This window comes from Sminthopsis crassicaudata, chromosome 4 (genome assembly GCF_048593235.1).
Source record: "Sminthopsis crassicaudata isolate SCR6 chromosome 4, ASM4859323v1, whole genome shotgun sequence".
Classification (NCBI taxonomy): Eukaryota; Metazoa; Chordata; class Mammalia; order Dasyuromorphia; family Dasyuridae; genus Sminthopsis; species Sminthopsis crassicaudata.
Genome location: NC_133620.1, coordinates 235,969,955 through 236,042,043, shown reverse-complemented (window position 1 = coordinate 236,042,043; position 72,089 = coordinate 235,969,955). Strand labels below are relative to the sequence as shown.

The 72,089-nt window shown below is 32.5% G+C and overlaps 1 pseudogene; it reads left to right on the top strand.

Moving 5' to 3' along the window:
• The first annotated feature begins 17,759 nt into the window (after positions 1 to 17,759).
• Positions 17,760 to 44,565, top strand: LOC141540716 (dicarboxylate carrier UCP2 pseudogene; annotated as a pseudogene).
• The last annotated feature ends 27,524 nt before the right edge of the window (positions 44,566 to 72,089 follow it).

Below are 72,089 nucleotides of genomic sequence, written 5' to 3'. Positions count from 1 at the left end.
TCTAGAAATTACACACATAAAATTATTTTTACAATTCATCTATTTATCCCAGAGTTTTAAGTAGTTTCTATCTTCTGTAGTACAAAGAGACTTTTTTTTAAATGAGGAGACCTGAATTTGAATTGGAGTACTTCTGGTTATCTCATAGGGCCTTAAATCCCAATTTTCTCATCTGTTAAATGAAGGATTGGGCATAGCTAAATGTTCTCTCTAATCCTTCTCTGTTCTATAATTCTAGGGTACTTATCTTCTATCCTCTGTTGTGATCCTAGATATCTTAAAATCATCCAGAGTCAGGATAATCAAAAGCCTTTATTCTTGTTCTTTTGGGGTCACTCTCAGGGGATTAGATATAGGAATCTCTATACCTCCTTCCTCTCTCTCTATGGCCAAAGAAAGAATCTTTTCCTCCTACTCCACCCACTGATCTCACTCACTTTGTCCACACTCACCAATAGACCCAGCACAGAATATTTAAGTAGGGTCATCCTCCAAACCTGTTAATAGAGAATTGTCCAATTGATAATTAGTCTCAAGTGCTAGGTTACCTTGCATCTGCTCAGTTGTAGCCCTTTACAATCCTCCAATTCTATTCTTTTATTCTTATCTTGCCTAGTTGTGTGACTGGTAAAACCTCTCTAAATCTATGATTTCTCATTTGTAAAATCAAAGGTCTGGATTGGAAGATAGGCAATAAATACCTCATATAGTCAGATATGCAGGTAACCACCATCTCTTTGAAAAGAAAAAGTATATGGGACACACTTTTAAGTTTAATCATTTCTCTATCAGTTTCTTAGATTTTGACAATCAATAAAACAAAAACAAAAAAAAATAGGTCTTTCTGATCCCCATGTGTGATTTTCTTGGCAAAAATATTGGTATAGTTTATCATTTCTTTCTTTATTTCTTCTGTATATTGTACAGATGAGGAAACTGAGGGAAAGTTAAAGGTTAAAGCCTAAGGTTAAAGCAATAAGGAAATACATTTTGCTTGACTAGGCATATTTATTATAAGAATTTGTTTTATTATTCCATTTTTATTTTTCTATTAAAAAAACAATTCCTGGGGGGGGGTCATAGAGCTAGTGTCTGAGGTCAAATTTGAACTCAAGAGGATAATAGCTACCTGATTCCAAGTCTAGAACTATATCTACTGTGTCTTCCAGATGTCCCCAGAAGAAGTTTAATTGGTAACATTTGATTCTTGGGAAAACAGAAAATTAAACAATGAACTCTGACTGGCTGGTTTGAGCTAGCCCTAGCAAACCTTTGATTTTATTATTATAAAAAATTAGGTACTAGCACATGGAAAAAGGGTTCATGATACTGCTATGGAATTCCATTATATTGATGCAGATCTCCAAGTGTTCAGATCACAACTCAGGCTTCTTTTCATCCTGTGCTACTCCTTCACAATGGAGCTACACAATGTACTGAGATCTTGCTATAAGATATCAATACGTTGCTTAAGTAACAGTGAAGCACACAAATTGTCTATCAATAAATTCTAAATTTAGCAGCATAATTTCCCAATTATTTTCTTATCCTCCATTTTTGATGATATATTCTATGTAACTATGTAACCTAAAGGTGGTATTAAAGCAGCTATAGTTGTTGAAATATTTATATTATGCTCAAGACAGTGCCTGGCATATGATAGGGATGTAATAAATAATCATTTCCTTCCTTCTTTCCTATCACATCTTCCAATTAATTGCTGGGAATTCAATAAACCCCAACACCCATGTTCATCAAAATGACCTTTATAATCTTTTCTATCTCGAAATCAATGATTCTATGATGATGCATGTCTTCATTACCCTTTTGGAAATATAACCTTAACATTAATAGGTTAAATCTCATTTAAAAAAATTACATATCTTAAGAACACTTTTGAGTCAATATGTTTCTTTTTGGAAATGAAACAATATATTTAACTAATTTCAGCTCTTTAAACATTTTCACATTAGTTTATTTTTTTTGATATTCTATTTTTACATTGCAAATATTTATAAATTACCTCTTTGAAGTGAAACAAAGTAAAAGAATTAAACAAATTTAGTTTTTTAGTGAAAAATAAAAAAATAATATTAAAACAAATTCCTATAATAAATGATTTCCTATATTAAATATTCCTAGTCAAAAAAATAAATTCCTTTATTGATGTGAATAAGAATATGTTGGAGTCAGTTCTTATAGGCTTTCAAGATCTTATTGTTGTTTTTTTCTTTCTTTCTTTCTTTTTTTTCCTGAGGCAACTCTTAAATGACTTGCCCAGGATTCTACAACTAGGAAGTATTAAGTGTCTGAGGCCAGATTTGAACTCAAGTCCTCTTGACTTCAGGGCTGCAGCCCTATCCACTGTGCCATCTAGCTGTCCCTTAATTGTTATTTTTTGTATGAATATTTATAATTCAGAAATTGGCAATTGATACAAATGACAACTTGATTTATTGTTTCATTAATTGTAAAAAATTAAGAAATTAATTATTAATTATTAAAATATTAATAAGTCAGAATAAATTTCATCTGTGTAGATTTGTTTTCATTCAAAGAGCCTGGTTGTTAAATTTTTACCAGCACACATTTCTATTATTTTCAAACATTGCTTGAGCTCAGTAGGAGTTCAATAGGAAGCAAAAGAAATTAATTCATCATCAAACTGGAAGCCTGGTATATGTAGGCTGATAATAATGATCATTATTATCATTTTCATTTACATTGCACTTATTTAAGGTTTGTAAAGTACTTTATGTCCATTATTTCACTTGAAACTCACAGTTCCCTCTCCCTTTTATTTCTGTCTGTCTCTCCTCCCTCTCTTTCGTATATACATATATGTAAAAACATATATATATATACATATATATATATATGTATGTATGTGTACATTTCATATTATATATATATATATATATATAATTGAAATCCATACTAAAAACAAAAAAACTGAACATTGTATTTTAAGAAATCATTAAAGAAAAATGTTAAATATACATATTAGAAAAAGAGGTCAATGGGAAAATCCATTGATCATCTCTTGAGAGAAATTCCAAAATGTAAACACCCAAGAATGTCACAGCCAAAATTCCATACTTTCAAATAAAAGGCAGAGAAATCACAAGTAGCTAGAATGGAAGGATTCAAATATCAAAAAAGATTTATCATCTATAATGATAAAGTAGTGAAAAAGATGGGTTGAAATAGTCTAAAAAGCAAAACACAAAAGTCTACAATCAAGCATAATATCTCCAATAAACTTGAGTATGATGCAGGGAAGGATTGGGGGGAGTACAAGAAAACTGCACAAACACAAAACAGATTCTTCAAATATTCTTGATAAAAATAAACACAAATTTTAAAAGTTACTTTGAAATACAAATAATAGACACAAAATATATACAGTTAAAAGGGATGTTTAAGGATAGTTTCCATTCTAATGGAATTCTAACGGTACAACCAGTCAAGAAATAGGCAATGAAATCAAAAGCCTTAAAAAAGCTTTGTTATTTTTAGAAGATACTGTTGTGAAGAAAAAAGAGAATAGAGAATATATTAGAGGAAATTAGGAGAAAAGTTGGGGGAACTTGTTAACAGCATAGCAAATGTGTACATATTGTAATGCATACAATGTAGCAATTGGAGAAATTCTTCACTTAAACTTTACTTCTATATAAATTTGTCAAAAGAGCACAAAATAAAATATATACACACATTGGGTATTATGAATATATTACATTTCATAGATACAAGTAGAAAGAGTGGGAAAGAATGTATAAGAGAACAGCAGATTCAGGGAGAGATGAGACATTACCTTATTAGAATCACTATTCAGTTTAACTTAGATTATAAAAATTTTCCTGGGAATGGTATCTATGTGTATATGGTACCTAAGGAGCTATAAATAACTTACTTATATATGACTTTTGCATCAGAATTTTTATATGTAATAAGACTGAAAGAGGAGAGTGTAAAAGCTAGCTTGAACTTAAATAAGCAAATAAACTACAATCATGACAACTGTTCCTATCATTTCTTGAAAAACAAAGGAAGAATAAATGAAAACAGTCAGATTTTATATTGTTCAACTCAAAAATCACTGCAGACACCAACTGCAGCCATCAAATGAAAAGACACTTTCTCCTTGGTAGGAAAGCTTTGACAAATCTGGACAGCATACTAAAATACAGAGGCATCAGCATGCTTTTTCCAGTAGCAATGTATGGTTGTAGGAATTGGCTTATAAGAATAGTGGCATATAATTGATACTTTCAGATTGTGGTCCTAGAGAATGGTTAGTTGCTTGGTTGTTGTCCTTTTTTCTTGAAGAGAATCAAAATGAATGATATAATCAAATTGCAATTTGTCCAACTATGTGTGGCTGGTGCTGGAGAAGACTTTTGAGAGTCTCTTGGACAAAACGAAAATTAAATCAACCAATACTTAAAAGAAATTATCTCAAGATGGTTCACTAGAAAGTCAAATAGTAAACCTAAAACTTAATTACTTTAGTCACATAATTAGAAGATGGAACTCATTAGGAAAAGATCCATATGTTGGGAAAGATTGCAAAAGAAAAAGATGACATCAAATAATCAAATGGATAGATAGCATCATGGAAGCAATGAATGTGAGCTTGGACAGATTTTGGAAGATAGCTGAGATTAGAAGGGCTTAGTATGTTTGAATCAAACAAAACTGAATAATTTAATAAAACAAGAGATCATATGGCTTACTTTAAAGAACTTTCAAAATCCAAGTTTTACTTTTCTATTCTCAGTAGCCTCAAAATTATACTTTCTTTTCCCCCCTTTTTAATAGTGTTTTGTTTTTTTCCAAACACATGCAAAGATATTTTTCAGAATTCACCTTTGCAAGAAAAAAAAAAGTTATATTCCAAATTTTCCTCCTTCCCTCTTCACCACCTCTCATGGACAGCAAACAATCTAATGTGCTTAAAATGTGCAATTCTTCTAAAGATATTTCCATATTCATCATGCTATGCAGGAAAAAAATCATATCAAAAGATGAAAAAAAAAGAGAAGAAAAAAAAAAAAAACAACAAAAAAGGTGAAAAATACTATTCTTTGATCCACATTCACTTTCTATTGTTCTCCCTATGGCAGTAGAAGATACCATTTACTTAAAGTTTATTGAGATTGACTTGGATCACTGAATCACTGAGAAGAAACAAATCATTCATAATTGCTCATTGTATGTTCTTGCTGTTACAATGTATTCCTGGTTGAACTTGTTTGCTTAGCATCAATTAATGTAACTCTTTCCAGGTTTTTCTAAAATAAGCTAGGTCATCATTTTTATAGGACAATAATATTTCATTATGTTCATGTACCATAACTTATTCAGATATTCCCCAGTTGATGAACATATACTCATTTTCCGATTCTTTGCCAACACAAAAAGAATTACTACAAACATTTTTGCATAGAGGGGTCCTTTTCTGTCTTTTATGATTTCCTTGTTATAGAGACCCAATAAAGACACTTCTGAATCAAAGGGTCTGCACAGTTTTATACTTCTTTAGGAGTAGTTTTAAATTACTCTCCAGAATGGTTGGGTCAGTTCACAACTCCACCAACAATGCACTAATTTAACAGATTTCCCACATCCCCTCCATCATTTATCATTATCTTTTCCTGTCATCTTAGTCAATCTCAGAGTTAAATCTCAGTATTAAATTTGCATTTCTCTAAACAATACTAATTGAGAACATTTTTCCATACCCTTTGAGCATATATGAATTGGTGAATGATTTGTATTACTATAATTTGACTCTATTCTGTAAATATTTTAGAACTGAGGACTTTGTGAACTTATACAACCATTCTGGAGAGCAATTTGAAATGACCTTTAAGGCCTTTTGATCTAGCAGCATCTCTACTGGACCTGTATCCCAAAGACATCATGAAAAAGGGAAAAGGACCCATATGTACAAAAATGTTTATACCAGCCCTTTCTTTTTTTCTTTGTTAAAGCTTTTTTTTTTCCTCAAAACATATGCATGAATAATTCTTCAACATTAACCCTTGCAAAACCTTGTGTTCCAATTTCCTCCTACTTCCCCCACCCTCTCTCCTAAATGGCAATTAGTCAATATATGTTAAACATAGTAGATATATGTTAAATCCAATATATGCATACATATTTATAAAATTATCTTTCTTCATAAGAAAAATTAAATCAAACTAGAAAAAAATGGGAAAGACAATAAAATGCAAGCAAACAACAACAAAAAGAGTGAAAACTCTTAAGTTGTGAACTACTCTCAGTTACCACAGTACTCTCTCTGGGTGTAGATGGCACTCTTCATCACAAGTCATTGGAACTGGTCTGAATCATCTCATTGTTGAAGCGAACCACATCCATCAGAATTGGTCATTGTATAATCTTTTTGTTGCTGTGCACAATGATCTCCTGTTTCTGCTCATTTCACTTAGCATCAATTCATGTAAGTTTCTACAGGCTTCTCTGAAATCCTTCTGCTTATTATTTCTTTCAGAATAATAATATGTCATAACATTCATATAACATAATTTATTTAGCCATTCTCCAAGTGATAAACATCCACCCAATTTCCAGTTTCTTCTCACTATTAAAAGGACTGCTACAAACATTTTCCCACATATGATGATTTTTTTTGGGATACAGACCCAGTAGAGACATTACTGAATCAAAAGGTATGCACAGTTTGATAATTCTTGGGACATAGTTCCATATTGCTCTCCAGAGTGGTTGGATCAATTTACAACCCCATGAACAATTTATTAGTGTCCTACTTTTCCTATATCCCCTGAAATATTTATAATTTTCTTTCCTTCTCATTTTACCAATGAGAGAACTGTGTGGTGATACCTCAGGATTGCTTTAATTTGCATTTCTCTAATCAATAGTGGTTTAGAGCACTTTTCATATGACTAGAAATAACTGTAATTTCTTCATCTGAAAATTGTTCATATCCTTTGATCATTTATCAATTGGAGAATGGCTTGAATTAAGTAGTAATGATAATAATGGGTAACCTTGTTCATTCTTGGTTTTATTGGGAATGGTTCTAGTTCATCTCCATTACTAAGATGCTTGCTAATAGTTTTAAATAGATTTTCCTGATTATTTGAAGGAAATCCATTTATTCCTATTCTCTTGTATTTTTAATAGGAATGAGTATTGGATTTTGCCAAATTCTTTTTCTTCATCCATTTCAATAACCATATGATTTCTGTTAGTTTGGTAATTGATATAATCAATTATGCTAATAATTTTCCTAATATCGAAACAGTCATGCATTCCTCATATATATCTTCCTTGGTTGTGGTGTATTACCCTGAGGATAACTTGCTGTAATTTCTTTGGTAATACTTTATTTAAGATTTTTGCATAAATATTTATTAGGGAAATTGGTTTATAATTTTCTTTCTATTTTGACTCTACTTGGGTTAGATATCAGTACCATATCTATGTCATAAAAGGAATTTGGTTGGACTCCTTCTTTCCCTATTTTTCCAAATAATTTGCATAATAATTAGAATTAATTTTTCTTTAAATGTTTGGTAGAACTCACATGTAACTCCATCAGGACCTAAAATTTTGTCATAGGGAATTGATTAATACCTTATTCAATTCCTTCTTCTAAAATGAGACTATTTAAGTAAGTTATTGGCTCCTCTGCTAAGCTGAGCAATCTAGATTTTCACTTACATTATCGGATTTATTGGCATATAATAGGGAAAATAGCTCCTAATTTTTGCACTAATTTCCTTTTCATTGGTTCAAACTTCACACTTTTCCTTTTTGATACTAACAAATTTATTTTCTCCTTTCCTTTTTCTAATCAAATTAACCAAAGCTTTATTTTGTTTTTGTTTTTGTTTTCACAAAACCAACTCTTAGTTTTGTTTATTACTTCAATAGTTCTTACTTTCAATTTCTTTAATTTCCCCCTTTTCTTTTCAGAGTTTCAAATTTGATATTTAATTGGGTGTTTTTTTATTTGTCCCTTTTCTAGCTTTTTTAGTTGCATGCTAAATTCATTGATCTTCTCTTTTTCTATTTTATGCAAGTAAGCATCTAGAGATATAAAATTTCCCCTAAGAACTGCTTTGACTTCATCCCATAAATTTTGATTCTCTTGGATGAAATTTTCAATTGTGTCTATAATTTGCTGTTTCACCCATTCATTCTTTAGGATTAGAATATTTAGTCTCCAATTAATTTTTGGTCTATTTTACCCTGGTCCTTTATGACATGTAATTTTTATTGCATCATGATTTGAAAAGATGCATTTACCATTTTTGCCTTTCTTCATCTAATTTTGCAATTTTTATGCCATAATATATGGTCAATTTTTGTGTGTGTTCCATGTTCCACTGAAAAAGAAGTATATTCCTTTCTGTCTTCATTCAATTTTCTCCAACGGTTTATCATATCTAAGTTTTCTGAAATTCTAATTACATCCTTAACTTCTTTCTTATTTCTTTTGTGGATCATTTTATTTAGTTCTGAGTTTCCCCACTAATATAATTTTACTGTCTATTTCTTCTTGGAGCTCTGTTAACTTCTTTAGGAACTTCAATGCTATTCTACTTGGTGCATGTATGTTTATTAATTATTAATATTACTTAATTATCTATGATACCCTTTAGTCACATGTACTTTCCGTCCTAATGTGTTTAATTAGATTTACTTTTGCTTTTACTTTGTCTGAGATCAGGATTACTAGTCCTGCTTTTTTTACTTCAGTTGAACATAATAGAATCTGTTCTAGAGTTTTACCTTTAGTCTGTATGTATCACTTTGCTTTAAATGTGTTGCTTTGCAGGCAACATATTGTAGGGTTCTATCTTTTAATGCAGTCTGCTATCCACTTCCATTTTATGGGAGAGTTCATTCCATTCACTTTCATAGTTAAAATTACTAACTCTGTATTTCCTACCATGTTATTTTCCCCCAGTTATATTTTTCTCTTTTCTTTCCTCCTTTCCCTCCTCACTAATGTCTTGTTTCTGACCTCCTCTTTTAACAGTCCCTGAACACTTTCTTATCCCTTTCCCCTTCTATTTCTGTTCTTCCTACTATTATCTCCCCCTTTACTTTCTCCTTATTCTTCCTACTTGCCTATAGGATAAAATAACTTTTTTTCTGTGTTAAATTGAATATGCCAGATATTCCCTCTTTGAGACAAATCTGATAAGATTCAGGTTCACATAATGCTCATCCTCCTCCTTTTTTCGATTAACTGATATAAGTTCTTTTCACCTCTTAAAGTGATGCAATTTATTCCATTTAACTTCTTCTTTCATCCTCTTCCCATACAATTCCTTTTCCACCCATTGCCTCTTTTTTATATCATCAGAGTAAAGTCAAATTATATTAATATCCTCTGTATATAGCCCTAACAAAGATACAATTCTCAAGAGTTGAACACAATATCTTATAATATAGAAATATAAACATTTTAACCTTACAAATAGTTTTTTGTTCCTTTTTTACCTTTTTATGTTTCTCTTTAGTTCTAAATTTAAAGATCACTTTTCCTGTTCAGCTCCTGTATTTTCATAAAAAATAAATCAAATCCCCTATTTCATTGAATGTTCATCTTTCCCCTGACAGAGTCATTAAGTCTCCCTAGCCTGGGTGGCCAAGCCAAGTTGGGTAGCCAAAAGAGGTAAGGATTTTAGTAGTGAACACGTGGGTCTTCTGACCAGGTGTTCACTCGGGAACCAGCAAGTCAGGGCATCAGTCAGGGCATTATGTGAGTAGGTCTAATAAAGGCTTTTAAGATTACACGTGGCTGTTCTTGAGTGCGCTACTGGTTATTAAGCTATAGATTCAAGAGATTGTGGCCAGAGACCTTTGAAGGCCTTAGAGAAGGTGAGCCAGGTAGAGTTCACACTGCTAAGCACAGTGGTCAAAGGTACTCTGGTGGGTCTAGGACAAACTAGTAATAGTAACTGCCAAGAGAGCATGTTACAAATGGCACGTTACAACTTAATTTTGTTGGATAGTTGATTTTTGACTGCAGTCCAACTTCCTTTGCCATCCAGAATATCATATTCCAGGCTCTTCAATCCTTTAAAATGGAAGCTGCAAGCTCCTTAATACTTTAATTGTTTGCTGGTTGCTTGCAGCATTTTCCCATGCTCTGATAATGTGGAACTTACCTACAATATTCTTTGGAGTTTTTATTCTCAGGTATCTTTCAGGAGGTTATTGGTAGATTCTTTCAATGGCTATTTACCATCTGGTTCTAGGATATCAGAGCAGTTTTCCTTGATGATTTCCTGAAAGATGTCTAGGCACTTATTTTTTTCACAATGGTTCTCAGTGAGTCTAATAATTGTCTCTCCTGGATCTTTTTTCCAGGTCAGTTGTTTTTCTGATAAAGTATTTTACATTTTCTTCTATTTTATTTTTTTTCTTTTCTTTTTTCTTTTTTGGTTATGTTTGACTGATTCTTGATGTCTCATTAAATCATTCACTTCCATTTTTTCAATTCTAATTTTTAGTGAATTATTTTCTTTGGTTTGCTTTTTTATCACATTTTGCATTTGGTCAATTAAACTTTTAAATGAGTTATTTTGTTCATTGGATATTTTTCCATTTCAGAAATTCTGTTTTTCAAGTTATTATTTTTTTCTATTTCACCAAAAATATTCTTTAATAAATGATTTTCTTAATACAATTTCTATGTTTCCTTTTCCAGAGATCTCATTTCCTTTAATCATTTTCTTCTCTCTCTCTCTTTTCAGATTCTTTCTGAGTTCCTTTAAGAGAGCTATGTGAGGTGGAGACCAACTTATATATCACCCTTTTTGTCTTCATCTGCAGATGCTTTGCTTTTAGTGTGTTCAGTGTTTAAGGTCTTTTCTTCCTTCTCTCCATAAAAGTTTATGGCCATATCTATGGCCAGAGATTTTTTAGCTTTTTTGCTCATTTTTAAAAGTTTAGGTCTGCTCTTAGGGCAAAGGAAAGATTGTTCCATGCTTCCCCTACAGAGTACAGGGGCATCAAGCTGCCCTGGTGCCAGAACTTCTGGATTTCTTTCCCTGCAGGGTGGGTGTGGCCAAGTCTCACTTATTATACTGGAGTTCAGGGGCTGAGTATTTGCCTTCTATAGTTGTGTTGGAGATTTCCCAACTAGTCTGCTGATCCACTGCTTTCTGAACCAAGAAAGAGTAGCAAAACCTATTTTGGCTAAGAGCCTCCCAGTAGATTCCTCCAAGGTATGAAAGCCTCTCCCCCCCCCAAGTTCTCCCTGCACTGCACTGTACTGAGTCTGCACTGACCTACAACCCCTCCTTCCTCACTGCCTGATTGAGATAGACCTTTCATGAACTTCTTCTAAAATATCTTCTGTTGGAAATTTATACTCCAAATTTTTACAGGTTCTGCCACTCCAGTACCTCTTCAGAGATTTGATCTGGTGTTGAACTTAGGGAAGCCAGGCATAACCAAGGACCTGCCTACTTTCTTCCATCTTGGCTCAGCCCTGATCTAATTCTTCTTGTGCAGCACAATAATTGTGGCAATATGTATAGAGTAATTGTACATTTTTAACCTATTCCTTTCTATCTAGAGAAAGAGATGGGAGGAAAAAATTTGGAACACAAGGTATTGCAAAAGTGAATTTTGAAAACTGTCTTTGCATATATTTTGAAAATAAAAAGCTATTACTAAAAAAAAGAAAGGAAAAGTAAATGAGGGCTTTATCAGAAACATTGAATGTAAACAATTTTCCCAGCTTCTACTTCCCTTCTGATCTTGACTGCATTGCTTTTGTTTTACAAAACCTTTTTAATTTAATGTAATCAAAATTATTTATTGTGCACATCATAAAGTTCTTTTTTGGTAATAAATTTCTTCTTTCTTCACAGATCCGAGAGGTTAACTATTCCTTGTTCTCTTAATTTGTTTATAGGATTATCCTTTATGTTGAAATCATGAACCCATTTTTTACTTATCTTGGCATAAGGTATTAGATGTTGTTCAGTGCCTAGTTTCTGCCATAAAATTTATTAGCTTCCCCAGCAACTTTTGTCAAATTGTGAGTTCTTATCCCAGAAGCTAGAGTCTCAGGGTTTTCAAAGTCATTGACTATTGTATCTTGTAAACTGATTCACTACTCTATTTCTTATCCAGTACCAAATAGTTTTGATGATCACTGCCCTATAATATAGCTTTAGATCTGGCACACTTATACTTTCTTCATTTCCATTTTTTATTCATTAATTCCTTTGAAATTCTTGACCATTTTTTTCCTTCCAGATGAATTTTGTTATTATTTTTTCTAACTCTATTAAAATTACTTGGCAGTTTAATGGGTATGGCAGTGAATAAGTGAATTAATTTAGTTATAATTGTTATTTTTATGATATTACCTTGGCCTACCCATGAGAACTAATCAATTTTAAATCCATTTGACCCTGGAAATTGTTTGTTAGGGAGTTAATTAATAGCTTGTTCAATTTCGTTTTCTAAAATGGGTCTATTTAAAAGTGGAGTCAAGGTGGCATATTAAAGACAGAAACTTACTCAACCTGTCCTCCAAACTTCACCAATTCCTTTAAATAATGACTCTAAACAAATTTTGGCACATTGAAACACCTCAAAAGAAGGAGTGGAACATATTCCAGGTGAAGGGGTCTCAGCAGAAAACATCTATGACACCAGGATCCCCAGATCCAGCCCCAGCTCAGCTCTGGCTCAGCCTCTGAATCAACAACAATATTGGTAGTTTCCAGATTTCTCAGCTCAAAGACACCAAAAATAACCTGGAAGGTCAGCAAAAAAGTTCTGGGGAACCATAGTGAGATCTAGCATGCAATCCCAGCACAGGCTTGGCTCCAATTCCAATCCAGATCACAGTGTCAGAAAGGTGAGATCTCTGAATCAATAGCTATGCTAGAGGTTTCTAGATCTCTTAGCCTGGGAAACCAGATATTGCTCAGAAGATCAGTGGAGAGGGTCTGTGGCAATACAGTAGAAGTATGGTATGCAATCCCAGCACATCCTACATTAGCAGAGCTGCAGCCTGGGCCAGCACACTAGATCTGATAGTTACAGTGGGACAGGAATACATCTGATAGCTCCAGGGCAGAAACCAGTGCTTGTGCTTTCTTTCTAGAAGGTTTTCTGAAAATCACTTCACAAAACCCCTAAAGCTTGGGACAGTATTTCTTCCACCCTTTAGCATAGTCCTACTTTAACAAGCAGTTAAAAGCAGAGTAATAGGGTAATAGGCTAGGAAAATGAGCAGAAAATTAAAAAAAAATTTTCTCACCATTGGAAGTTATTATGCTGACAAGGAAGATCAAAACATACACTCAGAAAATGATAACAAAGTCAAAGCTCCTATGTCCAAAGCCTCCAAGAAAAATAAGAATTGGGCTCAGGCCATGGAAGAGCTCAAAAAAAAAAAAAAGAGCTCAAAACCAAGTAAGATAGATAAATGATTAAGGAAAAAAAGTGAGAATGGTGCAAAGTGAAATACAAAAAACTAATTAAGAGAAGAATGCCTTAAAAAGGAAAATTGACTAGTTGGGAAAGGAGGTACAAAAGCTCACTGAGGAAAATGATTGCTTTTTTTTTCTTTTTTCTTGTTGTTGTCCTAATCATGTTGGGAGAGAAAAATCAGAGCAAAAGGGAAAAAATCATAGAAGAGATTTTAAAAAATGAAAAAAAAAAATGAACATAGAATGTTTTGATTTACATTCAGTCTTCTTACTTCTTTTCCTGAATGCAGATGATATTTTCTGTCCAAAGTCTATTGAGATTGCTTTGTTTCACTGAACCACTGAGAAGAACCAAGTCGTTGATAGTTGATCATTGCACATTTTTTCTGTTATTGTGTACAATGTATTCCTGATTCTGCTTGTTTTGCGCAACATCAGTTCATGTAAATCTTTCCAGACCTTTCTATAATCAGCATGTTCATCATTTTTAAAGAATAATAATATCCATTACCCTTCATGTACTACAAGTTGTTCAGCCATTCTTCAATTTGTGGGCTTCAGCTCATTTTCCAATTTTTGCTACCATAAAAAGAGTTGCTGCAAACATTTTTGTACATATGGACTCTTTTCACTCCTTTATGATTTCCTTGAGATACAGACCCAGTAATGGCACTGCTGGGTCAAAGGGTAGCACAGTTGTACAGACTTTGTATATAATTCCAGATTGCTCTTCAGAATAGTTGGATCATTTTTCAACTCCACTAACAAAGAATTAGTGTCCCAGTTTTCCTACATCCACTTCAACATTTATCATTATCTTTTCCTGTCATTTTAGCCAATCTGAGAAGTGTGAAGTGATACTTTAGAGTTGTTTTAATGTGCATTTCTCTAATAGTGACTTAGAACATTTTTCATATGACTGTTCTAGATAGCGTTAATTTCATTATATGAAAATTATCCTTTCATATCCTTTGACCATTTATCAGTTGAGGAATGACTGTATTCTTATATAGTTGATACTGTTCTTTATATATTTTAGAAATGCAACCTTTATCAGAAATACTGGCTGTAAAAATTTTTCCCAGCTTTGTACTTCCCTTTTAATTTTGTTTCAGTTGATTTTTTTTGTGCTAAAACACTTAAATTTAATCTGATCAAAGTTGTCCATTTTGTCTTTCATAATATTCTCTAATTCTTCTTTGGTCATAAATTCCTCCCTTCTCTAAAGATTTGATAGGTAAGTTATGCCCATCCTTTATACCCAAATCATGTATACATTTGGACCCTATGTTGGTATAGGGTATGAGATGTAGGGTCTGTGCTAAATTTCTGATGTTATTTGTTTTCCCAGAAATTTTTGTTAAATATTGAGTTCTTATTTTAGAAGCTAGGGTTTGGGGATCTTTCAACTACTAGACTACTGTAGGCCTTGATTATTATAAGGAAAATAGTTCCTTAACAAATAGAATTGAATAAATGGAAGCTAATGACTTTATGAGAAATCAAGATACAATAAAGCAAAACAAAAAATGAAAATAATGAAAAACAAAACTGAGAAATAACTCCTTAGGAAAATAATTGACCTGGAAAATAGATCCTGGATGAGATAATGATTGCTCTACCTGAAACAATGATCGTAAAAAGTGCCTGGACATATCATTTTTCAAGAAATTATTAAGGAAAAGTAATCTGATATCCTAGAACCTAAGGGTAAAATCAAAATTAAAAGAATTCACCAATCACATCCAGAAAGAGATCCCAAAATAAAATCTCCCAGGAACATTATAAGAAAATTCTGGATCTCACAGGTGAAAGAGAAATATTTCAAGTATCCAGAAAGAAACAATTCAAGGACAATGAAGCATCATTCAGGATAACACAAGATTTAATAACTTCTACATTAAAAGACTGGGAGGGCTTGGAATATGATATTCTGGAGAGCACTGGAGCTGGAATTGATCCTAGAATCACCTATCCAGAAAAACTCAGTACACTCTTTTAGAATAAAAAGTGATGATTCAACGAAACAGGATTTTCAATCATTTGTCATGAATGGGAATCCAAATCTGAAAGGAAATTTTGATTTCCAAATACAGATCTCTGGAGTAGTATAAGGAGGTAATCAAGAAAGTGATATCATAAAGGACTTAATAAGGTTTATCTGTGTACATTCCTACATGAGAGGATGACACTTGTTACTCATTAGAACATGCTCTTTATTATGGCAATTAGACGAAGTATATATAGACTGAGGGCACATGTATGAGTTCAATATGAAAGGATAATGTATTTTTTAAAATGAGAAATTAATGGGTAATGAAATAATGTACTAGGAGAAAGGCAAAGGGAAAAGTGGAATAGTGCAAAATTATCTATCATTAAAAAGAAGGCAAGAAAAAGTTTTTACAGTGGAGAGGAGCAGGGTGAATGATTAAACTTTACTCTCATCAGAATTGGTTCAAATAGGAAATAATATACATATGCAATAGGGATATAGAAATGTATCTTATCTTGCAGGAAAATAAGAAGGGAATGAGATGTGAGAAGAGGGGGGAAGGTAATATATATTTTAGGGAGTTGTCAGTACCAAACCCTTTTCTGGGGGGACAGGATGAAAGCCGAGAAAGAATAAATGGAGAGAAATACAATGAGCAAAAATAATTGTAAAAAATTTTTGAAGTAAGTTTCTCTGATGGAATATTCTTGTTTTCTGGAAAATGATGGCCAGGATGCTCTCAAAAACAAACAAACAAACAAACAAAAAACCTGGAAAGTCCTCCATGAATAAAATGAAATGTTGTATATAAAGTAATAGTAATGTTTTGGGATGACCAGTTGTAAATGACTTTATTATTCTCAGCAATACAATAATCCAGAAGAAACTGACTGAGTTTGAATAGAGATGGAAGCATTCTTTATTACTGTCTCCAACTCTCTTTTTCTTTAGGGTTTTTCTTTTCATTAGGGTGGAAGATCTATGTTTTCCTGTCACAATTTGACTTTTACGGAAACATAACTTTACATGTGGTTTCTCAATTGTGAGTAAGGATAAGGGAGAGAACCTAGAACTCAAAAAATCTTTTTAAAAATGTAAAAAAATATTTTAATCATAACTGCAGGAAAATATAAAATAAATATATTTTAAAAATAAATGGGACTTTTAAAGTAATTTATTTCCTCATCTCTGAATCTGGGCAATGTAAAATTATAATTTATCTACATTATGATTATTCAGCTACAATCCTTAATTTAGATCTTCTCAATCAATCGTATGCCAGGAGGATACAAACCAGAAGAATAATTTAGCAATGATGCTGATAAGGAAAAATATTCCATTCTTAGCGGGCCTATTGCTATTCTTTAGCAACAGCAATTACTTATGTAGTTGAACTTGCTATAATAGCAATAGTATACTACATTCATTGAAATGGATTTTATAATTCTAGGTCTGATATGAGACCTAGGATAGCCTAGTGAATAGGAAGTTTTCATGAAAGGCAGAAGTATTTTAGTTCAAAATATGTTTCTGACATACTGACTATGTGATCTTGGGTAAACACTGAACCTCAATGTTCTGGACATATTTTCTATAACAACAAATTATTTGATAGGTGTTAATTTGTACTGGCAGATGGAGTTTCCTAACCTAGGAATTTTCAGTACCAATGGATTCATAGGTCTAATGCCTATTGCTTATCATTTCAGAGATTATATTCAGCAGAGGTGATCATGTTCTACAGAAAAACAGATTCCATTAGATGCTTCATAGAAACTCATATAAATATGTCTTTAGACTAAATTAATAAGATATTAAACTTATAAGATAAGATAAACAAATAAGATTATTGTAAACTTATTAAATTAATTGTAATTTTAAAATCATTATGGTTACATAAGTTTGAATCCCAGTGTAGACATATTAGTTGTGTGAACTTTCACTAGTCTCTCATCTTCTTTGAACCTCAGTTTCATTGTGTGGTTTTGTGTATCTTCCCATGGGTTTTTTGTAAGAGTTGAGATGAGATCATGTATGTAAATTTGTTTTGTACTTCTAAGACATTCAGCAGACATTAGTTATTATTAACATGTGTACTTTTATTTATTCACCAATGTTTTATTCCAGTATCTCAGAGAGGCTTTGAAATGGGTGACGATAGCCTTCAAGGTCAATTGTATTGCAATCCTAAACTACTGAACTCTGGATTCAAATCCAAACTATGGAGTGGCTATACAAACTTGATTCTAAAGGCCAGATAATTTTGAAGAACATTTCTAGCTCTAATTGCAATGGAATTCTATGGCTTACCACCCCAGAAAAGTTCAGACTATCGGCTCCGTGATGTATGTAGTACATCAATCAAAGGTTCAGCCTACCTCATTTAAAGAAGCTTATTACCAAGAAGTTGTAGCCAGTAACTCACAAAAACTGCTGGCTAATGCATGTGGGCTGTGACAACATGCTTTTTCAAAAATGTCCTTACACAAATGACTGTTAGGAATATGAAGAAATGCTGACATTAGCAATATGAATTATATAAGACCTAGTACATACTTCTCTTGAACACATACCCAAACTTCTCTAAGTTTTATGATACATGAATATTTCCAGGTTTGGCATTACAATAGAATGCAAGGTGGCAAAGATATAGTAAAAATGCCCACTCTTAGAGAAAATTTTAATTTTAATGACCAACCTTTGAATCCAGATAAGAGATAAAGAACAATACTTATAAAATACAAATTGTAGAAACAAAATTTGTAACATTTATTTTCAGGGCTACTTGAAACTATAATTTTTAAGGATCTTAATTTATTAACAATTTAGTTTCTAAATATTGGAAGAAATGCCTAAATTATTTTTAAATTTAATCATAAATTAGTGACAATTAAATCTGGAAAGAAAAATATCATTTAATGAATTTATCGAAGCTTTTTCCTTTATTCTTGGAACAGGCTAGAGAAGCCTCTAATTAGCAGTATTGTACCTTCTTGGGAGACATATGTTGAGACCAATTATTAGTCAGACTTAGGAAGAAATTGCCAAACATATAAATGCTTTCATTTTTATAAAAATAATCTGTGTTGAAAGAAATTTATATAATTGCACACATAAAACTACTAAATGTCCTGTGGAAAATGTTACATGAAAGCTGTGAGTATAAAACTTTGATGCACAAATGAAATGAAACAAATTATGGTATAATATAGATTTTAAAAAACTACAAAGCACACATGGGAGATAATTATATTCTCTGAATACTGGAATTCATTCTGCAAGGAAGGTGGAAAGTGATAATGCCTAATTAAGATGCATGTTCACAAAATATTCCTTTAAGTTGTCCTCCAACCAAACTCTTGCTTTGCCATGTATCTTCAGGCAAATCATAACTCTCTCTGATTTAATTTTGTGTCAGCTAAGGACATTGAGTTCTTCACAAAGACTTTGAAATATATTTTTTAAAAAAATAGAAGAATATTTTGAAATCCAATGGCTTTATGGTACTTGCTTCTCTAAATAAGTACCAGCTATTTAGGATAAACAGTAATCCTTGGAGCACATAACGGGTGGAAGAGACATTTTGCTCTTGATTTATCTTTATTATCTCCTCTGGTGAAGAAATGAAGGTGCTCCACACTTCAACCACTAAACTCCTAAATCAATATCTATCATAACTGAATTTTAATATCATTTATCATACCCAGATATTAATTACTGATAATACACAGAAGAGGCATGGCATTTAAATTAAGTAAAGGATTTAGTGTCAGAAATTGCTGGATTCAAGGGCTACTTTTGACACATAGTAACTGTATGACCATAAATAATTTATTTAACCCTCTTCCACTACACTGTCCCCTAGGTTACTCTCTAAGACTATCTAGAACACTAGTACAAATGAGTTGTCAATCTGTATTGGTTGAAGGAGTTATTATGTTGAGATTTCCCCTATACCAATGAAATTACAAGTCTGAACCTGAATCACAGAGTCTTAATGTAGCAAGAGACCTCAGAAAACATCTAAAATAAGTTATTCCTGAACAAGAATACATATTTGTATTTGATTTATATTTATATTATATATCACAATATTCCAGCAACTAGCATGCTCAGGTTCTTCTCATTGTTTCTATTAGCCCATACTCATTGCTCCATTAATGTATACATGCTTTTTTCAGAAATATTACATGAAATGAAAATGATAAACTGTGGATGTTCTGTATACCCTACATATTGAGTTAATTAACAGAAATGAAAGGTCTAGAATCACTTTACCATCTGGAGATCTCTTTGGATGGTGAAAAATAGAATAAGAGAATCTATGAGATAATGGAAAAATCAAAGGAGACTGAATAAACAAAGGCAATTTAATTTATTCCAGTCCATCTTTCCAGTCAAATGTATCTCAGTAATGTAAAAAAGGTAATCCAGCTTCAGGTTCCATCAGTTTGGTAATTTTTGATTCTTTCAGAATATCAAGCTTTCAACTTAAAAAGTTAAGCAATAAAATTCATTCTCAGGGCTTGATGCTCTAGAGGCTAGCTCTTCCAACCAAGCTCCTCACAATTAGCCTAGTGTCAGGTTTCAGAGTAAACGTTTTTAACAATATATGCACACTGGAATCCCAGTTAGTTAGCTGTGTTGATATAGATGTCCAACAATTAATTTACTAGTGTTTATTAATCAAATGAATGCCCAGAACTATTGTAATAAGAAACAAAAATAAAACCCTCTTATAAAGTATTTTAGTGCTGCATTCAAAAAAACCACTTTTCATGGGATCTAAGAGATACCTAACTAATAGTTAAATATCTCTCTACAATAATTTACCTCATAAATTACCATATAGTTAATTATTCTATATAAAGTCTGCCATGGTTAGCTCAATGGACACAAATATGTAAATATAGTACAAAATAGAGCAACCTGACCTCAGCCTGGATGGGCTTTCTTTATCATCCATAAGGATTTCAGGATTGCCTGAATTGCTGAAACATTTTAGCCTGAATTAATAAATCAATGATTATATAGACATGACTTAATTTGTTAGATAACTTTGTGGAAGAAATGACCAGAGCATAACTTGTAGTCTAGCGACTAATTTGAAAAAAACAGAAAATTAAAACTTAAATAAAATATTGAGGTTAAAAAATGAGGGCAATGTTTAAAACAATGTGCTATTTATGGAGAATTAAAAGCAATTTGCAGAGACTGTCATAACTAAAGAAAAAATAGTGAACTAAAAGAAAAAATATGGACACAAAGAAAATAATGACGTACATAAACAAAAATAATAAATGAAAAAAGTTTTTATCCAGAAGCTAGGAATAGATCAATCAGGCAGTAAGGCAAGAATCAGAGTTGACAGAGGAATGTCCAAAGTCAAGCATCTAAACACTTCATATCTTTATAATTAGTAGATTCACTATACCAAACTGGGGGGTCAGAGCTAAAGAGGCCAAATTCATAAGTATCTCACATATGGTGTTAGGAAGTAGCAAGTTCAATGGCCAACACCTCAAACAATATCTTGCAGCTTTCAAGTTCAGTTCACTTAATGTTTATGCCGAAGTGTATTTGGCAAATTGGTTCTACAACAGTCCTAAGTAGATGTCATTTGACTGGTATGTATTTGAATCATTTTATTGTTGAAGAGAGCCACATCTATCAGTATTGATCATTATAACCTGGTTATTGCCATATAATAATGATCTCCTGGTTCTGCTCATTTCACTTAGCATCGATTCATGTAAGTTTCTCCAAGGCTCTCTGAAATGATCCTGCTCATCATTTCATAAAGAACAATAATATTGAATAATATTCATCATTCTACAATTGATGGGCATCCATTAAGTTTCCAGTTTCTAGCCACTACAAAAAGGGCTATCACAAACATTTTTGCACATGTGGATCCCTTTACCTTCTTTAAGTTCTCTTTTGGATATAAGCCTAGAAGTAACACTGCTGGATCAAAGGATATGCACAGTTTGATAACTTTTTGAGCATAGTTCCAAATTGCTGTCCAGAATGGTTGGATTTGTTCACAATTTCACCAACAATTCATCAGTGTCCCAGGTATCCCAGATTCCCTCCAACATTCAACATTATCTTTTCCTGTCATCTTAGCCAATCTGACAAATGTATAGTGGTATCTCAGAGTTGTCTTAATTTGCATTTCTCCTATCAATAATTATTTGGAGCACATTTTCATATGATTACAAATAGTTTGAATCTCTTCATCTGAAAATTCTGTTCATATCCTTTGACCATTTATCAATTGGTGAATGGCTTGATTTCTTATAAATTTGAGTCAATTCCCTATATATTTTGGAAATGAGGACTTTATCAGAACCTTTGAATGTGAAAATGTTTTCCCCATTTATTGCTTCCCTTCTAATCTTGTCTGCTTTAGTTTTATTTGTACAAAAACTTTTTAACTTAATATAAGCAAAGTTTTCTATTTTATGATCAATAATAACCCTACGTCTTCTTTGGTCACACATTCCTAATTGGGTAATTGGATTGAAAATATTGCAGAAATGAGAAATTAGAGAATATAATCATTTATTGTATATACAAAGGAGGTAAAAATGCACCTATATCCCAGGATTGTAGGGAGAAAGAAATTAACACAGTACTTGACTTGTGGTTTGGGAGAACTGTCATGGTCAGATTGTAAGAATACTATTAAAATGTTCTTCCATTCTAATTGCCATGAAATATCAACAAAATTGAGAAGTTATAAAATAAACTTTTTTAAGGCAGAAATGAGGACCCTCAGACTACATACAGGCTCTATAAGGCCTGTGAAATTATTTGCATAATCAACCTCAGGCTATGATGAGGTAACAGCTAGGTAGAACAACCTCCCACTGCTTGAGTTCTACAAATTGATAATTTTTATGGACTTGGAATGATGTTATAAATATCCTGATGGCTCTTGGCAGAAAAAAAAAAAAAGATTCCCAACATCTATTTTATAGTATTTCTAAAGTGAGGCTTAGGTAATTTTCAAGACATAAAAAATTCAGGCACAAGGTGGGCACTACCTAAACTAATATGATTAGCATAAAAATGTCAGAGATAATAAGATAAATAACTTTCTATGAATTTACAAATTTTAAAAGTTGTTATTTATATTATTTATAAAGAATTAAATTATTATTTTAGTGCTATTTTAAATACAAGAAGGCTATTTGTTAAAACAAGTTTCTTCCCCTTTTCAATCTGAATACTATTAGATTATAAATACATCTGTTACATAATTATTAGAACATATTTTGGGTTTTTTAAACTAGAAAGTAATAATAAATGACTTACTGTTAGGAAAAAAAAATGATGAAGTCTTCTTAGGAAATCCTTGACCATGAGGTTTCTTGAGGTGAACTCTGATGACAAGGTATTGTGAAATTCAACAGTACTGCTACTTTAGTAACTAGAACCTCTAACTCAAAGTGGAAAATGTGACTTTGAATAATAAATGGTATCATTTGGGATTATTTAGAAATTCATGTAATTGTATCTTTTAATGCTATTATTTTGAACCGATACTGTGTATGAACTTGTGGAAATAGCAGTACAATGCTAAACAAGTCTCTTGGGTTTGGGAGACTTAGATGTGAAATGCAAAATTGGTAAGCACAAACAAAACAATGCAGCTGAGATTAGACAGGAAGCAGAAATCTGGGAAACAATCTTAACAGCAAGTGTCTCTGATAAAGGCATCACTTTTTAAAATATATAGAGAGAGTTGACTCAAGTTTGTAAGAATACAAGTTATTCCTTAATTGATAAATAATCAAAGTATATGAACAGCCAGTTATCAGATGAAGAAATTCAAGTCATTTATAGGCATATGAAAAAAATTCTCTAAATCACATTAATTAGACAAATGTAAATTAAAAGAATTCTGAGATACTATCTCATCCTATCATATTGGTCAAGATGAAAGGAAAAAGTAATGATAAATGTTGGAGGACATGTAGGAAAACAGAATCATTAATGCACTGTTGTGGAACTTTAAATTGACTCAAGCATTATGGACAATTATTTTGTATTGGTCCAAAGAATTATCAAACTGCATACTTTTTGATTCTTTAGGGGCATTAATAGGTCTATATATCAAAGAGATCATAAAAGAAGGAAAATGATCTACATGTGCAAAAATGTTTGTAGCAGCTCTTTTTGTGGTGGAATTGAAAATTGACTGGGTGCCTACGAATTGGGGAATATGACTGAATACGTTATGATATATGAATTTAATGGAATATTGTTTTTGTTTTTGTTTTTCTGCAAGAAATGAGGAGCAGGCAAATTTCCTAAAATCCTTGAAAAAACTACATTAACTGATGATGAGTGAAGTGAACAGAACCAGGAGAACATTGTACAACAAAAATTATGTAATAATAGTAAAATTATGTGATAATCAACTATGATTGAGTTATTTCTTGGAAGCAATATAATCCAAGATAGTTCCAATAGACTTGAGATGAAAAATGTCATCTGCATATAGAGAGAGTACTCTGGAGAGAAAATACAGATCCAAACATGCTATTTTCATCTTTTTTTTATTTTCTGGCTTTTTCTTTCTGGTGGTATTTTCTTGTTCTTCTAATTTTTCTTTTACAGTATGAAAAACATGGAAATATGCTTAAAGTGACTATTCATATTTAATCTATGTCAGATTGCCTGCTTTCTTGGGGTGGGAGGTAGATAAGAGAGGAAAAGAGAATAAATTTGGAACTCAACATTTAAAACTAAATGTTGAAAACTATATATAATTGGAAAAATAAAATATTATTGAGAGAGAACAAAAAAGAAGCAGATCTAGAAAAAAAAACATTCAAAGGTCACTGGAGAACATGGCTTGTTAAAATAACTTGAACTTTTTTTCATCTACATCAATGATATGTGATCCTTAATTTATTCCACACAAGCCAATGAAGTTATGCCAGTATTCCTGTGGAACTGACATCCATGGATTATAGGTAAGTTCTCACATGGAAGTCTGAGAAGATGAGCTGTGAGAGGATTCTTTTTACTCAATTTTCCCGGTTTCATCTTGAATGGAAAATATCCCATCTTTTTATCCTGGCTCAGTTCAGTTATCTCTAAACTAGAACTGAATTGGAATCAATGCTTGACTGGAGAAAAAAAAAAAACAAAACACAAATTATTATGAACAGAAAATATCCTTGAAATTTGCCAGAAAAGGTCTGTTTTTGCTGGGGGGGAGTGGGGGATGATAACCAGATCTGGCGCAGGCTGGGGGCAGGCCAGGAGAGCTTGGCAGGCAGCTCACATTGTGCAGACCAGAGGGAGGAGAGGTGCTATCTCTGCCATTAATGTGGAATGATGTTTACCACAGAGTGGATATTTTGTCCTGGCAGCAAGCCAAGATCATCAGAGAAGCTGTAAACACAGGATGTAAAAAGTGTAATCCTGAGAAGCTAGCCTCTCTTGGGACTTGGCCACGCCCACCGGGATTGTCTCAGCACATTCTTAGAGCCTCAGAGTCTCAAAGCACAGGCACCATACAGCCATTGCTGTCCTGATAGTGTTTCGCTTCTGTCCCCAGTAGTCTGTAGAGGAAGGACAGTAACACCATTTAGCCCCCACCCCCCAAAAAAAAGATCATTTGTTTTTCTTATTAGTGTCTTTTCTTTGATTCTTCTTTGACAAAATGAGCAAAAAATTAAAAAGGACTCTAACCATTGATAGCTTCTATATAGATAGAGAGAAGACTTTAAACCCTGAGGAGACTAAAAATAGACTGTCTCCAGAGGAATCCTCAAAGGGGGATATAATCTGCTCCTCAGTACACAAAATTGTCATAGAAGAAATCAAAAAGGCTCTCTCACAAGAGCTAGAAGAAAAATGGGGGAAAGAAAGGGAAGCTTGGCAAGAGAGTCTGGATAAGTCATCCCACTCATTTAAAGATAGAGTGGATAAAGAAATCTAATATTTGAAAAACAAAATTAGTGAATTGGAAAAAGAAAATAGCTCTCTAAAAAATAAAATTGGTGAAATGGAAAAAAAAATTCCAGAGAACAAAACAACTCACTTAAAAATCAATTGGACAATTAGAAAAATATATAAAAACAGTGAGTGAAGAAAATACTTCATTGAAAAGCAGAATCACACAAATATAATTTAATAACTTGAGGAGACACCAAGAATCAGTCAAGCAAAACCAAAAAAATGAAACATTGGAAAAAAAAGTCAAATTCCTTCTTGGGAAAACACCAGACCTGGAAAATAAATGCAGGAGAGACAATCTGAAAATTATTGGACTCCCTAAAAAATATGATGAAAAAAAGAGCTTGGACACTATTTTCCAGAAAATTATCAAAGAGAACTGCCCAGATGTTTTAGAAACAGAGGGTAAAATAGACATTGAAAGAATTCATTGATCACCTATTGAAAGGGACCCTAAAATCAAAACACCAAGAAATATAGTAGCCAAATTCCAGAAGCATCAGAGGTAGCAAAAAATAGTGCAAGCTGTTAGAAAAAAATCAATTCAAATATGGAAGAATCACAATAAGGATTACCCAGGATCTAGCAGTGTCCACATTAAAAGATTGAAGAGCCTGGAATATGATATTCCAAAAGGCTAAGGAACTTTGGTGTGCAACCAATTATAACTTACCCAGCAAAAAAGAGCATCTTTTTCCAGGGAAGAAAATGAACATTCAATGAAATAAAGTGAATTTCATCTACTCTTGATGAAAAAAAACGGATCTAAACAAAAAGTTTAATCTCCAAATATAGAACTCAAGAGATTCCTAAAAAGGTAAAAAGAAATCTTGAGAACTATATTTCTACCTTAATGCTATATAAAGAACACATGTATAATTTGTCCTACAAACTAGAGGTATAAAGGAAATTGTACCAGAAAAAGGGCAAAGTGGTGGTACTACAACTCATGAAGAGGCAAAGGTAACCTATTATATCTGAGAGAAAGAATGGAGGGGGATGAACATAATGTGTAGCATATTCTCATTAGAATTGGCTTAAAATATATAAAACTCCTTCCACTTCATTGAAATGTTGAGGAAAAGAGAGGGGAAAAGTGAATAGGGAAGGAGTAATCTAGGCAGAAGGGAATATAGAAATTGTGAGGAAAAAGGGTAAAATAGGGGGAGGAACTCTAAAATGGAGGAGGGATACTAAACTGGGAGGGCTGTGAGAAGCTAGTGGTGCAAACAAGTTTAATACTGGGGAGGGGGATAATTGGAAATGAAAGGAGAAAAGCATAAGCAGGAGTTAACAAGATGGCAAGTAATACAAATTAGTAATTTTAACCATAAATGTGAATGGGGTAAATTCCCCCATAAAAAGGAAGTGATTAGCAGACTAGATTAAAATCCAGAATCCTACTATAAGTTGTTTACAGGAAACACATCTGAAGCAGGGTGATATATACAGAATAAAGGTAAAAGATTAGAGCAGAATCTGGTATTTCAGGTGAAGACAAAAAATCAGGGATAGCAATCCTCATCTCATATCAAGCAAAAGCAAAAAAAAAAAATCGAGTTAAGAGATAAGGAAGGCACTATATCTCGCTAAAGGGTAGCATAGATAATGAAGCAATATCAATATTAATCATATATGCACCAAGTGGTGTAGCATTGAAATTCTTAAAACACAAATTAAGAGAACTGCAAGAAGAAATAGACAGAAAAATGATAATAGTGGGAGATCTCAACCTTGCACTCTAAGAATTAGAAAAATTAGAGATAAGGAAGGGCATTATATACTGCTAAAGTGTAGCATAGATAATGAAGCAGTATCAATATTAAACATATATGCACCAAGTGGTACAGCATCTAAATTCTTAAAAGAGAAATTAAGAGAGCTGCAAAAAGACAGCAAAACTATAATAGTGGGAGATGTCAACCTTGCACTCTCAGAATTAGATAAATGAAACCACAAAATAAGAAGTCAAAGAGGTAAATAGAATACTAGAAAATTTAGATATGATAGATATTTGGAGAAAACTAAATGGAAACAGAAAGGAGTACATTTTCTTCTCAGCAGTTCATGGAACCTATACAAAAATTGACCATATATTAGGACATAAAAAACTCAAAACTCAAATGCAGTAAGGCAGAAATAGTAAATGCATCCTTTTAAAACTACAATGCAATGAAAATTACATTCAATAAAAAGCCAGGGGAAAATAGACCAAAAAACATTTGTAAACTAAATAATCTCATACTAAAGAATGATTGAATGAAATAGCAAATCATAAAAATCATTAATAACTTCACCCAAGAAAATGACAATAATGAGTCTTCATACCAAAATGTGTGGGATACAGCCAAAGCAGTAATAAGGGGAAGTTTTATATCTCTAGAGGCCTACTTGCATAAAATAGAAAAAGAGAAGGTCAGTGAATTGAGCTTGCAACTAAAAATGCTACAAAAGGAACAAATTAAAAATCCCCAAACACAAAACTTAAAATTGTAAAAATAAAAGGACAGATTAATAAAATTGAAAGTAAAAAATCTATTGAATTAATAAAACTAAGAGTTGGTTCTATGAAAAAAAAAACAGCAAGTTATTAGGATTATATCCCAAAGAAATACTAAAGAGCGGAAAGGGACCTGTATGTGCCAAAATGTTTATGGCAGCTCTTTTTGTTGTAGCTAGAAACTGGAAGTTGAATGGATGCCCATCAATTGGAGAATGGTTGGGTAAATTATGGTATATGAAGGTTATGGAATATTATTGCTCTGTAAGAAATGACCAGCAGGAGGAATACAGAGAGGCTTGGAGAGACTTACGTCAACTGTTGCTGAGTGAAATGAGCAGAAGTAGGAGATCACTATACACTTCAACAACAATACTATATGAGGATGTATTCTGATGGAAGTGGAAATCTTCAACATAAAGAAGATCCAACTCACTTCCAGTTGATCAATGATGGACAGAAATAACTACACCCAGAGAAGGAACACTGGGAAGTGAATGTAAATTGTTAGCACTACTGTCTATCTACCCAGGTTACTTATACCTTCGGAAGCTAATAATTAATGTGCAACAAGAAAATGGTATTTACACACATATATTGTATCTAGGTTATATTGTAACACATGTAAAATGTATGGGATTACCTGTCATCGGGGGGAGGGAGGGAGGTAATGAGGAAATCAAACTATCACTTTTTGCAGATGACATGATGGTATATATACTTAGAGAACCCCAAAGACTCTGCTAAAAAGCTATTAGAAATAATTCAAAACTTTAGTAAAGTTGCAGGATACAAAATAAATCCACATAAATCCTCAGCATTTTTATACATTACCAACACAATCCAACAGCAAGAGATACAAAGAGAAATTCCATTCAAAATAACTGTTGATAGTATAAGATATTTGGGAATCTCTATCCCAAAGGAAAGTGAGGAATTATATGAGCAAAATTACAAAACCCTTGCCACAAAAATAAAGTCAGATTTAAATAATTGGAAAGACATTAAGTGCTCTTGGATAGGCTGAGCAAATAAAATCAAGATGACAAAACTCCCTAAATTAATCTATTTATTTAGTGCTATACCAATCAGACTCCCAAGAAAATATTTTAATGACCTAGAAAAAATAACAAAATTCATATGGAAGAACAAAAGGTCGAGAATTTCAAGGGAAGTAATGAAAAAATAATCAAATTAAGGTGGCCTAGCTGTACCTGATCTAGAACTATATTATAAAGCAGCAGTCACCAAAACCATTTGGTATTGGTGAAGAAATAGACTAGTTGATCAATGGAATAGGTTAGGTTCACAGGACAAGATAGTGAATCAAAATAGCAATCTAGTGTTTGACAAACCCAAAGACCCCAACTTTTGGGATAAGAATTCATTATTTGAAAAAACTGCTGGGAAAACTGGAAATTAGTATTGCAGAAACTAGGCATGCACCCACATTTAACACCACATACTAAGATAAGATCAAAATGGGTCCATGATTTATGCATAAAAAATGAGATCATAAATAAATTAGAGGAACATAGGATACTTTACCTCTCACACTTGTGGAGGAGGTAGGAATTTGTGAACAAAGGAGAACTAGAGATCATTATTGATCACAAAATATAAATTTTGATTACAGTAAATTAAAAAGCTTTTGTAAAAACAAAACTAATGCAAACAAGATTAGAAGTGAAGTAACAAATGGGGAAAACATTTTTACAGTTAAAGGTTCTGATAAAGGCCTCATCGGCAAAATATACAGAGAATTGACTCTAACTTATAAGAAATCAAGCCATTCTCCAATTGATAAATGGTCAAAGGATATGAACAGACAATTTTAAGATGATGAAATTGAAACTATTTCCACTCATATGAGTGTTCCAAATCACTATTGATCAGAGAAATGCAAATTAAGGCAACTCTGAGATACCACTACACACCTGTCATATTGGCTAAGATGACAGGAATAATGATGAATGTTGGAGGGGATGTGGGAAAACTGGGACACTGATACATTGTTGGTGGAGTTGTGAAAGAATCCAGCCATTCCGGAGAGTAATTTGGAACTATGCCCAAAAAGTTATCAAACTGTGCATGCCCTTTGATCCAGCATTGCTGCTATTGGGCTTATATCCCAAAGAAATACTAAAGAGAGGAAAGGGACCTGTATGTGCCAAAATGTTTATGGCAGCTCTTTTTGTTGTACCTAGAAACTGGAAGTTGAATGGATGCCCATCAATTGGAGAATGGTTGGGTAAATTATGGTATATGAAGGTTATGGAATATTATTGCTCTGTAAGAAATGACCAGCAGGAGGAATACAGAGAGGCTTGAAGAGACTTACAATAACTAATGCTGAGTGAAATGAGCAGAAGTAGGAGATCATTATACACTTCAACAACAATACTATATGAGGATGTATTCTGATGGACGTGGATATCTTCACCATAGAGAAGAGCTAATCAAATTCCAATTGATCAATGATGGACAGAATCAGCTACACCCAGAGAAGTTACATTGGGAAATGTGTGTAAACTGTTAGCATTTTTTCCCCAGGTTATTTTTACCTTCTGAATCCAATTCTCCCTTTGCAACAACAACAACAACAAAATATGGTTCTGCACATAGATATTGTATATATCCTAGGTACATATAATACCTAGGATATACTATAACATATTTAATATGCATGAGAATGCCTGCCATCTAGGGGCTGGGGTGGAGGCAAGGAGGGGAAAAATTCGGAACAAAAAGGAGTACATGTTGTAAAAAATTACTTATGCATATGTACTGTCAAAAAATGTTATAATTATAAAATTAATAAAAAAATAAATTAAAAAGGCTTTATTTTGTCCAACTTTATACCAATAAATTCGATAACTTAAATGAAATGGAAGAATACGTTCAAAAATATAGCTTGCCCAGAATAACAGAGGAAGAAGTAAATTAGTTAAACAGTCCCATCTTAGAAAAAGAAATAGAACAAGCTAATACCCATTTCCCTAAGAAAAAATCCCTAGGACCTGATGGATTTACATGTGAATTCTACCAAGTATTTAAAGAACAATTAACTCCAATGTTATATAAACTATTTGAAAAAATAGGGATTGAAGGAGTCCTACCAAATTCCTTTTATGACATAGATATGGTACTGATACCTAAACCAGCTAGGTTGAAGACAGAGAAAGAAAATTATAGACCAATCTCCCTAATGAATATGCTAAAATTTTAAATAAAATATTAGCAAAAAGACTACAGAAAACCATGCCCAGTACAATACACTATGACCAAGTAGGATTTATACCAGGAACACAGGGCTAGTTCAATATTAGGAAAACTATTAGCATAATCTATTGTATCAATAACCAAATTAACAAAAACCATATGATCATCTCAATAGGTGGAGAAAAAGCATTTGACAAAATCCAACATCCATTCCTAATAAAAACACTTGAGAGTATAGGAATAAATGGACTTTTATTTATCCATTTATTCCTAAAAATAGTCAGGAGTATATATTTAAAACCGTCAGTAAGCATCATATCTAATGGGGATAAACTGGAACCTTTCACCCAAGAAAATGACAATAATGAGACATCATACCAAAATGTGTGGGATACAGCCAAAGCAGTAATAATGGGAAATTTTATATCTCTGGAGGCCTACTTGCACAAAATAGAAAAAGAGAAGGTCAATGAATTGAGCTTGCAACTAAAAATGCTAGAAAAGGAATAAATTAAAAACCCCCAAACATGAAACTTGAAATTCTAAAAATAAAAGGAGAGATTAATATAATTGAAAGTTAAAAAAAAACTATTGAATTAATTAATAAAACTAAGAGTTGGTTCTATGAAAAAAAGTAACTAAGATCAGGAGTGAAACAAGTTTGCCCACTATCACCATTAGTATTCAATGTTGTATTAGAAACACTAGCCTTGGCAATAAGAGACAAGAAAGAGATTAAAGGAATTAGAGTAGGTAATGAGGAAACCAACTATCACTCTTTGCAGATGATATGATGGTATACTTATAGAACCCCAGGGATTTTACTAAAAAGCTATTAGAAATAATTCAGAACTTTAGCAAAGTTGCAGGATACAAAATAAATCCACATAAATCTTCAGCATTTTTATATATCATCAACAAAATCCAACAGCAAGAGATACAAAGTGACATTCCATTCAAAATAACTGTCCATAGTATAAAATATTTGGGAATCTATATCCCAAAGGAAAGTCAGGAATTATATGAGCAAAATTACAAAATGCTTGCCACAAAAATAAAGTCAGATTTACATAATTGGAAAAACATTAAGTGCTCTGGAAAAGACCGAGCAAATATAATAAAGATGACAATACTCCCTAAACTAATCTACTTATTTAATGCCATACCAATCAAACTCCCAAGAAACTATTTTAATGACTTAGAAAAAAATGACAACAAAATTCATACAAAAAACAAAAAGTCGAGAATTTCAAGGGAAGTAATGAAAAAAAATCAAATGAAGGTAACCTAGCTGTACCTGATCTAGAACTATATTATAAAGCAGCAGTCACCAAAACCATTTGGTATTGGCTAAGAAATAGATTAGTTGATCAGTGGAATAAGTTAGGTTCACAAGACAAAATAGTCAATAATATAGCAATCAAGTGTTTGACAATACCAAAAAATCCCAACTTTGGGATAATAATTCATTATTTGACAAAAAAAAATTGCTGGGAAAACTGGAAATTAGAATGGCAGAAATTAGGCATGAACCCCACACTTAACACTACATACCAAGATCAAAATGGGTCCATGATTTAGGCATAAATAATGTGATTATAAATAAATTAAAGGAACATAGGGTAGTTTACCTCTCAGACTGGTGGAGGAGGTAAATATTTGTGATCAAAGAAGGGGTTGAGATCATTATTGATCACAAAATATAAATTTTTGATTACATCAAATAAAAAAGATTTTGTACAAACAAAACTAATGCAAACAAGTTTAGAAGGGAAGTAACAAACTGGGAAAACAGTTTTAAATGCTAAAGATTCTGATAAAGGCCTCATCTCCAAAATATACAGAGAATTGACTCTAATTTATAAGAAATCAAGCCATTTTCCAATTGATAAATGGTCAAAGGATATGAACAGACAATTTTCAGATGAGGAAATTGAAACTATTTCCACTCATATAAAAGAGTATTCCAAATCACTATTGATCAGAGAAATGTAAATTAAGACTACACACTATCAGATTGGCTAAAATGACAGGAAAAAATAATGATGAATGTTGGAGGGGATGTGGGAAAACTGGGACACTGATGCATTGTTAGTGAAGTTGTGAATGAATCCAACCATTCTGGAAAGCAATCTGGAATTATGCCCAAAAAGTTATCAAACTGTGCATAACCTTTGATCCAGCAGTGCTATTACTGGGCTTATATCCCAAAGAAATACTAAAGAAGGGAAAGGAACCTGTATGTGCCAAAATATTTGTGGCAGCCCTTTTTGTAGTGGCTAAAAACTGGAAAATGAATGGATGCCCATCATTTGGACAATGGTTGGATACATTGTGGTATATGATTATTATGGAATATTATTGTTATATAAGAAATGACTGGCAGGATGAATACAGAAAAGCTTGGAGAGACTTACATGAACTGATGCTGATGGAAATGCACAAAACCAGATCATTATACACTTCAACAACAATACTGTATGAGGATGTATTCTGATGGAAGTGGATATCTTCAACAAAGAGAAGATTTAATTCAGTTCCAATTGATTATCACTTACACACATAAAAAGAACATTGGGAAAAGAGTGTAAACTGTTTGCATTTTTGTTTTGGTTTTTTCCCCAGGTTATTTTTACTTTCTGAATCCAATTCTTCCTGTGCAACAAGAAATTCGGTTCTGCACACATATATTGTATCTAGGATATAAGATAACATTTCTAACATGTATAAGACTGCCTGCCATCTAGGGAAAGGTTGGAGGGAAGGAAGGGGAAAATCAGAATAGAAGTGAATGCAAGGGATAATGTTTTAAAAATTACCCATGCATATTACTGTCAAAAATGTTATAATTATAAAATAAAGATTATTAATAAAAATGATAGCTATCTTGTGCTACCTAAATGGATATTTGGGTTTATTTCATGTTTGAAAAACAAGCATGTTTTATTATAAATAACTTGTTTGATCTGTATTGTCTTGAAATTGACTACTCAGTGTAATTATACGCCCATCCAAGAATTTTTCTGACAATTGCAATTACTTTGTCAACTTTTAAATGCATTCAATTGTATAATAGAGATCGTTATCACAAAAAGAAATGTTCTATTAAAATTTTCCTAGCAAAATCACATCCTTCTAGGAGAGAGATGAATAGCTGAAAGAAAATACCTAGAAAAATACCTAGAGTTATAATTTTTCAGGTGCTTTTAATAAATAATTGTAATAAGATTAGGTAGAGATAATAATATAAATTTGGGGTTCAGAATTTTTTTAAGTTTTCAATTCTTATTTGAATCTAGAATGTAAATTCTCTCATCTAGCAATGTTCATTTTAATGTTATTAAGCTTGGATCTAAGTTTCACTATCTGACCTACATTTTGTCACAAAACTAGAATTGTTTTAAGATTGATTTTTGTCAGAGATTTTTAACAGAGAGGAGGATCTCTTGAAGTAGGAAAGCAAAAAATAAAAATAAAAATAAAAACCAGAAGCTGTTCTGAAACCCTGCTTATTGTAATATTCCTAACAGGAGAGGTTTCCAGAGACTGCATCAGAGGATGTTTCAGAGACTGAGCAACTGTAAGAAATGGGACAAGTAAATATGAGAACTTCATCATTATCATACTCTCTATAAATGATTAATAATCCACTGTTCCTGATATTACAGTGATTGGAACCTTTGTTTTTCTTTTTAGTTTCCTACATTATATTTTGCTCCACAACTGATAGCCATAACTGGCAATTCCTTTGTTCTTGTAAATCGAACTATTCCTTGTTTATCATGTTATGACCATTTAGTCAGTAGAGATGACCCATGCTTCATCCATCCTGTGATTCCCACCTCCCCACTAACATTTCACTTTTAGCCCTCAAGAATAAGATCTATCAACCAGTGAGATTCTGTATTTTGCCATACTGTTTTTTTGTTTTAGTTTTTTGTTTTTTTTTTGCATATTGGGTATCAAATCTTATAAGAACAAGGTACTAGAAGAAAGAGGACTTCTTATATCATGAGGAAGGTCTGAAGTTTATTTCATTAGGAGGAACTATGTACCCTTTAATAAAATTTCATTGACTCAGAACTCTACTTGAGTCTCTCTTACTGTAGATTGGACATTTTTAATCCCTACATTTCCATACAGAGTTTGTGACCAAAAGAACTAAAACAAATAAAGTTGTTTTTTTTTTTGTTTGTTTGTTTTGTTTTTTGTTTTTTTGTTTTGTTTTTTTCTGTAAACCATGGAGTGCTTTATAATTATAATTGATTATTTATCTTAATTCCTTTAGCCCCCGATTATTAGCACTTTCCTCCCTTGAGAGTTATTTTTTATGTTTTCAGTTTATTTATCTCTGTACAGCTTGTTCCTTTCCTACCCTCCCTCAACAAGATCATGAATTAATTAAGGGTGACTCAATTTTGGCTTGTTCCCATTTACCAGCATGTAGGTGATACTTAATAAATTCTTATTTAGTCAAAAATTTTTTTGCCCCCTGAATTAAATGACATGTTTGGATCTTTGAGCTCTGAGATTCTGTATTTAGAATTAATCTTAATGTTTAATGTGATTTTGTATCATTTATGTCAGTTCTCTTATTCTGAACAGTCTTGCCCAAGACTTGTGGTAGAATACAGTTGAGAGCTCACAGCATTTCCAAATAAAAATCACAGAATTTTAGAGTTTGAAAGAAATCTAAGTGGAAATATAGCCCTGCCTCATCTGAAAGCAATCCTACGCTAACATGTCTTACAGACTAGTCTTTAAGACTTCTAAAGAACACAAACTCACCACTACTCATGGACACAAATTCCAATTTTTTTATTTCTAATTTGCCTTTTTTCAACTGCTGCCTATTCTTCTGGTTAGTTTCTGGGGTGAACCAGTGATTTTAATCCATGTTCCTCATGACAAACCTTAAAATACTTGAAGTTATATATCATGTCCCCTCTGAATTCAGATTGTTGATTCTTAAAGTATATCGTACACTAAATGTCCCAGAACTTTTTCAGAGAAATTAGTATCAAATGATGCCTCCTGAACTTTCCACTATACTAAGATAAATCCATTTTGAAATAATTCCAGAAAATAGCATCTCTATGATCAGAGGGTTAATGAATATTTCTGTCTGACTGGTGAAACATGTGTTACCTGATAATCCCATATAATTTAGCTAGTTTAATTCTATTGAACAAATGTTGAGTTCCTATTGCACAATAATACTGTAAAAATTCATATGACACAAGTCCAATCCTCCTAAAAATCACTTGTGCAGGAGATAACAAGTAGTCTGGTTTTACCAGAGAATCAGAAGCAAAGATTTCAAAGATTCTTTGTTGCTTCTTTCTATTTGATTTTCCAGGAGTTATTAGCACCAGCTTCCTGTTGTAAGACTAAGACACAAGTACTCCTAGGATTGAAGTTACAGATTTTGCATGTAGTTTGAGATTTTCAGCTGATGAGCTTTCTCTAAACTCAGGCAACCCTATGAGTGAGACAGATTCATTTGCAGGAAACCTTGCTGCACTCATTTTTCCACTGGCTGCCGTATGGATTGATATAAATGAAATGAAATAAGTGCTAGATAACTTACCTGATCTTTCCCTTAGTTCACTCTACAGGGACTCTGAATTTCCTGGATAGCTTTAGAAAGATAAATAGATATCTTAAATGCCATTTTCTGGCTTATTAGGAGTAATGTTCTAATTCATCTCCATTGCTAGTCTTATCCTTATGACACATTTTTCATATGTCATCCTTTCTTCCCTCTGCTATTATTGTAAGCATTTATTACTTTTCATTTATTATTTTACTATATGCCAAAACATGGTATTTTAAATATATCTAATGTATATCCTGAGGTGCCTTATTGCACTTCAATTGAATATAAAATAATTTAATTATTGAAAATAAAATAATTAGTTACTTTATTCCATCTCTTACCTTTGCAATCCTACTTAGCTTTTATACACCTGTATATATACATATATATATTCATATATACACACACATATATATATATATATATTATGAATATGTATATATGAACACATATACTGATATGCACATATGTGTGCATATATATTATAATATGTATATATATTATATATATATTATATGTATATATATATATATATATATATATATATATATATATATATATATGTAGGCACATGTATATGTGTGTGACCAAGTGTCTTGAATGAATTTTGACTTGTTCCATAATCATCAGCCTTACTTTAAATTTCCACCTAATTACTGCAATTGTGAAGTCACGGCACTGACTTCCAGAAAGGTTATATCTAACATTATGTATACCTACTTGCATGAGATAACTATAATTGATTCTTTTTATTTCTGTGAAGAGAAAAGTTTCATAGGAATTCATGAAACTCATAAAATGATTTCCAAAGTGTTGCAATTGCTCCTCTTCCCCCAAGTAGTCTCTTAGGATTCTTACAGGGTGCTAAGTCACTGGAATGAATAGAGACAATAATTATCTAATTTAGTATGATAGATCAGACCCTTGTAAGAGATATTATGGGCCAGAACTTGAAACAAGATACTGAGTGGAATTGAGGAGACAATGGTTAAATCTAATTTAGCATTGATTTAATTCTACAACAAATAATGGTTTCCTCATGATATAATGGTTGGTGTATACTCAGTGTGGGACATGTAAGTGAGAAGCTCTTAGAACTTCGGGAGAACTTCAGGGGACTTTGGGAGATTCACAACTAGGATTGACTTCTGGGAGATTCACAAGGCAGAAACCTACAATCCCACACTCTTGGAGGCAGAGTCTGATTCATTCCATTTTCCACCTTTGTGCTGGCTGGAGACATTCAGACAAGAGCTCTCAGGAACCAAAGAGAGAGGAAGGCCTCCAGAAAACTAGCTGAGCCCAAGTGAAGGAGATAAAATTTGGAAAGAGAAAATAGAGAGTTTGGACTTTAACTCCTGGCTGCATTTGGAGTGATTATTCTGAATTGAAGCCAAGGCCACCTCCAGAAGCTGCCCAAGAAACCTGCACCCAGAGAATGATTGTAATTTAGAGAAAAGAACATTAGAAATGTCAGAAAAGGATACTGGTATAATAGAATCCATTTTCTGTTAAACATGGGAGAGAATCTGATGACTTTTTAATCTCTCTGACCAATGTAGAAGTATACACAGCACCCATAAAACCACGTTTCTCCTATTCTCTTTTATTCTGAAGGTTGACTTTGAATGAGCAGGTCAAGGAATGTCAGAGGAAATCACCAGGATTTTAAAAAGCATAGAGAACATGCTCTTTTTTTCTGCCTTCCTTTTTTGCCTCAAACATACATCAGCAAAGGATGGGAAAGCCAAAGATCAGACTGGGAAAAAATTAAGTAGCCTTACCTATCCCTGTCTCTCCTGTGCACAACCATTCTGCATGGAGCAAGAACTTGGGATTCAAATTTTTTTTTGTTCAGTCTTTTTTTTTGGGGGGGGAGGGGCAATTCTGACAGATGAAACATTATTTATGATATATGAGAATCATTTACTATTCCAATCTTGCATCTATCTTATCCTTTTCCCATCTCCAAAGTCTAGGAGCCTCAGTCCCTTTAAGTCCTATTTTTGTCACTTTCCATGACTTCCCCTTATAACCATCTCCTCTCTCTGGATGGATCTACATGTATTTCTCTAAATAGAGATCTATGTATATTTCTTACATGTCTGTACTTAGAGTCAAGAGAAATATGGTAAACTGCAAGAAGGAAAACTAGGCACTTTTCACAGTTGCACACATTTTGTTAGCGATTGGTGAATAACATATGTATTTAAAATAAATCTAAATAAGCACATATAAAAGCACATATGTACACTTCGACTTATATGGATACATGTATCTCAGGGATGGAATCATTTATTAAATAAGAATACCTTTTCAACTTGTACCTGGATAAGAATCTCATTTATAATATACTCACTAAGTGGTTATCTTGTTTATGCTTGAAGACCACTAATGAAATGGTTGAGGATACTTCACTGGCATTCCTACTACTTCCCAAGGCATCCTTTTCCAGTTTTATATGGCTTTAATTAATAGAAAGATCTTTATAACATTTCTTTTCCAATCATTCACTAAGAATCACCAACTTTAAGAATGCACTCATTAAACTTATATTTCATCCTAATGAAGATAAAAGTTTTGCTTTCTTAAAGGAATAAATGCTAGAAAATATGTCTATAGCAATGATTCTATTTTTACTTTTTTTTTTAATCCAAGTTGATTTTTAAAAAATATATATTTATTTAATAGATTTCCCTGGGTACATTCAAAACAATTTTGTTACATTTGTTTTTATGATTTTTGAGTTCTCAGTTCTCTCCCTTATCTCTGCCACAATAAAGAAACCACATGTGAAGTTGTGAAAAATGTTGCATAACAGTCAAGTTGTAAAAGAAAACAGATTTCCCACTAAATGAAAATAAAGCCCTCAAGAAAAATTAAGTTAAAAATAAAGTGAGAGATAGAGAGGGAAATAGAGAATATTTTGATCTATATTCAGACCTGATTAATTCCTTCTTTGGGTATAGGAATTTTCATCATAAATCCTCTAGTATACCATTGATTTTTAATCTGATATCAGCAAATTTATATTTTAAAATATTTTTATAAATATATGTCAATATGATTGGTTTCCATTTTAATCTTATGTATTTTATTTTGTGCATTTAAAAAGTTATTTTAAGAAGAGTTCTATAAGTTTTAGTAAACTGCTAAAGTTGTCCATAAGACAAAAAGTTTAATCTCTGTTCTGTGTTCTGACCATCAGATCCCTGCTTTTGTATACTTTGTGGACAAAGGATATATTATGGAAATTAGATATACCATGCAAATAAATAAATTAATATCTCTAAAAATTGCTATGGATTAAATATATAAATGATTTAGATCTGGAAGATCTTAGATTTTATTTTACTCAATCTCTTTACCAGGATCAAACTGAGGCTTACAGAGGATTAATGAATTACCTAAAATAATAAATAAGAGAACAGGAATATGAATCTAGGAATTTCTGTTCAAAATCTCTCTCTTCAACAAACAAGAAGCCTCTTCTATTCTTTTCCTAAAAATAATTTTTTATCCCAGCATTCAAAAATAAAATTCTTTCTAAATGATACAAAATTCACATCATGACCTTCCAATAAGTATAGAATGTTAGTTTTTTTTAATAATTTGGCAATTAGGTTAATTACCCAGAAAAGTCATAGAAATATATCAGCATTATAGCCACAATAAAAATTTCAAGTTCCTTGATTCTTTTTCTGATCACAAATAACCTTAATAACAAACAATCCTCTTGTGAATCCATCTGGTCTTGATTTTTTTTCCTAATGGAATTCATTTATGGTTTCTTTAATTTTGCTTTTTGAGATAAGTTGTTTAAAATGTTTGTTTCTTATATGTTAATAAAGATATTTTATATTACCACAAATATTCATCCATTTCTTGGATTTAAGTTGTTGAATTTAATGGACAGAGTTGGACAGAATAGTTTCTCATAATTTCCTTTATTTCTTATGAATTCTTTTACATTTCTGATACTAGTATAGTAGTGATTTGGTTTTTCTCTTCCTTATTTTTAATCATTAGCTAATTGTTTATCTGTTTTGGTTTTTAACACTATCTACTGCTGATATTGTTTTTACCAACTGAAACTTTTAATTTAAAAAAAAATATTTGTCCCTTAGATTTTAAGAATTTCTAATTTGACATTTTGGGGGATTTAAAATGTTTTAAAAAGCTAAAATTCTGTATGCACAAAACTATTTGTAGCAACATTTTTGAAGTGACAAAGACTGGAAAGTAGGGGTGTGTGCACATCACTTGTGGAATGACTAAATAACATTTACCAAATTAATGTAACATAATACAATAGTAGGCTTTAAGGAATGATAAAATGCACAGTTTCAGATTCAGTGAACAGATCCAGGACAATTATTTATTTTATAACACCACTGTTATAAAGACAAACAATTAAATCATTTAAGAACTGTGATGAATATAATGACTAATGATGATTCCAGAGGAAGATTTCATGACTGGGAAGTGGAACCAAAATGAAAAAAAAAGTGAAAGAAAAAAAAATTGGACAAAACGAATTTGAGAATTTGTCTTGCTTGGCTGTGCTTATATGATAAAAAATTTGGTATCTTTTCTTTTCTTCCTTTCTTTAATTATTTATGTATGTGGGAGGAAGTATGAGAGAGAAAAAGATAAATGCTTGACATTAAAAAAGAAACTAAAGTATGGAGAGCAATGTGTGTGTTTATGCGTGTATATATATATATATGCAAACATAAATAAACAAAGAATAGGTATTACAGTATTCTAGGTTTGAACAAAACACGTTAGAGAAAGTGAAAAGAAAACAATGGGAACTAAATGATGTTTAAATAACTTAAAACAGTAGAAACAATAGATTTCGAGAAGTTTTTGTTTTAATTTTTGTGGAGTTTTTTGAACATCATGTTGACTTTTCTGCAAGTCTAAATATGTATTTAAATTCTATCCAAACAATTTAAAACTATAAAGTTTTCTTTGTATCTATTTTTTGAAGTTTCAAGATGGATTTGCTTTACTGAATGATTTTCTATATATCTTAGATCTTAAGAGGTTAAGATAACCTAAGTACAAAAAAAAAAAAAAAAAAAGATACTTAGAGCTAGGGTTAGCTCTACTGTCAGCTAATGTTAGCAGAAAATACTATACCAGATTTTGTGGGATAGTTGTCCTTCCAGGAGGTGAAACAGCTTGTCATAACCTGTCATCACTTGATCACTAAATGACATTTGATTGAATATTTGCAGTGTCCAGCATTGTATTTGTTATAGTGTAATGGAAAGATCACTGAATCTTGAAAGAGAAGATCTATAATAAAAATCCTGGGTCCTCTAGTCACTATGTAGATGACCTTAGGTCATTCAACAGGATGAGTCAACTTACTCATCTGCAAAATAGGAAGTTAAAGTGGATTCTTTTTGTTTGTTTGTTTTTACTAGTTTTAAATTCTATATTACTTCAAGAGATATAGATAGATCAGGCATATCTCCTGCCCTAACTGCATTCATAGTCAACACTGTACTTTGTAAAGTGTTTTTACACATAAATTGTTTTATTTTGTCCTCATGTTAATCCAATAAAATAGGTAAGGAAGGAACCTCATCATGTCATATTTTTAGCTGAGAAAATAGGGTGAGAAAAGGTTGGCTTTTCCAAGATCAAACAATGTTAGCTTAGTAAACGAGTTACATAAGGAAGGGGAATCCGCAAACTCCTTCCTAAGTTCATTTTTCTAATAATAAGGCAGAATTGACCTGAATTCTAGGAAGAAAAGAAAGTAAATCTTATTGTGAATGAATATAAAACATTGTTACCTTTGAGCAGAATTGATTTAACAATGAGGAGGTTAACTAGAAAGCCCTTGTTTAGGGAAAGATAAACATAAAGCAGCTGTTTGGGGAACCCAGAGACTTTCTTTTATTATTACTAAAAAGAAATAGCTGACATTTAAAAAAGTACAAGATGTTTTACATTCATTATCTCTTTTAAGTCTTATAATAATCCCATGGAATCAATATAACACACATTACTAACCTGAGTTTACAGAAAATTAAATTAAGACTGAGAGATGAAACCCATACAGTTTTTAAGTATAAGAGGTATTATTTTACCCCACGAATTCTTAACTCCAAATTTACTACTCTAGCCACCGTTCTATATTGTATTCCACTGTATATTGAACCTAATAAGAGAAAGAGAGATTGGAGAGTAGAAAACACAATGTTGGTATTTCTGTCACTCCCCACTACTTGTGTTTCATGTTTTGTATCTATATTTGGTATCCATTTTTAACAGACAGTCAATTCACCATACAGCAAGTATGTGATATTTTTGTGTCCCCTTTTCATATTTTGTCAATTTTTCCATTCAGAAAGGACAAAGATGAAGAAAAATTTAAGAAAAACACAAAGAAAATAGATAAGACAATGGACTTGCTTGAGGCAAAATGTAGTACAATGCCTTTATTCCTGAGCTGATTATTTATAGTAGGCCAATAGGAGAAGTTTAAAATTTAAAAAAAAAAAAAAAAAAAATTACTGAATTCTGAAATCCAGAGCTGCTTTTTTTTATAACTAACAAATATTCGTTTTTTGGTAATGGGCAAGTCTTCAGAGATGAGTATGTTCTACTAGGGGATCAACATAAATTAGAGTGAAGTGTCTTTACTGACAGGAGTTAATTCTGATCTAGGGAATATGATCAAAGACAAACCCTCAAAGAATAATGAAAGGAAAATGATACTATACCTTTCTGCACAATCACCTATTTACTGGAAGACTTTGGTTGGCAAAAGAAAAACTATGCTACTATAATGCACTGAAATTTGCTTCTTAGAAAGTGAAAATCCCTCAGTCTGTCCAATAAACTAACTGTTTTGGAGAAGCTTCTGTAGATCTTTGGCTAAATGAATCTACTTTAAAAAAAAAAAAAAAAGATTGCAACTCTTTTCTTTTGTTGAGGAATAAGATCAGTCCAGCCAAGAGGAAGAATGACTCAGCAGTACAGTAACCTGGTCCAGCAGAAAAGTGACTCAATCCAACCTAGCTGAGAAGCCTTCTATCTCTTCAGCATCAGAGTGATCTGTCATTATGGAAACTCAGCCTATAAGTAGAACAATCTGGTCCCACCCTGAAGCAGCCCACATATGTGGTGAAGGTTTGGTTCCAGGCCCAGGCTCGGGGCAGCAGCAGCTGGAGATACCAGGGCACAATGGATGCCTAAAAGACTATTGCCTGAGAGGAGGGGCTTCGGGGACTTTGGAAAGGAACTTTACCCAACATTGCCCGCAATGCCGTCATCAACTGTGCTGAGCTGGTGACCTATGAGCTCATCAAAGATGCCCTCCTGAAGGCGACCTTCACTGCCACTTTACTTCAGCCTTCGGGGCTGGCTTCTGCACCAACATCATAGCTTCCCCTGTGGATGTGGTCAAGACGAGATACATGAAGTCTGACATGGGCCATACGCCAACGCTGGCCACTGTGCCCTCACCATGCTTAGGAAGGAGGGACCCCAAGCCTTCTACAAGGGGTTCATGCCTTCCTTTCTCCACTTGGGCTCCTGGGATGTAGTGATGTTTGTCACCTATGAGCAACTTAAAAGGGCCCTGATGGCTGTTCAAACTTCCCTGCTCTCCTGCTAATTAACTTTCTGCCTGTTTACCCCTCCCCTTTGAATCCAGACCCTATCCTGTCTCCCCTCCCTTCTATTTTCCCCCCATGTCTCTCCCTTATTTCACCACTGGAGAAATTCCCCTCCTCCCTTTAAGAGTTAGCCCCATTTTCAGCCTGTTGCTTCTACCATTGCAGCCCACCCAGTTCTTAAAGCTCTTTACTTCTAATAAAGCCAGACTAGAACCCCCGTCCAAAAAGAAAGAAAAAAAGAAAAATTATATCCAGGCCATTAGTTCTAGGCTTTTGATTCGTCTTTGCTACAAATACCTTACACATATGACTTACTAATAAGGTATATTAAATTTCTTTCCATTCTTCTGTAAAGCCTGTGTGTGTATGTGTGTGTACGCGATTTTTAAAGGAGGCGGCAGACAAGCTCCAGGTTTATAGATAGAATATTATCTCATTGTTATTTTTGTTTTGACTACTTTGTTAAGAGTTGAGTCAGCAAGCTTATACCTGTGAATGAGAAACACACAATTCTGGTCCCAGGAGTACCAGGTTAACCTCTGGAACCCTGAGAGGAGCAGAAACCAGAGCAGATGCAAATATTCTGCTAGAATGAGTGCTAGACTAGGGAGAAAACACAAAAGGAATATGTTTACTCTATGATATAATTTTGATTCAACTCAGACTGCATATTTGTGAAATTGAGCTAACATTTCCTGAAAGCCCTGGATATTACATATGGTGAATAATTCAGATCCAGAATTCCAATCTAGGTCTTCTGGCTCTGAGACAATTTTTCTTTCTGTTCTGCATCTCTATCTCTCTATATGCATAAGAAATGGTTACAGTCCAATCAATCAGCAAGCATAAAAGAAGAACTAACTGTGTTTTAGGCTCTGTGTCCAGGGTGGAGATACAAAGAAGGGCAAACGTTCCTGACTTCAAGGAGATTACAATCTAAGGAGAGAAACAGCATGACAATAAATAGGTATATAACCCACCAAAACAGTTAGATAATTAGAAGTTAAGTTGTGTGGTAGAAACTAGAAGTTCCATGAAAGTTTATAAGAGAGAGAGTTAAAGAAATCTAAAAACAAGTCCATTTGGAAGATATTTCAGAAGAAGCAGTACTTGAACTAGTCCTTGAAAAATAGGGGCGATTGTGAATAGGTAGAAGGAGGAAAAGAAAATGTTTCAGGTGAGAGAAATAGTGAACCATAGTTTAGAGATGATGATGAGTACAGGGACAATTAAAGTGACTATTAGTACTATCATGGAAGTCGCATGTTTAAGAAAAATGCAAAATAAGGTTGCATTTGTAGGATAGTTAACAGTATTTCCCCTCCCCTATAATTCAAAAGGTAGTTACAGACTAAATAAAGACCTACTCTTTTTCCCCAAGTCAAATATCAATATCCTTCCTTTAGACAGCAAATCCACCTATTCACATTTGGATCCTTCAGATTGAACAGCAGGTTGATGCCTTGATTGCATTTAAATTGATGTAAATTCATACAAAAGACAAATAAATATAACCATTTCCTTTTCAAAAGCTAGAGGCCAAACTACATATTGCACAGCTGTCTGAAGCTTTGGGCCAAAACAGAGTGGTGGTAGGAAAGTCACCTTGTCTCCAAACCAAATTTGCCCTTTGATCTATCAAAAAAAGAGAAAAATGGCAGATTTCCTCTTGCATTTCAATTATCTGCACTGGCTTAAAATTTTTGAATAAGTATAATTCTCACAAGTGAATAGAAAGGTGGCTTTTCCATGAGGATCAACCCCAGATTCTATCAAATGCAATCTCTGGGACCCTGAGCAAATTATTCTCAGTATCTGTGCCCCCTTTTCCAGGCAATCCTCTAAGATTATAGATGACAGAAGATTGGGTCATTTTACTCTATAGTTGATTCCTATACCCAATTAAATCCCAATTCTACTTCCTTTTCTTATACTTGTTTGTATGGCATTATGTACTCCCTTTATCAATGACAATCATAGCTAATTTAAACCTCAGTAGGTGGAATTCCTCAAATATTAATACTGCAAAATTCACTGTGCAGTCAACTGCACCTCCATGAAGTTAACCTCCATGAACTTAACCTCCATGAAAATGAACTTCCATGCACTTAACTAAGCTGGAATCCTGAAGAAAAACAGATAGTTCCAAATCAGTGCTGTCCTCCAAATTTACCAGTTTGGGATAACTTTCTGGTGCTTATTACTCACTGATATAGTGATATAGTACTAAAGAACTCATATTCAATTCTATTCCACAATAAGGACTTTGGTATAGACCCCAGCTTTTTAAAGTATGAGGTCTCATAAAAGAATGTGGGGGTCATGAATTATGATTTATTATCAGTAAATGCTTGATTTGTATGCCTCATTTTTATACCTATATATTTAGAGTAATATGAAAATTTCTCAAGCACAAAGGGGTAATGAGTAGAAAAAATTTAAGAATTCCTGATATAAAGTTTTGTTACTATCTTATCACATTAAAGGCAGCAAAGTGGCACAATGGCCAGAGTATAGGAGGCAGGAATGCTTAGACTTGGAGTTCAGAAGCTCCTAAGTTAAATCCTGAATTTGAAGCTTAGTAAATGTATGCTGTCTCTCAAGGTTGTTGTAAAGATCAAATAAAATACAGATCTAAAGTGCTTTGCAAACTTTAAAGTATTACATAAATGCTAGTTAGTATTTCTTACTCATGTATACTTTTTTGAATGGATGGCTGACTTCCTCCCCAGAACCCTTTATATATCTAAAATTTAAAAAAAGTAGTTTTTTAGACTTATCTGACTCTTCATGGTCCTGGAGTTTTCATGGGAAAGATACTAAAGTAGGTTACTTTTTCCTTCTCCAACCAGGGTCACAGAACTTGTAAGTATTTAAGGTCAGATTTGAACTCAGGAAGGTGAGTCTTCCTGAATTTAGGCCCAGTGTTTTATTCATTATACCACCTAACTAGGCTTAATTTAGAACTTTTCCTAATATACAATAGAAAACATAAATATTCAGTGGAAATAAGCTAGCAGATAGCATTATTTTTGGTCAGATTATGGTGCATGAACAGAATAAGCAGAAGGATTATTACACAAAAGTTTCATCTAAAGAAAATATTAAGTCTTCTCAGAAATATATGAGGCAGATGTGACATAGAAATATTCCCTGTTTCACTTTTTTTTTTACAAAAAAAAAGAGAAAACTTCCTTCCCCATCCTGAATATTTGTAAGTTGGGTAGCAGAGTTTCTACTTTACACATTTTTGATCTCTTGTCATATTAATTTTAAAATCATTCCACTGAAAGCTCATGCTTATTTTCTCTGGATTCTATAATTTGCTGAAAGCTGAAGCTGCTTAAGTCTAGACTGCTGTCATATTTATTTAATGTAGCTTTTTCTAATGCTTCTCCAGGTAAATTCATGATTAGCAAAAATAATAATAATAATAATAAACAGTTCAGTGGCACAATTAAGCATGCTATTTAAAAGGGATTTGGCTTTTTTACAGACTTTTTTTTGTTTTTTGTTTTTTTTTTTGTTTTTAATCTAGCATAGCAGTTCAAGATATGAGTAAATTACATAATTTGACAACTTTATAGGTAATGCCATAAAGATGTTTTTTTTACTTATTTTATAATTATAAATTTTTTGACAGTATATATGCATGAGTATTTTTTTATAACATTATCCCTTGTAATCATTTTTCCAAATTATCCTCTCCCTCCCTCTACTCCATCCCCTAGATGAAAGGCAATCCCATACATTTTACATGTGTTACAGTATAACCTAGATACAATATATGTGTGTAAATCCAATTTTCTTGTTGCACGTTAAGTATTTGCTTCTGAAGGTATAAGTAACCTGGGTAGATAGACCGTAGTGCTAACAATTTACATTCAATTCCCAGTGTTCCTTCTCTGGGTGTAGTTGTTTCTGTCCATCATTGATCAACTGGAAGTGAGTTGGATCTTCTTTATGTTGAAGATATCCACTTCCATCAGAATACATCTTTACACAGCATTGAAGTGTACAGCGATCTTCTGGTTCTGCTCATTTCACTCAGCATCAGTTGATGTAAGTCTCTCCAAGCCTCTCTGTATTCCTCCTGCTGGTCATTTCTTACAGAGCAGTAATATTCCATAACATTCATATACCATAATTTACCCAACCATTATCCAATTGATAGACATCCATTCATCTTCCACTTTCTAGCCACTATGAAAAGAGCTGCCACAAACATTTTGGCACATACAGGTTCCTTTCCCCTCTTTAGTATTTTTGGGGATATAAGCCCAAAGCAGTAATGCTGGATCAAAGGGTATGCACAGTTTGATAACTTTTTGGGCATAGTTCCAAATTGATCTCCAGAATGGCTGGATCCTTTCACAACTCCACCAACAATGTATTAGTGTCCCAGTTTTCCCACATCCCCTCCAACATTCATCATTATTTGTTCCTGATATCTTAGCCAATCTGACAGGTATGTAATGGTATCTCAGAGTTGCCTTAATTTGCATTTCTCCGATCAGTAGTGATTTGGAACACTCTTTCATATGAGTGGATATAATTTCAATTTCATCATCTGAGAATTGTCTGTTCATATCCTTTGACCAAGATGTTTTTTTTAAGTTTACATCCATATTTAAGTTATTGTACTTTTAAAAAATAAAAAATAATGTGTTATGATTTCAATCTTCACATATGTCTTAATGCTTATAAAATAATCTCAGAGAAAATATTTTTGTTATAATTTATTTGGCAGAATGCATTATTCCAAAGATAAGTATGAATATGATATGATGAATTAGTTGCTTAAATCACAAATGCTATTTTCTGTTAAAGGATCTATGAAAAAACTTTCTGGCAAAGACTTCTTATCCTGGAAAGCAATTAGATCATTCTCCTTCATTTTATCTAAAAACACACTCTTTTTCTTAATTTCTTTCTCTTCTGTTGCTAGATATTTCTATCTTTTTTTCAGGTTGTTGAATTTTATCTGTGAAGATGCTCCCCTCCAATTATCCAAATTTGAAAGTTTCCTTCCTTGCCCTTAGTCTGTTTTAAAAACATTCTCCTTTAAAAACAAAATATACATCTAAGGAAACTTCCCAAAGCTGACTTTCTTCTCTGCTTACCTTACCTTCCAGTTTTGGAAGTAACTGTACAGAAAACTGTACATTTTATTCCTTCACCTCCTCACTCACACATTAACCATTAAAGTAGTTTTTAAGCTCTAGAAGTAATGCCTGCAAGACTGCACTGCACTTATTCTCAAATTTTAATTTATGGCAATTTCACTACTTTCGAAATTCTTGTTAGTTACATTGTTGAAATTTAATTCAGAATTTTTGAAAAAAATATAAAATTTTATGCAGTTGCCAACTATAATTTACATTTCATTTCTCAATCTTTAATGAATGTTGGGGGAAAACTGGTCTTAGTGGTAGTGACCAAAATTTGAAACTATTTACTAAAAGCTTTAGAAATTCAAATCAATGGAAATATTTTTGTGTGCTAAAATATAGTAAAGTTAACCTTGAGCAATTCACTTAACTTTTGAAAAATTAGGAGTTTAGATAGGATGGCCTAAGAGGTATTTTGTAATTTTGGATCTTTAAACTTATAAGCCCACTATTTGATCTTCCTTCCTCCCTCTGTCCCTCTGTTCCCTTTGTCCCTCCATCTTTCTTTTCTTCCTTCCTTCTTTTCTTCTTTCCTTCCTTTCTTCTCTCTTTCCATCCTTCCTTTCTTGCTTCTTTCCCTCTTTCCTTCCTTCTGTCCCTCCTTCTTTCCTTCCTTTCTGCTTTCTCTCTTTAACTCCTTTCCTCTTTTCTTCTTTTCTTCTTTCCTTCTTCCTTTCTGCCTTCCCTCCTTCCTTCCCTCCTCCTTTCCCTCATTCATTCCTTCCTTTCTGATATTTTTTCTTCCTTTCTCTTATTTATTATATATCTATTCTTCTATTTGATATTTATCTTTATACATTGCATAAGCCCATCTATGATGGATCCTTGTCAATAATAACATTTAGTTGCCTACAATTGTGATTCTCTAGTAATTGTGGTCTACTATGATTCACAGGTAGAAGACATCATTGAAAGAGTTATTTTGGGTTTGGATGGTATTTATGATTTATGAGAACTCCCAATCTGGAAATTATTTCCACCACTGCAAATAGACAATTATTTGTAGTTTATAAAGGGTCCCCTGGAGCCTCTGAGAGATTAAATATCTTGCCTAGAGGTATATGAGTAATATATAACAAAGGCAGGTCATGAACACAGACCATCACGAATCTAAAGCCTGCTCCTTATCCACTTTAACATGGTATTGCTTTACTAAAAGAAAATTAATGTTAAAATATGAAATTTCATTCAGAGGCTCTGATTTTTTGAAATTGCTGCATAATTTCCCAAATATAGTCTAGTTTACTTTTCCTCTTATGCTTAATTCCAGATTCACTGCCTCATCCTTTGTCAGTGCTTGACCAATATTATATACAAGTAGACTAAATTGGCATCTACTTTATCTACATTCATGCCATAATCTGTATGATATTCATTGTTCATCCACTTGAGTTTTCCTGCATGAATTATCAGAGATATTTTTAATAAAAGAAATTTGAATTTGTTTGAAATTTTCTAAAAATTTCAATAGTACCACATGATGCAGCACAATTACTTTCAGTTCCATTCATTTATTCAGATAATCTAAGACCTTCATCTCATTTAAGATTACTCTTCTTTGCGAAAGCAAGCAGAAGGTGCATTTCAAAAGTGATTATAATCAATATTATATAATATAATCAATAATAATTATTATAATATAATAATATAATGTATTGATAATATATTATAATAATATAATATAATAATTATATAATGATTATATTATAATTATTATAATAATATAAGTATAATAATCAATAATAATATGTTTATTATATAATGTTATAAGAATAAGAGTAAGATATTGTCAAAATCAGATAAAATTTATTTTGTGTCATAATAAAAAAGAGATCCTTGAAAATAACAATAAAATAATGAGGAATTAATACTATGAATTTTTAGGTTTTCTTGATTTTATTATTCAATAGCTGACATATTTCATACAATCAGAGTAGGAAGAATGCAATTGATTTAAATTCATTATTTACTTAGGTTAGTTCAGCACTAGCTGTAACAGTACATTAAGTACAGTCCACTGGAAAGAAGTCTTATCAGGAAACTAAAGTGTGTGGAGAAATAAAGCTGCTGTTATAATGATAATGCATTTTTTTTTTTCATGGCACCAGTAAGCTGAATTAAATAATGCTTTCAAAAGCGTCCCTCCTCTGTTAGATAATGATCCTATTCCTATTCTTAAATAAAGATTTTGGATTTGATAACATCAAATTGTTTAAAATAGGAGACTGGTATTATAGGAGGAGGCTCAAGACAGTGCTCGATTCTTTTGTTGTGAATAATATTTAAGTCTTGACAACTAGAATGTTAGGTCTCAGATTCAGAGATTGCTGACTATATTCAGTAGACATTTGAATTGCCCTGCACTTTGAGAAAAACAGTGATTTCTCTTTCCTTCTACTCTATCATCTTGAATCCAATTTCTATTGCAAAAGCTCATTACATCTGCTACTAAACTGTTAAATTTGAGTCCTCACTTAGAGTGGCATACTCTTCGTACCTAAAGCCAAATCTTTTTCCTAAAATGATGATTTCATATCTAAATTACTTCCTATATCTCATTCCTCTCTCACACAGAATGCTTTGTTGTTACAGCTCAAAGAATTTTCTCCAATGATTCTCACTTTTTTCTCTTCCACTATTGATTTTCCCTTGCTCTTCAAGTTAAAGACTGGTTTTTCCTTCAAGGTACTACCATATCTCAAATAAATATCTGCCTTCTCCTAACTTTCCCTCATGAACATTCTACAATTTCTTGGTTGCAATGAATTGCAGGTACCAATAGTCAGCAGAAATATTTTTCTAGTATAGTCTTCTGATACTTAAAATGTATTTCAATTTAAAATCACAAAATAAACTGATTATTAATTTTTAGAACTGGAAATAATCTTAGAGATCATCTACTTTATTCTCTATCTTTACAGATCAGAAAAAAGAGGTGAAGGAACGTGTCAAAGATTATATTATATTTCCATATGGATATTACTTCAAAGGTGCCTTCCAATTCTATCATTTGATCAATTCATCAATGAGCATTTCTTTAGTGCCTATTATATTCTAAGTATTACACTAGATTCTATAAATACAAAGACAAAAGTAAAAAATGTCCCTTCCCATGAAAAGTTTACAATAAATACATAATCATTTTGGAGAAAGGTAATAGGAGGTATCAGCAAAATCTTCAAGTAGAAGTTATTGTTTATACTGAATTTTGAAGGAAGATACGATTTTTAAAAGCAACAGATAAATCAGGCAATCTAGATGTGTGATATAGCCAGTACAAAAGCAGTAAAATGGAGATGGAATGCTTTTTGATTTGTCTATTCTAATGCTCATTTCTCTAATCACACTTATTTAATCATTCCATCTAAATATGCTTTCTGATTCTGTGTTTTCTCATTATCCTCAATTTAATATAAATTCCTAGAGACTAGCAAACATGCATCAGTAAAAATCACAGAATTTAGATTTGGAAAGAACTTTAAGAGGACAGAAAATCCAAATTTAAAATATAAGTAAACATAGCCCCTGGGCACAGAAGTGGATAACAATCTCCAAGCCAGAACTAGAACTTGGATCATTTAGCTCCAAATTTAGTGTTTTTTCCTGCTAAAATAGGCTTCTTTAAATCAATATTCCATATATCTATTACAAAATTGAATATACTAAAGATCTTTTTTATCCTCAAACTGAGATAGACTTTTCTTGATTTCATCTCTTTCGATTGTGAGTTCACTTCAGCAAGGTAGATGGCAAATTATTTCTACCTTATTACATCTGTATTAAGGAAATTATCACTTAATATGTGTCAGGCATCATGCTAAATTCTGAGACAAAAGATATTCTCTGCCCTTAAGGAGCTTACATTCCAATTGGGGCGATAGAATTCAAATAAACATATATAAACAAGCTATATATTTGATAAATGGGTAATGATTAATAGGAGAAGAGTTGTTGGGAAAAGATTCCTCTAAAAGATGGGATTTTCAGTGAGGCTTTAAGGAAGCCAGAGAAATCAGTAGGCAGAGTTGAACACTCGAGATTCTCTGTTTGAAGTATTAGAATACATACTTATTCTAACATTGATCCTCTGCCTGAAGTTCAAGTTCTCTTTCCTCTCTACCCCATGCTGCTTTCCTTTCAGAATGTTTTATAGCAGTAAGTCAGTCAGCAGAATATATACCCATATATTAACTCTTTTTATAGGTCTAGCATTATGCTACTCATTGGGAAAAGGCAACTGCCTTCAACTTAAGACCAGGAGAAACTGCCAGATGTTGAGGATATATTAGTATTCCAAACTCAGTGCTTCTGTAGATAGAAAGAAAGATAAAAACATAATTTCTTATCTCAAGCAATACAACATAAATAAGTGCAGATGAAAGGGATTCTCAAAAGGAGAGAAAAAGCCATTGAGGAAGGAGAATTGAAAAACCTTCCTGAAGAAGAATTTGTTCTGAGACTTAAAGGTAGTCTGAGACTTAAAAGAAATGCATATGGTGGGACATGCTGCCCATTCCAGGCATGGGTGACAACCAGTGAAAGATTATTTGTTGGAAGATGGGGTGCTTAAGATAGACTTAACAAGGTCAGTGTTGTTAGGTGGTAGTATCCCTGGAGGGGAATCAAGTAAAAGAAGATTAAGATAAAAAGGACTAAGGTTATGAAGCGTTTTAAATGTGAAACAAAAAAATTTATATTCGATTCTGGAAGTAACAAGGAATCACTGGATTTTATTGAGTCAGACTTTTGATTTAGAAAAATTATTTTGGCAGCTAAATGGAAGTTGATTTGGAAGGGGAAGGCAACTTGAAGCAAGGAGATTAGAAGACCCCAGAAAAAGTTCAGTATGAGATAATGAGAGTCTCTGCAAGAATGATAACTGAGTAGAGAGAAAGGGAAATGTGTGTACATATGTACACGTGTTTGTATGTATGTATGTGTATATAAGTATACATGCACATATATGTGTATATGTGTGTATATAGATAAAGATATATATATATATATATATATATATACACATATATTTATATGTTGAGAAGGTAGAAATTATAGATTGACAACAAATTGAATATTTACACAAAATGTGGGAGACAAATTGAGGATGACCCTGCATGTGGAGCCTTGAAGGATATTGGTGCCTTTCTACAGTAATAAAGAACTAAAATTAATTTAAAACTTCATATTATGAAGGATATCTAAAATAGCAGATTATTTCATTAAACTTGGAAAGCATTTACTAAGTACCTACTGTATGCAGAATTCTGTGATAAGCACACAACTATAATATACCTCATTATGGTTGACAGGTACAAATGACCCACATAGAAAGGCTAAGAAGCCCATGTCTGCCACAATTATAATAAAATGAAATGGTAGTAACTTAGAGAAACTTTGGAGCATTTATAGATTTTCTTTAACTTTCTAGCCTGCTACATGGTTAGGTGATAAAATATTTGCATCAGCGGTATATTTGATGAATCTTTTGCACTCTTTCACTGATGGTGTTTCAAGTAAAGGGAGAAGTTTTTGGCTCTCTCTACAAAAGCTGCTATGTGGTCCTAGATTCTTTGCCTACTTTGACAATAATTAATTTTTTTTTACATCAAAAGTTTTCATTGTTTTTAAATTTTATTTTTGGAACAAATTTCTTTATACATATATTGGGAGAGAAAAATCAGGACAAAAGGAAAAAAATCATAGGAGGTGAAAAAACCCACTAAAAATTTTCATATAGCATGTGCTGATTTACTTTCAATATCCAAAGCTCTTTTTCTGGATACAGATGGCATTTTCTGTCCAAAGTTTATTAGGATTGTTTTGGATAATTGAACTGCTGAGAAGGACAAAGTCTTTCATAGGTGATAATCATTCATTTTTGCTGTTAATGTGTACAGTGTATTCCTGGTTCTGCTTGCTTTATTCAGTATCAGTTCATGTAAATGTGTACATACCTTTCTAAAATCAGCTTGGTCATTATTTTTATAGAACAATAATATTCCATTATCTTAATATACTTCAGTTTAATAAACTAGTCACCAATTGATGAGCATCTACCCATTTTTCAATTCTTTGCCATCATAAAAAGAGCTGCCACAAATATTTTTAGACGTGTGGATCCTTTCCCCTCTTTTATGATTTCCTTGAGATACAGACCTAGTAGTGGCACTGATGGTCAGAAAGTATGCAAAGTTTTATATCTCTTTGGGCACAGTTCCAAATTGATCTCCAGAATGTTTGGATCAGTTCATAACTCCAACAACAATGCATTAGTGACCAAAGTTTCCAATATTCTTTCCAGTATTTATCACTATCTTTTTCTGTCATCTTAGCCAATCTGAGATGTATAAGGTGGTACTTCAAAGTTGCTTTAATTTATCTTTATCAATAGCTTTTTGTCATATGACTATAGATGGCTTGAATTTCAATATCTGAAAATTGTTCATGTCTTTTGACAATTTGTCAAATGGAGAATGACTTTTTTCTTATAATCTTGACACAGTTCTTTATAGTTTAGAAAAGAGAACTTTATCAGAAAAACTGGAAAAATATTTCCCAGTTTTGTACTTTCCTTTTAATCTTGTTTCTGTTGGTTTGATTTGTGGAAAAAAAATTTTAATGTTATGTTATCAAAGTTGTCCATTTTATATTTCTTAATGATCTCTAATTCTCCTTTGGTCATAAATTCCTCCCCTCTCCAAAGATCTGATAGGTAATCCCTTGCTCTCCTAATGTGCTTATAGCATCACTTTTTATGACCAAATTATATGCCTATTTTGGCCTTATTTTGGTATGGAGTGTGTAGATCAATGCCTAGTTTCTGATATATTATTTTTCAGTTTTCCCACAATTTTTGTCAAATACTGAGCTCTTATCTCAGAAGCTGCAGTTTGGGAGTTTATGAAACACTAGATTACTATATTCATTGATTACTATGTCATTTGTATCCAACCTATTCCACTGAATCACCACTCATTTCTTTATTACTACCAAATGGTTTTGATGAATATTGCTTTATAATATAATTTTAGGTCTGGTACTGCTAAGCCACTGTACTTTGTATTTTTTTCATTAATTTCCTTGATTTGCCTGACATTTTTTTTTCTTTCAGATTAATTTTGTTATTTTTAAAGCTCTGTAAAATCATTTCTTTGGCAGTTTGTTTGGTTTGGCCCCGATTGTCATTTTTATTATATTACCTTAGCTTCCATGCCGAGGTATCAATTGATTTTTTCCATGAACAATTGATATTTTTCCAATTATTTAAATCTGACTTTATTTGGGTGAGAAGTTTTTTTTATAATTGTATTCATTTAGTTCCTGGGTTTCTCTTGGCAGGTAGACCCCCAAGTATTTTATTTTGTCTATAGTTATTTTAAATGTAATTTCCCTTTGTATCTTTTGCTATTGAGCTTTGTCAGTAATATGTAAAATGCTGATAATTTTTGTGGGTTTATTTTATATTCTACAAATTTGTTAAAGCTTTAAATTATTTTCAGTAGGTTTTTTGATTATTTTCTGAAATTCTCTAGGTATTTCATCAAATCATCTGCAGAGTGAAAGTTTTATCTCCTCTTTGCCTATTTTAATTCCATTTAATTATTTTTCTTATTGCTAAAGTCAATATTTCTAGTACAATATTGAATAATAGTGGTGATAATAAGCATCCTTTTTTCACCAGTGATCTTGTTGGGAATGTGTCCAGCTTCTCTCCATTACAAATAATGCTTGCTATACTACATACTGCTTATTATTTTAAGGAAAACTCCATTTATACCTATGCTCTTTATGCTTTTAATATTAATGGGCACTGTATTTTTTCAAAAGCTTTTTTCTGCATTTATTGAGATTATTATATGATTTATGTTGATTTTGTTATTGATATGGTCAATTATGGTAATAGTTTTCCTGATATTGAACTAGACCTGCAGTCCTGGTATAAATCCACTTACTCATAGTGTATTGTGCTGCTGATAAGTTGTAATCTCTTTGCTAATATTTTATTTAAAATTAGTGCATCAACATTCATTAGGATGATTGGTCTGTAATTTTCTTTCTGTTTTGGTTCTTCATGGCTTAGAGAGAAGTACCTTATTTATGTTATAGAAAGAATCTGGCAAGATTACTTTACATATTTTTCCAAATTGTTTACATAATATTGGATTTAATTTTGCTTTAAATGCTTGGTAGAATTCATTTGTAAATCCATCTGGCCCTCAAAATTTTTTCCTTAGGGTGTTCATGGATGGCTTGTTCAATTTCTTTTTCTAAAATGGGACAATTTAAATAATTTATTTCATCTTCTGTTAATCTGGATAATTTATATTTTTGTAAATATCCATCCATTTTGATTAACTTATCAGATTCACTGCAATACAGTTGGGCAAAGTAGCTCCTAATTATTGCTTTAATTTCTTTTTCATTCTTGGTAAGTTCAACCTTTTCATTTTTGATGTTGGTAATTTTTTTTTCTTTCCTTTTTTCTAATAAAATTAACCAAAGATTTTTTTTCTATTTTGCTAGGTTTCTTATGAAACCAACTCTTCACCTTATTAATTTGTCCAATAGTTTTCTTAGTTTCAATTTTATTAATCTTGTCTTTGAGTTTCAGCATTTCCAATTTGGAATTTAATTGGAAGTCTTTAATTTTTTTTTTCCTGGCATTTTTAGTTGCATGCCCAATTCATTGATCTCATCTTTCTCAATTTTATTCATGTAACTACTTAGAGATATAAAATTTCCCCAGAGCACTGTTTGGTAGCATCCCATAGGATTTGGGAAATTGTCTCATTATTGCCATTCTCTTGGATGAAATTGTGATTTGTTTCTGTGATTTGTTGTTTGATGCATTCATTCCTTAGAATTAGATTATTTGATTTCCAATTGTTTTTTAGTCTAACTTCCCCTGGGCCTTTATTGAATATAATTTTTATGCATTGTGTTCTGGAAAAGAAACTTTTACTATTTCTGCCTTTTTGCATTTGATTGTGAGGTTTTCATGCCCTAATACATTGTCAATTTTTGTGAAAGTGCCATGTACTGCTGAGAAAAAGGTGTATTTCTTTCTGTTCCTATTCAGTTTTCTCCAGAAGTCTATCATATCTAGCTTTTCTAGGATTCTATTAACCCCTCTGGTTTCTTTCTTGTTTATTTTGTGGCTAGATTTGTTTGATTTTGAGAGGTGTAAAAAGAGGTCCTTCACTATATAGTTTTGCTGTCTATTTCTTCCTGTAAGGCTTAAAATCTTCTAGAGCAATGTGGCTGCTCTACACTTGGTACATATACATTGAATGCATCTACTATATTATTTATGGTACTTTTTAACCAAGATGTACTTTCCTTCTTTATCTCTTTTAATTAGATCTATTTTCATTTTTATTTTATCTGAGATGAGAATTGCTACCCCTGCTTCTTTGCTTCAGCTAAATGCTTTATGGAAGAGTTCATTCCATTCACATTCACAATTATTGCTACATTTCTCTCCATGCTTTCTCATATACATATATATTTGTTCTCTCTTTCCACCTTGTCCTTCCTTAGTAGTCTTTTGTTTTTAACTCACCTCACCCACTATGCCCTATCTTCTGCCATTCCTCCCGCATTCTCTTACTCCTTTTTCCTGGTGCTTCTTTCCTCCCATCTAGGAAGACGCTCACTTTTCTTTCCTCTTTCTCTTCATACTTCTTTATGTGGTAAGATAAATTTCTATACCCAACTGAATGATTAAACTATTCTGTCTTTGAGCCAAAACTGATGGGATCAACTTCAGACAATGCTCATTTCCATCCCTTTTATTTCCTATGTTCTAATAGGTTTTTTTGTGCCCCTTCATGTGATCTAATTTGTCACATTATATCTCCTCTTTCCTTTTCTTCCAGTACAATCCTATTGTCATCTCTTAATATCTCTTTTCTTTGATATCATGACATCAGAGTCCATTTATAACTACACACTCCCTCCATATGATGCCCTCTCTAACTTCCCCAATAACAGACATATTTCTCAGGAGTTAGTTATCATTTTACCATCTAGAGTTGTAAATAGTTTAACCTTTAAATACTATATTTTCACTTGATTTTCTTTTTATGTTTTTCTTTGAAAATTGTATTTTCTGTTTAGCTCTGGTTTTTTTCAATAGAAATGATTGAAAGTCTTCTTTCCTTCTCCCTTGAAATATGATGGCCAGTCTTGCTGAGTAGTTAATTTTTGATTGTAAGCCCTGGTGTTTGCCTTCTGGAATATGATACTATAGTCCCTCCTATCCTTTATTATAGATTTTGCCAGATCCTGAGTAACCCTTATTGTTGTTCCTTGATGCTTGAATTGGCTTTGTTTGGTAGCTTGCAGTATTTTTTCCTTGAGATTATAGTTTTGGAGTTTTGTAACAATGTTCCTTAGAGTTTTCCTTGTGGGATCTCTTTTCAAATGTAGATTCTTTTAGTGACCATTTCTCCCTCTCTTTCTAGAACATCAGAGCAATTTTCTTTGATGATCTCTTGAAGAATGCTATACAGGCTTCTTTGTCTCTTCTGAATCTATTTTCCAGGTCAGCTGTTTTTCTAATGAGGCATTTTGCATTTTCTTCCATTTTTTTCATTCTCGTTAGTTTGTTTGACTAATTTTTGATGTCTCATAGAGTCATTAGATTCCATTTGCCCCATTCTAATTTTGATGTCTCTTTTCCCATTTGATTAATTTTACTTTTCAAGGTATTATTTTCTTTGTTTTGTTTTGTTTTCTTTTCTTTTTGGCAGGGGGGGGGAAGTTGTAATTTTTAAGAAATTGTCTTCTTTTCCAAGTGGTTGATTCTCTCTTGCATACCTCTCATTTCTTTTTCTTTTTCTTTTTCTTTCTTTCTTTCTTTTTTTTTTCCTGAGGTAATTGGGGTTAAGTGACTTGCTTAGGTTACATAGCTAGAAAGTGTTAAGTGTCTGAGACCAGATTTGAACTTAGGTCCTCCTGAATTCAGGGCTGGTGCTCTATCCATTGTGCCACCTAGCTGCCCTTTTTTTCCATTTTTTCTTCTACTTCTATTATTTGCATTTAAAAAAAATTATGGCCACTTCCAAGAAGATTCTTTGGGTTTGAGACCAATTCATATCACTCTTTGAGATTTTTTTCTGTGGACATTTTGTCCTCATCTGAGTAGGTGTTTTGGTCTTCCCTGTCATCACAGTAGGTGTCTATGGTCATAGTTCTTTTCTGTTTCTCCCTCATTTTCTTTTCTTTTCCTCTTTTCTTCCTTTTATGGTCAAACTCTGCTCATAGGGTAAAAGGGGCACTGTCTCAAGCTTCCTATACAGCTCTGAATCTTGGCTTTGAGCACAGGTGCCCCTTGTGTTTGCAGCTCTTTGTAATAAACAGGATGGTTTCCAATAATTTGCCTTCAGAACTATGACTGGAAGTTGCATCACTCATTAACTCTGCTACTGAGCCAGCATTAAGGGTCTCAATTGCTAATTTGCTCTGATTAAGAGCCTCTCTCACTGGCTTTCCCAGATATCTGAGCTGAGCTGAATATCTATTTTCCCCCCAGTAACACTGAACTTTCTTGAAGTTTTTCCAATCTATCTTGATCTGGAGAGTGGTTTTATTCCATAAGACTCTGTTCAGAGGTTTGGTTTCCTGTGGTTTTTGAGGAAAACTGGCAGAGCTCTAGTAGCTTCCTGGCTGCACTCTGACACCTTGGCTCTACCCCTGCAAGTCCCCTAGCAATAATTCTTTTGTCTTACGTAAAGAGAATGTGTTATCTCTGTTTCCTGCACCCAGTTTTTGTTTTTTCAGCCAGCTGAGGACTGATTTTTCAAGAAACAAGTATACTTCAGGAACCAATTCAGGGTAACAAGCATGTTGTATCTGGATATGAACTTTTGTTCATGTTTTCTTGACATAAGAATAATCATATTCTCCCTGTAAACTAAAAATAGGATAGTGGCAAGGGAATATTGTGAGTTAGGATAGTGTTTGTATGCTTGCTCTTTGTATGACTTCAAAGTAAATACCCATTTATAAAAGACTAATATTAAAAGAAAGTAGAGCACTATTCACTGGTTGCTGATAGTAAGGTGGGTCATGGTAAAGGGTGCAATAAACAGATGGATCCTAAAGCTGATAATAACAGAACAGATAAACTCTATTATTAGTTTTGTAACCTTGATCAAGTCATTTAACTTCTGAGCCTTAGTTCCATAAGAAGAGACCATTGTTTGTGTCCTTTTTTTATTAAAAAGAAGACTAAGTGAATTAACTATAAATGAAATTTACATAGCACTCAACAAATTTCAATCTATATCAATAATTATTGTTATAATATTTGTAGTACTTAACTTCCAGAATTATTTTATCAGATGAAAGAATATATCTAATATGACTACTAGACCTTAAAGTATTATATAAATACATATTATACCAGATATCGTACTAACCTTAAAGTAGGTAAATGCACTGAATCCTAAAATTTATATCATAAAAAATAGAATAGGATAAGATGAATTATGTTTGAAGTAAAAATTTTTGTTTTTTGATTTTTCCAATTAATTATTTACATTTTTTTTAAATTCTGAATTCCTCTGTGCCCAAAGTGCTATCACATTATGAATACCCTTTGATCCAGCAGTGTTTCTACTGGGCTTATATTCCAAAGAGATCTTAAAGGAGGGAAAGGGACCCACATGTGCCAAAATGTTTGTGGCAGCCTTTTTTGTAATAGCAATGAACTGGAAACTGAGTGGATGCTCATCAGTTGGAGAGTGGCTGAATAAGTTTTGGTATACAAATGAAATGGAATATTATTGTTCTATATGATATGATGAACAGACTGATTTCAGAAAAGTCTGGAAAGACTTAACATGAATTGATGCTAAGTGAAGTGAGTGCAACCAGGACAACATTGTACACAGCAATAACAAGATTATGTGATGATCAACTGTAATGGATTTGGCTTTTTTTTAATGAGGAGATTCAAGGCCATTCTAATAGACGTGAAAGAGCCATCTGCATGCAGAGAGAACTATGGAGACTAAATTTGGTAAAAACATAGTATTTTCTTTTTTTTTTCTTTTTTCTTTTTTTTTTTTTTTTGCTTTTGTTTGCTTGTAGTTTTCTTTCTCATGATTTTTTTCATCTTTTGATCTGATTTTTCTTGTTCAGCACGACAAATGTGGAAATATGTTTAGAAGAATTGCACATATATAGCCTATATTGAATTACTTGGAACATAAGATTTTGTAAGTATGAATGTTGAAAACAATTTTTGCCTGTATTTTGAAAAATAAAAGCTATTATTATTATCAAAAATGAAATATAAAAATAAATATTTTTTAAGTTTCTTCCTCTCCACCTCTCTCTCATTTTTTTCTTAGCCAATTAGGGTTAAGTGACTTGCTCAGGATATCACAAAGCTAAGAAGTGGTAAGTGTCTGAGGCCACATTTGAACTCAGGTCCTCCTGACTTCAGAGCTGCACCTAGCTGCCACCACCATCTCACTTTTGAGAAGGCAAGTAATTTCATTGAGATTTTAAATATATATGCATACACATATACATAAAAATATAAAACACATTTCCATATTAGGTGTATTATTAAAGAAAACATAGAGAAAAATATAATTTTTTAAAAGTATGTTTTGAATTAGTATTCAGATTCCATCAATTCTTTCTCTGGAGGTGGATAGCATTTTTTCATCATAAGTCCTTAAGTACTGTAATGGATCATTGTATTTCTGAGAATAGCCAAGTCACTGATATTTGATCATACAATACTGCTTTTACTGTGTACAGTTCACTTAATTGTGCATGAGTTCATGTAAGTCATTTTAGGTTTTTCTGAAAACATCCTGCTCACCATGTCTTATATCAGAGTAGTATTTTAGCCTCAGTTGATGGGTATCCCATCCCCTCAGTTTCCAACTCTTTGTCACTGCTAAGAGAATAGTATAAATTTTTTATACATATAGGTTCTTTTTATTTTTCTTTATTTAATCTTTTTGAGATACATATCTACTGATGGTATTGCTAGGTCAAAAATATGCAAAGTTCTTTAGTTTTTTGGGTATAGTTTCAAGTTGTTCTCTGAATGATTGGAACAGTTCACAATTTCTCCCATAGTGCATTAGTCTTCAGATTTTTTCTTTTTGCATATCCCCACCAACATTTATCTTTTTTTTTTTTTTCTGTCATATAGCTAATTTAATTGGTATGAAGTGCTACTTCAGAGTTGTTGGAATTTCCATTTCTCCAATCAATAATGATTTAGGGCATTTTTTCATATGACAAAAGAAAGTTGTTATTTCCTGTAAAAATTGTCTATTCATATCCTTTGACCAATTATCCGTGGAGAATGAATCATATTCTCATAAATTTAAATAAGTTCTCCATACACTTGACAAATAAAGTTCTTGCCAAAGAAACTCGCTGTATTTTGATTGGTATAGTACTGAATAAGTAAATTATTTAGATAGAATTGTCATTTTTATTATATTGGCGGGGCCTATCCTGGAGCAATTAATATTTCTCCAATGGTATAGATATGGCTTTATTTGTATAAAAATTGATGTATAATTGTATTCAATTAGTTTCTGGATTTGTATTATCAGGTAGATTTCCAAGTATTTTATATTGAATATAGTTATTTTAAGTGGAATTTTCTATCTCTTTCTGTTGGATATTGCTGGTAACATAGAGTAGACCTGACAATTTGTTTGGGTTTATTTTATATGCTGCAACTTTACTGAAGTTGTTCATTATTTCCATTAGTTTTTTAGTCAACTCACTATAATTCTCTAAGTATAAAATCATATCAAATGCAAAGAATGATAGTTTTGTTTCCTTATTGTCTATTCTAATTCCTTCTATTTCTTTTTCTGTCTTTTTTTTATATAGCTAATTTCTAGTACAATATAGAATAGTGGTCTTAATGGGCATCTGATAAGGTACCTTTCACAGTTATGGTGAGAGGGAAATTTCTTAACTAAATAATATATATATATATATGAGATCACAAAAATAAATAGTTCATTTAAGTTACATGAAAATGCAAAATCAACATATAAGAATAAGATGAAAAGCTGTTAATTGGTTTAAAAGTCTTTACATAAACTCAGATATTGTCCATTATACAAGAAAATAATACTAGAAACTGAGACTAAAATTTATTTCCTAATGAATATGGAGTCAGAAAAATATAAGGTTTTCAAAAGCCCTTAAAATTATAACTTAATGTATAAACAATTGTTCTGTGAAAAATAATTCATAATATGTCAATTGATGGAATTATTCTGTATCTTATATAGCCAATCTGGAATTCTAAATATCTATTTCTATAAAAAGAAGAGGGCATCTCAGATCATTAGAAAGATCTGAGAGGTTCTTGGAGCTTTAATAAAGGGCCATTCACTTAGAACTCTGTCTCAATCTCTTTTTTATTAAAGTTTTTTTTTCAAAACACATATATGGATAATTTTTCAACATTGACTTTCATAAAATCTTGTGTTCCAAATTTCCCCTTATTTCCCCACCCCTTCTCCTAGATGGTAAGTAACCCAAAATTATGTTAAACATGTTAAAATATATGTTAAATCCAATATATTTATACATATTTATACAATAATCTTGCTGCACAAGAAAAATCTTATCAAAAAGGAAAAAAAAATGAGAAAGGAAACAAAGCACAAGCAAACAACAATAAAAAGAGTGAGAATGTAACGTTGTGATCCACACTCAGTTCCCACAGTTCCTCTCTCTGGGTGTAGATGGCTCTCTTCATCACAAGATCATTGGAACTGTCCTCAATCATTTCATTGCTGGAAAGAGTCTCGTCCATCAGAATTCATCTGTCACATTCTCTATGGAGGTTGAAAGAAATCATTCCCTGCTATTAAACTTAGGTGACCAGTGGGGGAGGGAGGGTGGTACAGAGGGGGAAAGGAATGTCTGTAGCTTGGAGATAAAGTTGATTTAACAAAGACAATGACAAGTTATTTTCAAACATTGTAAGTGTGAGGTAATATCAAGACCTCTAATTCACTTCAAAAAGAGATGAAGTCCAATGTAAATTCACTCAAGTATACTCATGTGTATATTAGAGCATGTGCTATATAAATTCACTTTTATAATCCTATTTTTGGAATTATAAATGTGGAGAGGCTTTGTTGTTATTCAGTCATTTTCAGCCGTATTCAATTCTTTATGACCCCATTTGGGATTTTCTTTGTAAAAATACTGAAATGGTTTACCATTTCCTTCTCCAGACTATTTTACAGATGAAGAAACTGAGACAAACAGGATTAAATGATTTTACCATTGTCACATAGCTAGAAAGTGTCTGAGTCCAGATTTGAATTAAGAAAAATCTTCCTGCCTTTAGGCTTAACACTCTATTCACTGTACCACCTAGCTAGGGAGGTAAAGAAATATTACCTCCATCCAGAAATGTGCTACTATTTCTTATATAAATATTAGAGGAACAAGTCAAGCTTGGAAAAATATGAGATGTTTGATATCTACTCTATATCACATTTAAATATCCCTTATATTTTAAGTAGCTGTCATAACTCAAAGTAAACTCAGATCTGATGAATCTCAATAGTCTTCTATAGGAAACTAATATTGATTGCTAGGTCTACTTGTCATGGTTCTAATGATAAAATTCTAGTAATTTTAAAAATAAAAAATTTGAAGAATTTCCTTATTCAAGGAATGTTCAAGCCTTTCTATTATCTAATTAGAGAACCTTTAAGTTCAACTCAAGGACTTTATTGTAGTCCCTGCTTCCTTTCAACCAGGGCCTTTTCCTGATACCTTTAAAAAGTGTAGGCCATGAAGGTGGAGAAAGACTGTAATGAAAAGAGCTTATAAATTCCACTTGATTATAATGTTGTTGCTAATTATTGAATTATCATAATATTTTCTTATGTGATTAAACACAAGCATACTTAGATAATTAGCCTCTCAAATGTTTTCCAAAAATCCCTCTAGAATTCTGTTCTGTTCTATTTAAGTAATTTACTGGAGGTCTGACCATATCACTACTTTGCTTATTAACCACCATTGACTCCTTATTCCTCACAGAATAAAATACAAAATCATTGGCTTTTAATTTAAGCCCTCTCTATATAATCTGGCCCTAATTTACCTTTCTGCATTTCTTTCACATGATGTCTTATGTTTATCTTTGATTCTTTGGTGCCTAAGGCTGTTACTTAAATATAATAGACACCTAGTAAATGTATTGTTGAGTTAGTAAAATTACTGAAATCCATATGTTTACTAATCCAGACTGCTTACTTTTATCAGTCTTGTCTTTATATATCCCCTGGCAAAAAGACTGGCACATAGTTCGAACTTAAATATTTGTTGATTTAGGAACATGGCATCATACATTCTGATCTTCAATCATACATACATTCACAAACTATCTAGTCTGATTTTCTTACATGTAGATGAGGTCTGTGGAGATTAAATAACATTCTCAATATTGCAATAGTTTTGTTAATAGAATTTACACCTGGATCTTTTCATCACAAATCCCTGATTTTTGCTATATATTATTCTGCCTTCATGACTAAAACAGATTCCATCTACATTTTGTTAACACTTACCATTGAATAAAGTCATGCACAAACTCTCTCTACACAAGGAAAGCATGACATTCATGTAACTGCTGTAATTGTTATGTGTGAAAGCTGGGACTATTTATGACATAACTACATATTCAGAATCTAATGCACACTTTGCTCTTAGCAATCAAAGTTAGTATATAGTCCACTATTATTCTCCTACCAGAGGTAGTAACCTCTCCTTCCCCAAGGGCAGTCAGCTTTCTTCACAAGGTCTGGAAGATACCACATGGGGCTATCAAATGAGATTATAATTGTTAAATGCTTAGCACAGCACCTGGCACACATTTATAAATGTTAATTTTCATCATCATTATCTTAATCATCATTTTGTTTTAATTTTCCAAAACAGAGACTGCATTCAGAAAGAGGAGCATAAATTAAGGCTTTTATGCCACCCTTAGAAACTCTATCTGCTCCACATAAAGTATTTTTCCAACTTTCTTTGTGAAGGCCACCTAGCTTTGGTCCTGAAATTTCATAGCTAGTTGAAGCTGTGCTCTTGTATTTACAAAACATTTTAACTGCTCTTTGTAGAACTTTTATAGCACTAGAACAAAAAGCACCTTAGTGAACAAAAAATTTGAATTTCCTCTCAAGTGTAAACAGACTTAGGGGAAAAAAGTCTGCTATTAAACCAGGCTAACATCTGCCAAAAGTTTTATACTAACTGAAAGGTTGCCTTACTGGAGGCAAGGCAACTACTGTCATCAACTTCCAGATAATTAATTTAAGTAGGCAAGAAGCAGTTAGTCATACAATTAGGAACAGCATGAGGATTTTTGCTACATCTGCTAGCTACTTCCCAAAGAGTCAGGTTTTCTTTACAAAATGAAGTGAACTCAAAGATGAAATATTCTTTAAAAAATTTCAAGAAACATATAGTAGAAATGTTTGGTGTTACTTAGCACAGTGACTATCAAATACAAGGCTAATGGTTCTTCTTCCTTATTAATTCATCCAACTGCCTAATTCAAACATTTTTACTGTATATGAAATACTCTCTGGAAGGTCAGTTTGAAGAGTAGATACAAAGACATTACACATAATTCTTGTCTCAAGGAGCTCACAGATAAGACTTCTATACAGATAAGTATATTGTACATTAAGTTGTGATGATTACAAAAGAGAATTACAAAATGCTGTGAGATCAAGTGGGAGGCAGTTCACTTCCTTTACTTGTATTAATACTACTATTTCCCAAGGCAAAAACACTATAGCAGATTTTTTTGTTTTTGTTTTTGTTTTTTTGCTTTTCTGACATCAAATTTGTTGTCTGATGCCTCTACATCATGAAGACAGCTACTGGGTTATGGAAAAAAAGCAATTCTTGAAGTGAAGAAGACTTCGGTTAAAATCTCATATCTCATATATATTGTTTATATGACTGAGCAAGTCATTGACCCTCTTAGAATCCTAGCCAAATCAGTAATATTGATAAAAAGCACCATGCTGCATTGGTAAAGTAATTTCCCTTATCCTCAAGGGATTTACCTATACCAAATTTAGCCAACAAACAAAGTATCCAAATTCAACATTTATGAAATCATTGATTCTCATATTTGGAAGGATCCTCAGAAGATTTTCCTAAAACATAATGTTGCATCTATCTTTTCTGCCCCCACTCTCCTCCAGATTTGTTCAAGCATTTTGATATTCTCTCCAAATTCATTTTGCCATCTAGAACTGAATGTAATCATGAGCTCAGACTAAGATCTTCATTAGTTTATTCAACAAACATTATTTAAGTAAGCATTCACTGAAGGTAGAATACTATGCTAAAGAAAATACAAAGATAAGACAAAATCATTGTCCCCTATAAAGCACTGAGTCTAGGACAATGAGAAAGACAACTATACATCACATTATGTGAAGTACTTTGGTGAATTGTGGAATAAAGGACTGTTTAAGAAAAGGCATTATTTATAGTAGTATCAGGCATGACTATGGTGGGAATTAGTAGGAAATTTCCAAAACAAACTAAAAGAAGGGCATTCCAGTTATACACAAATATCAAATTCCAGATTCCCAGTGTTTTCAAAAGGTCCTCAGATTCAATTTTGTCCAACTCTTACTCAAAGCATAAGATTACTTTAGGGATATCTGAAAAGTGGTTGCTCTCTTTCTGCTTAGACATTTCTGGTGATGGTATTTACTTACTATATAATAAGCTAGTCTTTAGAGGGCCAGAAATCTGAAAAGGTATACTTAAGACTCTGTATGATTGATGAGATAATGATTCTCTAGCTAATGATGTAATCACTCTAGTTAAGTACAAATACTTAAAGTGGTGTGGTGATGTAATGCTATGGCAGTTGCCCATGCTCAGACATAGAAGACATTCTCTTAAACACAGCTCTCAGCCCTAACTCTCAGAGAAGACTTCAGGCTCCAGACTCCAGGCTCCAGATTCCAGACTTGATCTTTGACCAGCCACATGGTGAATCTCCTGACTATTTCACTCCATCACTAAGACCAAGGACTCAGGCTGATCCTGAGGTCCTCCAAAGAGCTAGTCCAGACTTTACACCAGTCTGTCTTATTTTTTGAAAACTACAAAAGAAAATAACACTGGTTAATCATTGTTCCAAGAACAACTGAATAATGTTTTGTTAAAATGAAGTATTCTTCAATTCCACTCAATTGTCATCTATAAGTCCACAGAGGAGTTTGTTACTTTTTTTCCTTAGAGATGCCCACTAACTACAAAGTAATAGGTTCATCAGAAAATTAGATACTGCTCTTGTATTTTGAATTTTATGATTCTTTGCCATAATATAATACAGAATCATTTTATATAACTATATCAAATGTTTCAGGCCAGACTCAATTTGCCAAAACAGAAGTACAATGATATCTAGAGATATCCAGAGATCTCTAGAAAAGTCCACGAAACTCATCCTGACAATTCATTTTTACATAAATTTACTTAAACATCTTTAATAGAGCCAACCAGAATTCTTTAAAGAATTTAACTTGTAGAAAACTTTTCCTTCACACTATCTCTCAAGTTTATCAATTTGATGTAAAAAAATGGAAAAGTTAGACATAACTGAAGATTCAAAAAAATCCATAGAAGTTTGTTTGGACAGAAACATTACAAAGTTTGTTCTTCATTACTATTTCTAACTCAACCATCCCATTATTAAACATACGCTTGACATTGATAAATAGAACTTTATGACAGTATGGGCAGCTCTATAATAATTATATCAAAAAAAGTGGTGAATGGCAATCACTGACAACATCATTAATCCTATGTGTGTTTATTTTTCCCATTTTGGTCTTCTTTCTTTTGACAATGATAGGTTCCTCTGAAGACTAGATGAGTCTTTGAATTCAGGAAATGAGAAATAATTTTTTAGGACTTTGCTGGAATTTAATTTCACTGGCATTATAATCCCTTCTCCAATACAGACCATAATTCCATAAATTTGAGAATCCATTTAATGAACAAGAAACTATACACTGAATACAACTCAGACTATCCATTTGTTGTTTTCCCTTTTTGATACATAATAGATAGTTAATCTCCTTTTTTGGTCATATGTTTTTGAGGACATCTTTTATTTTGCATACATTTAATTGTTTTTACTTTACTTCTACCCACTATCCATTTTTACATCATTCTTTGGATTATTTATAATTGTTCATACTGTTCCTTGCATTATATCTTATTGGGAAAATATTAGTATTAAAATGTGCTTTTGCAATAGTATATAATTTGAAATCATGCAAAGTAATACATAAATCCCAAAAGTAATACAAGGGAATTTATTTCTATTCAATTCCAGATCTGGATTATTGTACACTTTTATCACCTTTTTACATTACTGATAAACTCACTTGAATAATTGTCCATCTAGCTTATTGATTCATTGTTCCTGTTGTAGTTGTTGTTGTTTGAGACATTTGAGATTAAATGACTTGCCCCAGGACACACAACTAGTGTCTATGATCAGGTTTGAATTCAGATTCTTCTGAATCCAGGGCTAATTCTTTATGAACTGCTCCATTTAGCTGAATCTCAGTTCATTTATTATTACCCTTTTCATTTCAAAGACTCTTTTTTAAGGCAGAAACTGTGAGGGTCTTTCCCTCCCAGATCCATTTTTTTTTTTTTTTTGTGAAGGAAAACTAGGCCATCTTTTGTTTCAATTTTTACCTAGCTTTTTACTACTGAATGGGTATTGCTGCAGACAAACTGGAATCTGGGAAAGAACTTGGCTTAAAAAATTCAGAGTCTACCACTGCATCAGGGGCCATGGTCTAAACTGACATATGTCTTCACTTTAATGACTCTGGAAGAAAGAGTGAAGATACTCACTTTGGACAACTCTGCTCACTAATTCAATTCATTTGCAAGTCAAGACATTATCTTTGTGCTGTCATTGGTTCTTTTCAACAATGAAGGAGTAACAACAACAATAACATCTATAGATACCTCCTCACAATGATGTATTTTTAAAATTTATTTTAATATATATTGTTTTATGAATAGTACTAGGAGAGAAAAATCAGACCAAAATAGGTTAATCATGGCAGAGAAAAAAAAAACAGAAAAAAGAAGTCAACATAGCACTTGTTAATTTACATTCAATCTTTCCTTAGTTCTTTTTCTGGATACAGATGATATTTTGTGTCCAAAGTCCATTAGGACTGCTTTGCATCACTGGAACACTGAGAAAAAAAGAAACAAAATGAAAGCAAATCACAACAGAGAGAGTAAGAATGTTATGCTGTGTTCCACCCTCTTTGCCCATGGTTCTCTTTCTGGGTGTAGATGGCTCTCTTCATCACTGTACAGGTGGGTCTGAATCATCTCAATGTTGAAGAGAGGCATGTCCATCAGAATTGATCATCATATAGTCTTGTTGTTGATGTGTATAA